Consider the following 72,089-nt stretch of genomic DNA (forward strand, 5'->3'; position numbering starts at 1 on the left):
GTTCCTTTTTTCCTTCTTTGTTTGAACTAGTTTGATTCAAGTTTCTGTTTCTTAAGGGGTTATTACTAATATCATCTTATTCCATAGTAAGGATACATTAAAATCAAATAAACAAAATTCTCTAATATTTGGCTTTTAGACTATTTTCAATTTGTACTGATGCTAGTTTAATAATACCATAGTGAACATCCTTGTATGTTTGCCCCATATATACAATTGATTATTTAGAATACATTCAAGGAGACCCACCAGTTTAGCCTACTGCAATCTGGCTGCAACCCACAGCTCTGCTTAAAGTGCCCTCTCCTAGGTTCCCAAGCATCCAACTGACTACTCCAGTAATCCTTTTCTCATCTTCATCCTATTCAGCCTTTCCCTTTCCTTCCACCTAGAAAATTTCCTTTGACTTGATTCTTTCACCTAGCTTCTCTTGCTACACCCAGGATTGAAGTTGGTGCCAGTTTTGAAGTATTGGTAGGACTACTTGGGAATACTGTGTTGAGGTAGATTTTTGAAACCATAACCAGGCTCAGCAGGAAAATGTTTACCGATGCATGGAGGCATGTGGTGGGGAGCACTGAGGTAAGGAATGGTGAAGATTGTAGCAAAAGAGTTGAGCATTTGCTGTTGCTGTAACAATGGGGTTATTAACCTGGAGCACTAGACCAGGGGATTCCCTCCAGGTTGAAGGGGTTTCATGAATCCTCTAGACTTGCATGCAAATATTTTTGTGATTGTGCATTTATTTTTCTAGGAGAAAAATGCCTATAGCTTTTATCAAATTTTTAAAGGGTCTTAGAGCTAAAAAAGATTTAAGGCTGGACCACCTGCGTGGCTCAGTTGTTTAAGTAACTGCCTTCAGCTCAGGTCTTGATCCCAGAATGTCTGGATCGAGTACCATATCAGGCTCCCAGCTCCATGGGGAGTCTGCTTCTCTCTCTGACCTTCTCCCATCTCATTCTCTCTCTCACTCTAACTCACTCTCTCTCTCAAATAAATAAATAAAATAAAATCTTTTAAAAAAAAAAGATTTAAGGCCACTTCTGTTGACAGCCTCCTAAATTGTGTTTTCCTCAAATGGCTTTACAGAGCCCAGTTTGGAGAAGGAGAGAGTCAAGTAAGCCAGTAATTATCAACCAGCCTGACATATAATGACATCTTGAAGATGCAGGAGGTTCCTGATTCTTGAGGGAAAAGCACAGGCCCTGTGGGCCAGTCCCAAAGACTAACTGAGTGGAGAGGGCAGGTGGGCAAGTTGAGAGGAGGTACAACTGCTCTCCATAACGTGCATTTCATACTTGACCCTTTTCTCCAGCCCTCTCTGTGCTGCTCTGCCTCAGCTTCCCCCCAAACTACTCCTGCTCTCTGGTACCCTGGAAGCCAGCCCAGAGCATGACCATGGGCCTCCCTCCAGCTGTGGCCCAAAGCACAGAAGTTTGTGACATCTGGAAATGTGCGCATCCGGGAACCAGTTCTCAGGCTAGCTACTACATTTCACTTTCATGATTTCCTCTGTCTTTTCTGTTTATTGCAGGACTCTTAAATCATGGTGGCTCTGTTCAGACTCCTTATCTTAGTGACTATCTGTGTTTTGAATTCCTTGCTTCCCCCCTCCCACCAAGTTGAATGGGGAATGCTTCCTGTCAACATTTCTTCTGTCCTCTTTGATGACTATAACTTGAGACATTTGTTATCTTCACGAATTTCATTTAAAAGGATGAAGATCCCATATTCCAAGATCACTCATGAAGATATTAAATACACCAAAGAGTGACCTTCACTCAGGCTCCATCACAGCCTGCAGAGACCTCCCAGAAGGTAGGCTAATAACTTTGTATTTTTATCTATTCCATGGTCATATCTGTGCCTTGACAGACCATGCTGGATTCTTTCCAAGAATATAATTTCTTGAGACCAATACAATGTTTCTTGAAAACTGTAATCTGCCTTCCATCCCCCAGGAATGTGTCTGACCCATGCTTTCCAAATACCATTCAGTCCTCCACAGAGAGTCTGTGTTTTAGGTGTTTTCTCCCTGCATGATGACATGGAGCATTGCTACACACAAAAAAAGGACCCATGCATCTCACCCTGGCAGTCAAGGCCCTCCAATTGGCGATTTTTCTTTCTTGATGTCTATCCTCTACAGAGACATGAGGTCTAGATTCCGATAACCTACCCTCAAATTCTGGCTCTTACACTTACTGTGTGACTCTGGGCAAGCTGATTAACATCTCTGAATCTCAGTTTCCTGCATCATAGAGTGATCAAAAGAGTTAAATTACTGAGTTACTGGAGTTACTGAGGCGGTTAAGTGAGGTAACATATAGAACGCATTTAGCGAAGTGCCTGGCCCCTATAAGTGCTGTGGTAGGGAGAATGGTCCCCCCAAACGTCCACACCTGTATCCCTAGAACCTGAGAAAGAAATAGCACAGATATAATTTAGATTAAGGACCTTCAAATGGGGAGATGTGGATGGGCCAAATCTAATGACATGGGCCCTTAAAAGCAGAGCGCTCTCTCCGGCTAGAGGCAAAAGAGATGCGGCAGTACGTGGACGTGGGTGCTGGGCGGTGCTGGCAGCTAAGGGTGCACACTTTGGGGGGTTCCAAGGTCAAGGAGAGAGAGGCACTGACAACAGGCTCAGGGGCCCCCATGGCAGAGCAGATCATGGAGAATGTGTAGGAAGCACTCGCCAAGGACCCCATTTTCACCACGCTGGGCCCAGAAGTCTCCCCAGGCTTCCCTGGGAGGGCGGAGAACACAGGTATAGCTGGAGCTGCTCACCACCAGAGCCTGGCCTGCACAGCTGTGAATCAGCAGCTGCAGCAGAAGTGTGAGGCGCTAGAGCAGGATGTTGGCCACATGGAGTGGGTGGCGCTCCCAGGGGCCATGGCTGCCTCCTTGGGCTGACTTGGCTCGCCGGCTTGCCTGAGCATGTGCCCCCTGGGCAGGGTGTACCACAGTCTTGCTGGAAACTTTAGTTCTTCCCACCACACCTGAGCCGGCACACCTCAGACATGGGCCCCCAGGTCCTAGAAACAGGTCCCAGTCTCTCTGTTCCATGGCCTAGGCATGCCCCAGTACCTGGAGATCTCAGAGGACAGAGTCTGCCTGGGGTGTGGTAGATGCACCTGCCTCAGTTGGGCACAGGCCCCGCCCGGAGGGCTGGGAGTGCGGCAGTGTGGATGCAGTTAACTCTGGAGCCAGGGAGGCCAGGGTGGACTCCATGTGGGGTCCCTCGCACCTGCCAATCCATCCATCCTTCCCTCCCCTCCTCTGATGACCAAGCTTCACCTCATTATCCCAGCAGACTGAGCTGGCAAGACATAGCCTGAGGTCTCCGCCCATTCCTGTGTAACAGTAGGCCCCCAGAAGTTCCAGAAGAGCATGGGGGTCCTATCCCCTCTTCCATCACAGTGACTATGGCTGCATGAGGAGCAATTGCCCAGCAGGGCCCAGATCTGAGATGGGGCCTCTGGCAGGTCCCAACTGTCAGCACCCCTAGCACCCTGACCTAAGGCCTGGGTGCTCTTCCACAGGCACTTGCTGGTTCATGGTTGGGATGCAGGACCAACCTGTTAGCTGGGGGAATCTACTTACACAGGGGCATCGTGTCTGGGCTCCCGTGAGAGGATGAGCTGGTCAGTCACCTACCAGAGTCCTCATTGAGCTGCTTTGCTTCTGGCAAGCTTCATCTGTAGGCAGGTATACGGGCACGGAGCAGGAGAGGAAAAGGCTTTTCACCCTAAAAGACACACCATGAGAAGACCAGAAAAGCAATGACCTACAGGAGGTGGCCCAGAAGCCAGAGTGCTCATGGGTGTCCCTACTGAGTCCCTCAGATAAAATCCACTCTGTAGCTGGCAGCCTAACAGTGACTCTGTGAGCTGTTCCTGTGTCCCTGGAAGTTCAGAGAAGCACGGGGACCCACCACAACAGGGCCCTGACACAGGTTACCCTGAGAATCCCAGGAAGTGTTTCTCTTTCCTTGAAGAAGTGGAGCCTTGCTTAAGCCTGAAAGACCCCCCAAACTGGAAACCAGAAACTGGACCATGAGGGGCAGGGCTGTACTAGAAATGTGGGTGTGGCACCAGTTTTAGCAACTGATGCCAAGGCTGGCCTGTCCGGAGGCCCCAGGCCCACAGTGCCCTCTCCCCAGCTGCTGACAGCTTGCCCTTGGTGCAAGGCGCTTCACGCCTCCCTGCTTGGCCCTGGCTTCCAGGGCCTGCCTGCCCCGGGGCACTGTGTACCTGTCAGCGCCCCCTGAGGTCAGGCAGACACTCCCACTGCCCTCCCTCTGGTGCCACTGTCCTGGTGGATCCTGGGTCCACACCTTGGCTCTCAGACACCTGCCCAAAGGCATCTCCTCAAGCACATCACGTTTGCTCCTGGCGGAAGCCAGGCTCTACAGTCAGCACACCCACCCAGGGTGGAGATGAGCAGGACAGAAGGGCCATGAAGTCGCCCTCCCAGCCTCCACCCTGTCCTCACCCATGGAAATGGAGCCATGGGCTGCAGCACAGAGTGTGATTTGATAGCTGGGTTTATTCAAGGGGCATGTCGGAAAACAGAGACACAGCAGCAGAAGTCATCAGAGAAATCTGAAACAAGACTGGGACCCATCCCTGTGGGTTGAAGAATGGAGTAGGCTACAGAGGAGGACCATAGAGAGGTTTCTAGGAGCTGAAGGTGGCCCTCAGCTGACAAAGAGCAAGGAAACAGGGACCTCAGTCCTAACCACAAAGAACTGATTCCCACACCCTGAATGAGCTTGGAAGTGAATTCTTGCCCACAAGCCTTCAGGAGGGAGCATGGGTTTGACTTTTAGTTAGGTTAGACAGATGTTGGACCTCTGTCCCACAGAAACTGTGAAAGATAAATTTACATTGTTTTAGCTGCTAAATGTGTGGTAATTTGTGACAGCAGCAATAGAAAACTGATACAATGCTCAATAATATTGGCCATTACTTGCCAAAGACACCAACCTGTAAAGATTCTCCGACTCACCTACACTATTCTTCTTCTAGTCCCTAGAAATTTCCTTCCCTCAAGCAGCCACCTTCAAATTCACCTCCTTGGTGTCTTTTAAGATCCTTCCATGAGAATCAATGACCCTTTAACTTCTAGAGCAAAATAAATGCTTTACTCCTTCCAATATATGGGATAGATCCCTTTAAAAAAAAAAATGGAGTGAGACAAACTTGCCCTAAGTCCAACAGTCACTAAGAAGAAAAGCTATGTATGATTTGACTCTCAGTGAATTCAGGTCTGCTTGATTCTAAATTTGACATTCTTTCTATCGTTTTGTTGTATTTTGAATAAATCTTACCCTTGCCGTCATCACTACAGCCCCTTGGAACAATCCCTATGAACATCCCTGCAGGGCTTTAGAAAGCTATTTTCTTTTCTAATTAAAGATGAGAAGAATGAAGGGGCACCTGGGTGGCTCAGTCGGTTAAGCATCCGACTCTTGGTTTCGGCTCAGGTCATGATCTCAGAGTTGTGAGATCCAACTCCATGTTGGGCTCCACACTGGGTGATGAGTCTGCTTAGGATTCTCTCTCCCTCTCCTTCTGCCCCTCCCCTGCCTCTCTCTCTCTCTTTCTCTAAAGTAAATAAATAAGTCTTAAAAAAAAAAAAAGTTGAGAAAATTGAAGCCTGGGGAGTTTAAAGGATCTGCCCGTGTACTTCGTCCCTGAGAGACCCCGTGGGGGCTTGAGCTCAGGATTTCTGACTGCAAAACCCCCTCTGTCCTTTCTGCCATTCCACAGCAAGTTCTAGTCAGTGCTGACGAATTAAATGTTGTGCAGTGTCGGCCTTACTCTCTCTCTTTCTCTTTTCTAAAATTACTGCAAGGCAGTATTTCTAGCGTCTCTGAGTCAGATTTCAGTGGTTTTGCTGTCTTGAATATATGAGCCACACCTCCCAATGCTGGGTCAGCTGAAAATCACATTTGTGTCACCCTGACTTCTTCCAGACTACACACCCAGATAGGGAAGGGAGCAGTTCTGACACCAGCTTCTGAGGCTGCTGGACCCCACCTTCCTCTCCCCCAACACAGGCAAACCAGCCCCAATTCCCCTTAGTTTAGGGTCAGTTTGGTCAATTTCTGGTCAATTTTTAATCAATGTGACTTTTTATACATAAATTTTTATAAAAACGTTTTATTTCAAAATGGCACATCATCAACTGTGAAAAAAGAAATCAAACATCACATTTAATCCCACCACTTTGAAAACCTAAAAGACATTACTTTGAAATTAAAATATTTATAGGTAGCTTATGGATTCTAACCTAATACTGAAAAATGAATATGTTGAATGCATAATAATGTCTTCCTTTGACTATTCAGGGACCAAGTATTTGAAAAGGAATTTGGGTTGATTACACTTTCAAAAAAGGAAAAAAAAACCTTTATTGAATTTTATCATTTTTTTAAGTCTCTAGGCTTACTTTTTTAATATCTTGTTCATTAATTTTCCTGCTCGATGAAACAAGATCTACATTCGTCCTTGAATGTAAATCACCTCCTTGATTCTGACCTCTAGACCTACCTTAGTTTTTCTTTAACACGTTAATGCAAATGCCCCCTTCTTTACCCCTGAGGAACATTCCTGTAGCTCTGAGAATTCTGCCAAGTTCCCATTTGTGAAGTGCACCCCGGCCTGCTTTTCATCAAAAGTTACAATAGCGTTTTCATTACCTCCTACTTCTCTATACTCCTGGGCTCTGGGTCTGGGTGCCTTGTGAACAGAAACAAATAATAATCCATGCAATGGTATTTTTTATTTTTTCTGTCCTTTTTTCATCTCTGGCATTTACTGAATGCAGCATTTTCTGTTTCTGTAATTATATATTAAAACATTTTCTCAAAGCCCTCAGCCTCATGCTATAGCCTTTCTGGTTTTGTCAGTCCCTGTCTTTATTTCAGGAAGCCTCAACTTAGGTTTTACTAGGTTTTTCTCATGTTTCCCCTTTTTATAAAGGGGAGGGGCATTTCTTTCTCTGTGCTAACTTCACCGATCTGGTCCTGTTGTAATTACCCGAGAAGTGAAATATTTAATAGTATTTTATTTGTAGAGGGTGTGCCTACCTCTTCCATCACAATACAGTCTCTTGAATAGACCAGTAGGCACTTATTGGTGATCTGGCTTGAGTATTTTACCATTATTAAAGTATCCCATGAATATGCATTTATACATAATAATTTATTCATCACAACAAATTTGTCATAACTTAACTGGCTTCACTTATAGACAAGGACACTGAGGTACAGAAACATTAAGGATCTTGCCCAAGGTCACAAGCCACAGTCTTTACCCAGGCGGTCTGGATGTCAGGTCAGGTGTTGGTTCACCGGACCATCAGTGGCTGTCTAGGAATACACATGAACTTTCAAATAAGTACTTATTAATTCAAGAATTAATTTGAGGGGCGCCTGGGTGGCTCAGTCGGTTAAGCAGCTGCCTTAGGTTCAGGTCATGATCCCGGAGTCCTGGGATGAGCCCTGCATCAGCTCCCTGCTCAGTGGAGAAACTGCTTCTCCCTCTCCCTCTGCCTGCCGCTCTTCCTGCTTGTGCTCTCTCTGTCAAATAAATAAAATCTTAAAAAAAAAAAAAGAATTAATTCGAGAGTATATTGATTTTTTTTCAAAAAGCGACTAGTAAATATTAGCGCTCTGCCTTCACGACAGTAGACACTGTGGAGAAGAGAATCAGCAAACCACTATCTACCACCAACGGTATTTAAATCTGGCTGAGGAGACCTGAGATGCAGATATGACCCAACTAAATAACAGCAGAAACAGCATTTGAGTAAAAGATTACATAGAACAGCTTATCTGTGATACTGGAAATTATGAAATGGGAAAATAATTATGGGATCCATGTTGTCACAGTAGTACAACGGACTAGAACCACAGCATGAGCAAATAAAAGGAGATGAAAGGAAAATCTTGACACCATAAATGCATTCAATTAACTCAAACAGACTCAAACAGTACTTATTAGGCACCTACTATGTGTCAGGCAGTGTTCTTGGTACTGACTGTTAAACTAGGGAATGCATGATCAAGAGAAACAATAAAATCACTTACTCTGGGAGACCTGAAAGTAGGACGATCTATATTTAGTTATGCCCTGAGGCAGGGATATGAGCTGGGTGATGATAATTGTACCTAATAATACCAGGCTGACCTGAAAGAGGGACACTTCATGGCCCTCTCTCTCTTGCTGTCCCATCAAGGTTCACTGGGAGGAGAGTCAATACATCATCTCAAGAGCTCACAGAAGTTCAAGGCTAGTGCTGTGTATTTTTCATCATCCAGACCAATCCTTCAGCCCTGATGGTCCTCTCAAGCCCTTTACTAGAGCCCTCCAGAGCTAGAACTGTGATCCACAAACTCCCCCATGTCCTCATTGCTCCGACCACCCCCCTCTTCTCCTGGGCTTCTGGAAACCCAGCTTTCCCCTGAGACCATGCTTCTCTCACAGCCTCTCAAGGCCCTGTTCCCTCTCACACCAGGTGTATCTCGGGGCTAGGGGGTGAGGTGAGTATCCTCTTCACACCTCTTGCACCTGGTAAACCATTTCTCCCAGCTTCCTCTCTCTAAAACTGCAGCTCCTTTGAAGCTCCTGCCTTCAGGTTACAGACACACACACCTTGTAGTTGTCAAATGTCTGCCTCTCCATTCACCGGGCACTGATCCTCCTCCTTTCACTGAAGGCTTTGCTTTCAGGCATCAAGTTGGTCATCTTCCGGATGCCTTTAACATACACATGAACAGACTACCCCAATCCCTACCTCTCTGTTCCTTGCCTTTCTCACCTTCCCCAATCACAAACATCCACTCCCATGGTCCCACCCTCGACCTTGCTGTGGATGGCAGCTCCGCCCTGATTTCAAACATCCCACTCCCTGACAACCGCCTTATCAAAACTTCCAGGCTCACCACCCCGTCCCTTTCCTACTGTCCTTGAGCATCATCCTCAGATTCTTCTCACCCAGTTTAAACAATCCCTCCCTTGCAGTCACCCTCAACGCCTTTGCTCAGCCAACTATTTATCTCCCTCTCTTTCTATTGTATTCATTTAGAAAAACTTAGACAGCCATTGAACCAAGTTATGTGCCTTTTCTGTGCCTATACCCAAGCAGCTGAAATTCCCAAGAAAAAGAAGCATAAAATTCAGTCAACTGGTTTCTCCTTAATTTCATGCTCACGAATGTCAAATGAGCACTGCCTGAAAAATTTACTGTGCTTCTCCAGCAAATTCATTTCCCGCTTACCAAGCCAACCAGCTCACCCCTTTTTCCTTCTCCTTAAATTTCCCTAATCCATTCTTACCATTTTTCTTAATTGAAGATCTTGACTTGGACTCCACTGAGAAAATACATGCTAGCGGGGAGGAACGGCCTGAAATCACTTTCAAGAAACTGTGTACCAACCTTCTTGCCTCTTACTTATTAAAAGGGAAGAACTGTCCCTTCCGTCTCCATGCTCCACCCCATTATTTGCGCTCCCTACCTCATCTCTTCTAACCCCTTGAGGACAACACTCCTGTTACTCCGTAGATTAGCAGTTCTCCAAGTGTGATCTGCAAACCTCTGCAGGTCCCTGAGGCTCTCCAGCCTGCTCTTTCCTGACTTCCCCCACCCTGTCTCTCATCCGTGGTCAGTTGACAGCTCCACGTGAAATCCAGGGTGTCATCTCGACCTCCCTCCCCGCCAGCCCCTTCAAATCTAGCACTAACCCTTCTTGTTCTTCTGCCATCCTAATCAGCACCTGAGCTCTCCTCCCCACCTCTGTCTCAGCCACTATCTTTCTTTCCCAGACTGGTGTGTGTTGGGTACCCCCAAAAACAGCGTACCCCAATAATGGGTCCGTGATTAAAGGAGCGAGACTGATACAAAGCGAAGGTCAAGCAAAGCTTTATTTCTCGCCAAGCATCAAGAATCAAACCGACCGTCAAACAGACGGGTCGGGGCCACCCCTACAGAAAGGACAACCCCTCCCTGCTTTCCAGACTAACTCTTATAGAGCAAAGGCCATGTGGTTGGGCCTGGCCACACACAGGTGGCCAATGAGATTGTAACACACACAGGAAACTCCACAGTGATGCTAGGTGACCAATTGAATTACAATTTGCCCTAGTAGACATTTGAACCAGCCTATCACCTAGTTCAGAATTGGCGCCCAAAAGGTGCCCAAAGGGCAGAGCCCATACTCCTTGGTAGCTCGGAGACAGTATGCGCCCCCACTGATTGAATACCTCCACCTGGCCTGACCCACCCTTGTATTTGGGCAGTTACCTGGGACTGGTTTCCCGGACTTGCTTTTAAATAAGTTCCCCTGGGGGGTGGGGGGAGTTCAATTTAAGTTTTACAACAAAATGGCAGTTCAAGCGGGGTGGGGCCGCTCTGGCTGAATAGGCCCTTACAGTGTGAAGGTCACCTAGCAGTTCCCTGCTTCTGCTCACATCCCCCAAATCCATTCTCCACACAACACCCAGTCAGCTATTACACCCCCACCGTAGACCACATCATCGCCCCCCCCCACCAAAGAGTCCGTTGAGAGCTGTCCATTGCTCATAGAAAATACCTCACAAGGCGCAGCAAACTCTGGCCCCTGCCTCCCTCCGCCGTCTCGCGCATTCCATTCAGAGTGGCTGCTCTCTCTCCCGTGGAGTGCGCCAAGCCTCTTCCACCTCCTGGCTTTAGCATCCGTTCACGTTGCCTGGAATGGCTGTTCACCAGCTACTCAGATGACTGGCACATTCTCAATCTTTGGATCCCTGACTCAGATATTTTCCTCAGAGAGACCTTCCCTGACAACCCTGTCTTAAATGGCTTCCACGGATTCTCTCATTGACCTGATTATTTCCTTCAAGATATCTGTTATCGGGGCGCCTGGGCGCCTGGGTGGCTCAGTGGGTTAAAGCCTCTGCCTTCGGCTCAGGTCATGATCTCAGTGTCCTGGGATCAAGCCCCGCATTGGGCTCTTGGCTCAGCAGGGAGCCTGCTTCCCCCTCCCCCTCTGCCTGCCTCTCTGCCTACTTGTGATCTCTCTCTGTTAAATAAATAAAATAAAATCTTAAAAAAAAAAAGACAACTGTTATAACCCACAAATATTGTTTCCTTATTTATCATCTGCTTCCCCAGCTAGACTGTGAGCTCCTTCTTATTTTTCATAGTTATTCCTGGATTTCCTGCACCCAGAACAATGCTTATGCAGAAAGCAGATATTTGATCAATATCTGTTAAATAAAGAGGGTGAGTGAATAAGTTTTTTAACATTTACATGCTGGTCCCTTGGCTGTTTTCTTTGAATGCATTACCTCACTTAATCACTGTAACAATTTCATGAAGTATGATCACTATTATCTTCATTCGACCAATGAGGAAATGGTGGTTGAGAAGGGTTACTTGTTCATTCACAGAACTCATACGGACTGTCTTTGCTAGCTCAATCTGCCATAACCAAACACCATATATGGTGTGGCTTAAACAATGAAATTACTTTTCTCACGGTCCTGGAAGCTGGAAGTCCAAACGAAAAGTTCCAGCTGATTTGGTTTCTGGTGAGCCCTCTCTTCCTGGCTCACAGCTAACCACATTCTGGTTCTGTCTTCAAGTGACTTTTCCTCCATGCATGCCGGTGGAGAGCGAGAGAGCTCTCCAGTGTCTCTTCTTCTGAAGACCCTAATCATAGTAGATCAGGGTGTAAGGGCCTATTTAGCCAGAGCGGCTCCCTCTCGGTTGAACAGCCATTTTGTTGTTTATGCAGTAAAACTTAAACTGACCCTGCCCCTCCCCCTGGCCCCACCCAGGGGAACTTACTTAAAAGCAAGCCGGGAAGCTAGTAAAATACGGTCATTCAGTCCCAGATAACAGAGCCCAAATACAAGGGCAGGTCAGGCCAGGTGGAGACATCCAATCACTATCTCCCTAAAGAATGTGGGCTCCGCCTTTTGGGCGCCAATTCTGACCAAGGTGATAGGCTAGTTAAAATATCTACTATAGGGTGAATTGTAATTCAATTGGCCACCCGTATGTGACCTAGCATGACTATGCAACTTTCTCTGTGTGTTACAATCTCATTGGCCACATGTGTGTGGCCAGGCTCAACCACATGGCCTTTGCCCTATAAAAGTTAGTCTATAAGGCTGGGAGGGGTCGTTCTCTCTGTAAGAGGCGTCCCCGACCAGTCAGTTTGATTCTCGATGCTTGGCGTGAAATATAGCTTTGCTTGACCTTCGCTTTGTATCAGTCTCACTCCTTTGATCACGGACCCTAACAAGGGCACTTCTATGACCTCATTTAGCCTCAAATATTTCCTTAGAGGCTCCATCTCCAAATATAGACACACCAGAGGTTAGGGCTTCAACATATGAATTTTGGGAGGCAGGGAAGGAGACACAAACTTTCAGTTCCTAATACTGACGGAAACAGGAATCGGGTCCAGACCTATCCAATTCCAAAATTCTTCTCTGAATCATTTTGCCATGTTGTGTCTGGGTCCCTAGCTCTGCCCATCCTGAACCTTCCCACGTCCCACGCCAGGCTTTGTACATTGCCAGGAGTTGCTTATCTGGCTCTCATTGTGCACACTTCCTTGGAGTTAGGAGGCAAGGATGTAAAGTCTGGCTTTTTCCTTCACTACCTTTGTGACCTGGAGCCAGTAGCTTGCCTACCCTGGATGTACCTCCATTTCCCCATTAATGAAAAATGAATAGTAAGAGGGGATACTTCTGTGAATTTCCTTCAAGTGGGGAGGAAGAGGAGAAAGCTGTCCTTACATGAAGCCACTGAATGTTTTGCAGCAAACACTGCGTGATTCCAGTCTCTTGTTGTTATGAATATTTCCCTGAGTAACGTTAACAGCTGCACAGATGGGGTGCAAGAAAGCTGCCTCCACCCCAGCATGGGGAGACAGCCTGTGGGAAGGGCACTTACAAGGCTGTGACTGATATTTTTCCCTTCCTCCTCCTGTTGAATCATCAAGCTTTTGTTTTGTTTGAATTAAGCATTTTTCTGTTTGGCTCATTTGCTTACAAGCTGGGAGGAATTGCCCCAAGGGGATCATTCCAGTAGGTGGCCTGATCCCACAGAGATGGGTGTCACCCTGTCTGAAGGTTCTCAGGAATGTAAATTAATCCACTCAAGGTCAGCTCTGACATCTGAGAATAGAGTAAATAATAATAACAACAACAACAATAACAGTCACAATAGCTAACACTTGCACAGCACTAGCTGTATACCAGCCGCCCTTAAGAGCAGATAGCAGATAAGGGGATAACAGTCCACTCACTCTCCCTAGTAACCACACCTCGAAGTAAATGAGACCACTGTGTAGGTGCTCTAGTGATCACTGGCACAGTGACAAAGCAGATGAGCTGGGATGTGTGAGGGACCCTGGCTCTAGAGCCTGTGCTTTAAACCATAACAGTGTGAGACCCCTCATGACACTTTTTCTCCCTGTCCTCCAGTCCCAGTGCAGGGGGATGGGGCCATCCCGGAAGATGGAGAAAGGAAGTGCAGCCCTCCGTGGGAGGGGGCAAAGGCCATGCCATTCTAGGATTCAAAGCAGAAGCCTTAAGTCTGTGTGATTTGTAGTGACCACCTACAAGGGTTATGGTTGGTGGTTCTCCCAAGGCTCGCAGATCACCCTGGGCTTTCCCTCCCTTAGGGCTAAGTGGCCTGCCTCAGGATGCTTAACTCACCATCTCCTCCTGGAGGCAGGGAGCTCCCTCAGGGCACAGATGGTATCTAGGTCCAGTAGGGCCCTTCAACAGCAAGAGGGGCAGTCTATCACCCTGGACCCTATAACGATCACTCAGGGAATAGACAACATTCGTGAATGAGTAGATGAAAAAGGACAGGAAACACAATTCATGAGCACCGGTATAATGGTCTTTGAATATTTGTGATTTATCTTTTGTTTATTTTCTTTCAGCACCAAGGCCCTCAGACTTGAATCATTTGAGGAGTTTAATAAGAATGCATATTCCCAGGCCCCAAACCCCTGTGATTCTGATTCATTTGGTTTGGGTGGTTTTTGGAAGTGCTTTACTGGAATATAAGGTGCAACCAGAAAAGTACGCATACCGTAAGTATAGAGCTTGTTGAACTTTCACCATCTGGATATACCCATGCACCCAAAAACTAGATCAAGAAACAGAATATTATTAGAACAGTTTTGGGAGTTTCAAACAAACAGTTCCCATAATTCTCATGACGGTCCCCTGAGCACTGAGAAACTCTGTTGGAGTGATTAACAGTAAAACACTTAAAACTCTGCATGAGCTCCTGTCTGCCTCTTTGGGGACAATAAGGACAAGAGGACTGGGAAGGGACTCTCAGGGACTCAGTAGGAGACACTGGTCTTGGGATGAGGGGTTTAAAAGGCCAACTGCGTCACCAACTGGCTGTCAAGGAATAAGCAGAGCGCATAAGTTCCTAATACCTGAAGAGGGGTCCTGAACACTGCATGAGAAAAAAGTCCATGGATTCCAGGTGCAGGCTCAGGTTACTAAACTGCTAAAGCAAACAAGCTTTCAAGGCAAAGACATAGGGGCTCTGTGGACCTTCATCATTGAGCCACCTGTTTCCAAACGGATGTGTGTCCCTCCTACAGTTCCATGTGAACCAGACTAGAAAGAGGCCTTCAGAAATTCATTCCCAATCTCAATCTCTCTCCCTCTCCCTCCTCCTCACACACACACACACACACACACACACACACACACACCCAAGACTTGCTTTGGAATGTTCTTTCCCATGCTCTAGTTAAGGTCTTTCAGTATCAAACTCATTTTGATTCTTGAAATACCTCTGCCTTTTTCCTCCTGTTTTTCCTTTCTTCAAAATTTTTGGATTCCCGATGTTCAAACCTCATGACAAAACTAGAAGTTACGAACCGATCATCCACAAAAATAAAAGTATTGAGTGCTGAGAAAGCGAAGAGAAGGCATTGTCCTGATTAGCTCTTCATGGCCCATCTGCAGATTCACAGAGGTCTAAAGTCAACCCAAGCATTCTAAGGGGCATCAGGAAGGTTCCCTCTTGTATTTCCCGTCCTCCAGAGCCTTACCTTTTAGACTAGGGGAGTGGGGGTGTCATTTTGGCATTGGACCTCAAACAGCTTCTCTGGTTTTCTACTGTTAAATCATTAACAGTTTCTCCAACTTTAACATGAGTGAGATGTTGTATATTCAACAGAGGGTTGGACCTTTGCTTCTGATTATGGACTTTGGCGCCTAAATTCCTTTTCCCAGAATTTGTCTTCTGTGAGAAAAGAGTTTGAGGTTTTTCCAAATAAGTCTGGAAAGGAGTTGCTGGGCCTCGTAAGATTCAAGATGATTAAGATGAGTAAGTTTTCTGCATTATTCCTTGTCTCTCAGCCAATCAGGAGACAAAATGACAGTCTCCATCCTGTGACCCTATGGAAAGCTTGACTATAAGCCACTCCCAGAAAAATCACACAGAGGGCACTTTTCATAACCTACCCTCCCCATTCACCCAATCACTCAGTCATTTGCTCATTTATTCAACAGATTGTTACTGAGTATGTACTATGTGTCAAGCATTATGCTGAGTACAGGTTGCCAAATGCAAGCTCTTTCTCTGGTCCCTTCTTTTTATTTCTTGGGGCGGGGGGCACTTAAATAAAAGAAGGGAATACAGATCCCTAAAATCATCTTTCCCTTTCCAGCTGCCTCCAGTCTTCTCAGGCCCTAGATGGAAAGCTACAAAATTAGGAAAAAGTGATTCTCTCCCAAACAGGGTCTTCTCTCAGCATTGTTGTTAATACCTGTGCTTCTTTGGGGAAGATCCTTAACCGTCAAATGAGGGCCAAGCGGCCCCTGGGCTTTGCAAATCAAGCTGCCATATTTCTGCAAGCCCACAGCCACGTAGGGTCTGTTGGGGGTTAGAGAAGTAATGGGCCCTGGCCAGACCGGGGCATGGGTCTGCTTTGCAGAATGAAAAATCCAGTGTTCCACCAGAATTGTCTTTTCTCATTTTCAAACTTTTGATCTCATTCCAAATTACATGTTACAATAATTTGCATCAGCAGGATGATGATCATTCTGGAAAGCTGGAAGAGCGGCTTTGCCATATGTTTAAAAATGTACAGTGTGGGTTTTTTTGTTTTTGTGTGTATGTATGTGTGTTTTGTTTGTTTGCTTGTTTTTAAAGATTTTATTTATTCATTTGACAGAGAGAGACACAGCGAGAGAGGGAACACAAGCAGGCGGAGTGGGAGAGGGAGAAGCAGGCTTCCCGCCGAGCAGGGAGCCCAATGCCAGCTTGATCCCAGGACTCTGTGATCCTGACATAAACTGAAGTCAGACGCCCAATGACTGAGCCACCCAGGCACCTCTGTTTGTTTTTGTTTTTGTTTTTTGCTAACAACTTAATTCAGGGAGTGTTTCTGCCTTTAATCAACACTTTTCAAATTGATGTTTCCTACATCATAAAAACAGACCCCAAATTTAAAATCTCATAATGGGATTCATCATTTTTTCATAATGCAGTGCAGGTGTACATACCTGACTTTGAAGGAAGTACGTTCTGTGAAAATGGATGTACATCCTTCAGCGTGGGGGAGAGAGATTCACTTTGCAGGTTGATCTGTTCACTTCACAGAATGAGCCTTTTCTTTACCAGAGCCATGTCCGTGGGGGTTTTCTGAAAGGGGTGTGCTTCGTAGTATACTTAAACACTTTATAAAATTGTAATTGTAAAACAGTGTTTAGACATCACCTGTACTAGGTTAAATGAAAACTGCTCAGTTCAGGCAGATAGCCCTGGGTTATTTTTAGAGCCATTACTCCACTTCAAATGGAATACAAATGACTTGACAACATCTGGCTGGCATTCAATGCTCTACCGAGATGGTTCTGAAATAAAGCTTATTCTTGGTTCAAGACTTAGGGCAATGGTTTGTCCTCTGTCCAGCCCTCTCCGACAACTCTCCCCTCTTTTCCAGACTTGAAATCCCTTTGGCACTTATGTACCGTTTCTACTGCCCAGTTTGAATACTGCCCTAGAAATGGTCTTGGTTTTATGCATTTTATGAGCTCAGCTATGTGCCAGATTCTCCAGCAACTGCCTGAGAAAATTATTGCAGTTGGTGAAATGGAATGAGGAGCCATCACTGTTCTGAATCAGTATCTTTTTAAAGTTAGCAAGAATTCATCAGAATGATTCCTGACTCTGGCCACAGAGCAGTGTTTTATAGTGGCCTACAGTTAGGCTGTCATCATGAACAAATTATTAAAAATACCAGCAGAAAATAAAAGACCAGATATAGTTCTAAGCCAACCTGCAGGGATCTCTTAGAGCAGAGGGATTGCTTTAGGAACATACAATGGGAGGCGGGTCCAGGATGTTTACTGGAACTGATGGGGAAGACAAGCTTTGTCTCTCTTCCACCACATTTAATCATCAAGCAATATAAATTAGTAGCTTCTGGGGGTTGCCATAAAGTGAAATCAGCACAGAAGTAAAACTGAAGGGTGGGGAGGCCAAAGTCCTGATTGATGTCATGGGAGCCCTGGGATCCAACGGTTGCTGAGGGTACCTACACCTATTTTCAGTACTTTTCAGTTAAGTGAATGGGTAAATTCACTTCTTCACTTGGGCAAATTTGGGTAGACGTTTTGTCATTTGTAAATGAAAGACTCTTAAGTTTCCGCTTCCCAACTGGTTTTTCTATCAATTACCAAGAATTGTGATTTCTCTATCCAAAATATCTCATATTCATTGGCTTATCCCCATCCCGATGCTCATCACCTAGTTTAGGTTCTCATGACCTCTTACTTGAACATGCAGACTCTTAGTCTATCCCTTAGCCTCTGCTTTCTCTCCTTCTATCTTTCCAGAAGCTGCCCCTTTAATCCTCAAAAAGCAGTTTTAATGAAGACTCCCACTCCACTGCCTAAAAACCTTTACTGACTCTCCACTGCCAATTGAATTAAAACAAACCCAGTCTCACCGCACCCCCCAGCCCCAACATCCTGTGTGTCTCCTTTACTTCTCAGATGGAACACTTCACCTCTGATACCTCTGCAACTGTGGGAAGAGGGGTTCCCCCACACCAAGCGGTTTTCCATGACACCAGCTGGGTGTCCTGCAATTTAATATAATTCTGATACTGTCTACCCGGTAATACTGTTAGATCCCACAGGTTAAGGGCTCAGTCCTACAAAACTATCACCCCCATTTTGATGCCAATGGCAAATAATAGGTCCCCAAGGTTTCCTCAACCTCCTTCTCAAGGTTGATTAATTTGGTAGAGTGGCTCACAGAATTCAAGATACCATTTACTCTTACTCATGTATTAAAGGATATAATAAAGGACACAGATGAAGAGCCATACATAGGCCTATGTAGGCATACATAGGGCAAGGTCTGGGAGGGTCCTGAGTGCAGTAGCTTCTGTCCCCATGGAGTTGGGGTGGGCCATTCTCAGGTATATGGATGTGTTCACCAATCTGAAAGGTCTTTGAACCCCATACTTTTTGGATTTTATGGAGGCTTCATCATGCAGGCATGACCAATTATGAACTCAGTTTCCAGTCCTTCTCCTTTCTCATGAGAATAGAGGGCTAAACATGCCACACTTCTAATCATGACTTGGTCTTCCTGGCCACCAGCCCTCATCCAGGAGCCATTCTGAAGCCCACCCAGAGTCACCTCATTAGAACGAAAGACACTCTTATTGCCCAGGAAATTATAAGGGTTTCAGGAACCCTGTGTCAGGAGCTGAGGTCCAAGACCAAACAGAACAAAAGATGCTCCTAGTACTCTTCTTACTTAGGAAATTACAAGTAGTTTAGGAGCTCTGTTCCAGAAACTGGGGGCAGAGGCTAATATATATATTTTCTGTTATCTCACACCTACTGAATAAAGGCCAGATTCTTCAGTCTGACATTTCCAATCCCTCCATAATCTAAGTGCAATGTCTATCTTCCCAACTTTTATTTCTGCTATAGTTCTGTGCTATTTGTACTGAAGGACTGTGTATTCTGGTTGGATAGCGAAGTCCTCAGAGCAAGTCTGAGGTAGAGCCAAGGTGAGCTTGCTATTCCCATGTCCCAACTCCCAACTCCCTCGTCAAATGACACCTTGTCTTAAGCCTTCCCTAACCGCATGGCTGGGAACCATGTCAATCCTCTTATCTCTTCTATCCTTAGGACTTTACCTCTCATTTCCTCTTATCTTTCTACGTATTATAGCCACAAGGATATGTTCTGTCTAGTCTTCTCTCCAGAATTTTTCCATCCTAGATAGCTACCCTCCTTCAGATAGGGTCTGCTTGGGATTCACTTTTGTGTGCATCCCCATCCCTTCCTCCCATCGTAATATTCCACATATGTTTATTGAATTGGTATAAATAAATAAAGGAATGAGAAAGGTTGTTTAATAGATTCTTAGGAAACTTGCTTTTTAGCAAATATGAAAAATAACCTATAAATAACCTATCCATATATAAATAGATACTATTGGAGTTTATGAGGGTGCTTAAAATTTGGTTTTATAAAGTTCTAAATTTCACTGTTGCCTATTTTGCAATATTAATTTTCCAGCAGAGTGCGCCTGGGTGGCTCAGTAGGTTAAGTGTCTGCCTTGGGTTCAGGAGATGGTCCTGGAGTCCCAGGATGGAGTCCTGCATGGGGCTCCCTGCTCAGTGGGGAGTCTTCTCCCTCTGGCCCTCCCCCATCTCATTCTCTCTTTCTCACTGTCTTTCCCAAATAAATAAAATCTTAAAAAAAATTTCCAGCAGAAAAGTAAAATTTAGATAAATCTTTGGCAAACCTTAAAAATTCCAAATTATCATCGTGATGATGATCAAGCCCCACATATGAGTGTAATTGAGCAAGTGTCCTATGGCCAACATTTGAACCGTGTTAATAGACACAATACTACGCATCTAAGTTGTGTGTTTCGGTTTGCAAAATGCTTCCATGGATATTACTCCATTCCTATATCACAACCTATAAGATTAGTAGGATAAGAATCATCAGCCCTGTTTACCAACAAGAAAAAGGTAAGATCTAAGAAAGGCTAAGCAACCAGCAATTTCCATAACTAAGTAGTTGATAGAACCAGGACCTCAACCCAAGATCTCTGACCCCTTGTCCAGCGCTCTTGCGATTAGCCCATGTTGCTTATCTCAGGCTAACTTAGGCAACTCATTCCCCTGAGAATAAAGGCCTTGTGGCCATTGATTCTGACCATTGCTATATGAGGAGAAGCCTAGGGAGTGGCATAAATTTCTTGCTCCCAAAAGGGAAACATAGGAAGAGAAGCCCCACTTTTTTGTTCTCCTGAATATAATTATATATGGCAGCTCCTTGTTATTTCTCCCCCTATCTTGCCACAAGCCTGAGGATAGAGACAATGCAGAAGAGGGTCAAGCCAAGAGAAGCAGAGTGCCCCTCACCTGGAGCTAGACCACCCTATGCTAGACCTTCTTGATATGTGAGATGATCAGTCTCCTTATCTTTTAAACCAGGATGAGTCAGGGTTTCCCATTACTTGCACCTGAAATCATCCCAACACAAACAATATGGGACACTTTATGATATACAGATTTGGGGTAGAGAGTCCTGGGTTTAAACTAGGAATACTACTTAACTATTTGTAACTTGAGGGTTATTTAGTCCGATGCAATAAGTAGTGGGAAGTCTGGTGCATGGTAGATAACAAATAGCCATTACTGTTAAGACGAACTATAGCCATGGGGCACCTGGGTGGCTCAGTGGGTTAAAGCCTCTGCCTTCGGCTCAGGTCATGATCCCAGGGTCCTGGGATAGAGCCCCGCATCGGGCTTTCTGCTCGGCAGGGAGCCTGCATCCCTTCCTCTCTCTCTGCCTGCCTCTCTGCCTACTTGTGATCTCTGTCAGTCCAATAAATAAATAAAATCTTAAAAAAAAAAAGACGAACTCTAGCCATACCAACGTCATAAGCCCAGTGTGGAGCCTGACGCGTGACTCAATCTCACCAATTTAAGATGTCAAGAATCAGATGTTTAACCAACTGAGCCACTTAGGTGCCCCCCCCAGGGGGAAAAATATATATATATATATATATATACACACACACACACATCACACACATATTTTTAGAGAGAGGGAGAGTGAGCAGAGGGAGAAGAAGAGAAGAAAATCTTAAGCAGGCTCCACACTCGATGTGGGGCTTGATCTCACAACCCCGAGATCATGACTGAGCCAAAATCAAGAGTTGAACACTCAACTGACTGAACTACTGAGGTGCCTCCCGGAAAATATTTTTTAAACCATAATTTTACACAAAACAACTTTATTGGTTCACTCCTCCTTTCTTCTCTAGTCGGGCAGGCATTAGAGTAAGTACAAAGGTTGATTCCTATCAAGCTTGGATCAAGAAAACCCAACCTCTGAGTGAACCTCATTTCCCTGAAGCTTTGAGATCATTGGGCAGGGGATGAAAGCTTCGATAATAAACTCACCATTGGAGCTGAGGTTGAGGGGCTGCTAGGAACATCGGAATTTGCCTTGAAGTCAGCAATCAACTCTTCAAAGAGTAGTCTAACAAATCAAAGACTTGTCATTTATTTGTTTTTAATTTTCCTGCAGAAAAGGTTTTAAGGATTTAATAGTTCAATTTTCTTGCACTGTTAGAAAAAGAGAAAGAGGAAGAGACCTTGCCATCTCTTGTCCTGAACAGAAAGGTAGCTAGAGTCACCTTACTTTACCAATATGCTATTTATACAACTGTGAGGTCACAGTAGTTTAGGATGGGCTGGGCCTTCCTGGGTCTTCCCGGATTAGAGCTGAGTGCCTTTTTCATTTTAACATTAAAACAAAAAATTTTGCACATCTTGGAATGACTGGTGCCACGTGGCGTGGTAAGAGCTAGTTTTTATTGGCAGCATAATCCCCAAACCTCTCTGTTACCTAAGATCCCTCTGTTTGATGGAGTGGTCCCACTTATCCGGAGAGTCTGTCCTTGCTCTGACTTTACACAGTTGTCCAATTAGGGCCTCTGCCAGCCTTGAGTGAAGAGACAAAACATCTGTGTGCCCTAGGAAAAGCCCGAGGTCCCACGCTCAGGTCCGCGAGGAGAATGTGAGGTTCGGGGATATGGTGACTTCAGAGCCACTTATTAATAGTGTCGGTTCATGTCTTGATTTTTCAGGTGCAGGGACGATACCGTGAACAACTACTTACGGATGCCACGGGATCTAGGGGCTGAGTGTTTTTCTCACTAATTTTAGTCTACCGGAAACCCGGATAAAAAGTCACTCCTCCTTGAAGGAAGTCCCTACCTGCAGCTGCTGGTGTCAGTACCGGAATCTCCTCCCAGCGTGACCTTCATTGCTCTGTCAGGACGACAGGCTCTGGAGAGGCTCTGAACTTGCACTTCCTCCAAGAGCATGAGCCGAGGCAGAGGGCACCTGTGCGGCCACCGGCTCTGACATCCACTTGCCTTCCTGGGGGTAAGTTCCCCACCCCACCCCCAGGCTCGTATGAAAGGCTTTCTCTGGAATTGGCCTCCCTGGTTCGGGCAGAGAGCGAGCCCTTCACGGCCTTCTGCAGGCTTTGAAGTGAGAAGAACAAGGGCGGCTATTCTTGTGGTTTCCCTAATCTGTGTACCAAGGGCAGCAGGGGCCCGGTGATCCTATGTTTGAAATAAAACAGGTTACAGAGCTGAAAGAACAGGAAGCAAACTGGGGCTCTCTAGACACAAACCCTTCTGCTTTACCTTGGGGCTGGCCATCCTGACTTTGCTCTCAAAACGTGAGAAATCGCTACCATTCCCAGGCATGGCTGTGGAGGGCTGGCCCGGGGGGAGCTGGCTTGGTTTGTAGTAACTCTCCTTTCCGTTGAGGGGAAGGAAAACCAGAGGCCGAAGACCGTGTCTAAGAAATGCCAAACAATTGGCCAAAACCTAAAAATAAGTCTCAAATTTAGCTTTTTTTTTTTTTAAGATTTAATTTATTTATTTGACAGACAGAGATTGCAAGTAGGTAGAGAGGCAGGCAGAGAGAGAGAGGTGGGGGAAGCAGGCTCCCTGCCGAGCAGAGAGCCCGATGCGGGGCTCGATCCCAAGACCCTGGGATCATGACCTGAGCTGAAGGCAGAGGCCCAACCCACTGAGCCACCCAGGTGCCCCTCAAATTTAGCTTTTTGTTGTCAGTTTTCAAGGTCAGATTGGCTGATGATGTCACTCATAACAGCCCAGCTAGCTTCCCTCTTGTCTCCTCCATTCAAAAGGGCTCCCTGTCACCTGTACAATACCATCCATTTGGGGCCTTGCTATAATAAATGGGGGTTTGCTCTGGATGTGTTAAGGGTACAAAGTAACCAACATGGGCTATCTTCCTCAACTAGCTTTTATACTAGTCGCTATCCATAGAGCTGTTGGAATAAATAATAATAATAATGCTAAGTACCTAACCTGACCAAAGAACCAGGCACGAGAGAACATGTTACTGTTTTGACACGTTTCCTAATTTAATCCTCACTATGATCCCGTGAAGAAAGGATTGCCACTATTCTATTTTGTAAATGAGGAAACATTGGCTTTCCCAGTGTGTTGGCTCTTCTCGGCCATTCTGCACCCTCTGCCGCCCTCCTCGGTGCCTGTGAGGCTGAGCCTTGCTCACACCACAGCCCAGCTCCCCTGTGAGCTGACTTTGGCAGGCTCCAGGGATCAGAGGGTAGAAGGAGAAGAGGTCAGGATGTTTCTGTCTCACTCCATCCCTCCCCCATGTCGGATCCTTGCGGCGGCTGCAACCTCCCTGGACCATGCAGCTCTAGCAATAGGCCCCCTCTAACGTGTCCTCCCCTTGGGGCTACAGCATTTCCTCCCCGACCTCCCACCTGAACAGCAGTGATGGCATCTCCCTGTTACTAGACTTGGATGCTCTCTGTCTTTGCCTCCTCCCTCAACCCCGTTCTCACCTCTACAAGTAGCTACTTTATGAAGTCTCTTCATTTGAACCAATCAGGGGCAAACTGTGTTCCTGTTGAGACCAATTGATACATCCAGCAAAAGGAGTGCAGACCAGAGATTCAAACCCAAAACAGCCAGTGTTGGGGAGAGGAAAGGTAAACAGATAGTGAAAGAAATAAAATTAGGACGACCATGGCTCAGTTGGTTGAGTGTCTCCCAGGGTCTTGGGATCCCGGCTCAGAGGTGAGCCTGCTTCTCTCTCTCCTGTCCCTGCTTGTGCTATCTCTGTCTCTCAAATAAATAAAATCTTTTAAAAAATTAAATTAAAAGAACCATAAGAAAGTGTTATGGAAAAATCAAAGACCAACAAAAGTACTTTGTAGAGGATGAGCCATTGTGTTAGATTTTTGATATATGAGTGGAATTGAGACAAGTGGATATAAAGAACAGAGTTTCAAATGCAAACAAAAGCATAAACCACATTTTGAGAACAGAAGTAGTTTAGTACCAGAATAGGAGCAACTTTATGGATGGTGTTTCTCACTAAGGAAGTCTACTATTCCATGAATGTTCTGTCATATTGAAAAAAAAAAAAAAAAAAAAAGAGTCCGCAGTCAAATAAGATTGGATAACTTTGATTTAAAGGAACTTAACCAAGTTTCTCCACTCAGGACTTCTCAGAGCATTTGAAAGGCCAATACACATGTTTGACTTTTTTTTTTTTTTCATGGACAACCTATTCTAACATCTTCTAGAGGTGTGGGAGAAAATAAAGTTTGGGAAATAAGATTCTACAATCCTGTAGGAGTCCCTGGCAGACCAATTCAGAACGCACTGTGGCAGCCGGAATTCAGAGCATATTCCAAAATGTTCTGCAAAAAGTCAATGAGAATATTACAAATTGTGAGCAAATAACGTAGAACAACATCATGTAGCCATAAAATGAGTTGTGAAATGTAACAAGCAGCCAAGCGGACATTGGATTTATTATCTTGACATTCCCTGTAAGGTAGGAATGGTAGAAGGGCATTAAACAGAAATTCAGACTTATATCCCAGAAAACACTAGAGCCCTTGTGGTATAAATGGTACATACAATGTGTCCTGGTTTTAGTGACAGGCAAGCCAAATTATCTCAGACCTGATATTTTAAGCAGATTAGAATTTCACTTCTTAATTCATTCAATCATTTGTTAATAAAAATCAGTTGAGCCTCTCCTGGGAGCCAGGCTCTCTGCTAGACTACCGAGGAAAACCAGAGAGACAAGAAAGAAAAACAAGACAGAGTTCCTACTGATAGGGAGCTCGGGACCCCTCGAGGTTGAACATGTACATATGTACAGTTGACCCTTGGGCAATGCCCGGGTTATGGGGTGCCGCATCACAGTCCTGTACTGTGTTCATTGAAAAAAATCTGCATATAAGTGGATCCACACAGTTCAAACCAGTGTTGTTTAAAGGTCAGCTGTAGTTACAATTTAAGATATGTCAATACGATTCTCTAAAAGCATAGAGGATGAATTTACATATCTAGCAATGAAGGATCTGGAAAACTTCAGAAAAGAGTTGATATTTGAGTTTGAAGGACAATTAACATTTGCCAGAGGAAAAAGAAGAAATCTCTTAAAATACCTTGATTTTTAGTATCCAGACCCCATATTTAACCGCATAAAAGCTTGCTCCTTATAAGACAGAAAAGAGAAAATCCAGGATTTATGGATAAATATAAACATAAAAACAAAATAATCCCCCCCAATGCCTTTTAACGTTACAGAGATTTGGGAGAAAATTGTATTACATGAATATAAATATCAAAAGATTATTAATGTCTATTTCAAAGCCAGTGGCTCTGCTGCTTCTCTTTGAATTAAAGGAAGAAAAAAAACCCCTTTATTTTCCCTTTTGTTCTTGTTCATGAGATCAAGTAGTCGAGTTGGAGGACATCAGAGAAGCCCAGGGCTGGCCTCTGGAGACTTTTTGAATTGGACCAGAGAAAATGAGAAACACATAGTTACTTCAAAATGTTTCTAATTTTTCAGTTTAGAATAGTGCCCAAGGTTTACAGGAAATTGCTAGTGCCAAAGCCTGTTTTTTTTCCTGATAATTTTAAATTGCTATATTCTTTTAAGTAGGATTAGAGTAAAGCTTTTCTTTGCTGTGCACCATTTTTTTTTAAAGAGCACCATGTGTGCCACTGTGGCAATTTAACTCTACAACTACTTTATATATTAATCTTTTGCATATTATACCTTCCCATATTTATATTCAGAGTGTGCTTATATTTCTAAACACTTAACATGAGTAATCTAAACTTAACAAAAAGAGGAATTTTAACAAAGTTTTAAGTGCGATACAAATACATTTGTTTTATTAAATGCTATAAAGATTTTTTAAAGTGGTGCTTTTTCCTGGCTTTTCCAAAAACTATGGCTAATTACAGGAGTTTATTGTGGTTTTATTTTTTTACCATGCAAGATTTTAAATCCACCATCACAAAGAAAAAATCTGGTTTTGCTCTCAAAAACACTGACAAACATACAGACCTGGTAATATCAGTGGTTCAGTAGATGTTTGTGGAATAAATAACTGATGGTACCACAGGGGAGCTTGGAAGAGGAGACTAAAAAATATAACCCTGACTCCCATTTGAATCTATAATTTCTCCTAAATTCAGTTCCAAGAATCTCTTTGTTGCTACAGACCAGAGTTAAGACAGAACGCCTTGAGAGTTGTTTAACAGGAGTCCCAAGACCATTTCTTCTTACAAAGCCTGCATTAAACATTTTAGCATTGATGCTATACCAACGTAATTGATTGATTGATTGATTGATTGACTCATTCATTCATTCAACAATGATAACATTTATTGAATATTCACAATAGTAGTAGCAGTAGCAGTAGTAGTGGTAGTAATAGGTAAGTTCAGTTTAGAATTTATTTTGTGCTGAGCCCTATACCATGTGCTTTGTACTGACTGAGTCTTTACAATAGTCCTAAATTAGCCCCAGAACACAGATGAGAAAAATGAGGCACAGAAACTCATATACTTGTCCATGATCACCCAGAGACTAAATGAATTCTAAATTGGATCCAAGAGAATCTGACTCCAGATTCCATAATCTTTGCTACACCAGGATCCCATGGTAGGTGTGTCCGTCGATCACAGAATATGTACATCCTCCCTCCTGGCGAGGATTACGGTGTCATAGACCCAAAGGCTGCCAGAGCAGGTGATCTAGGCTCTCTTTTTACAGATGAGAAATAAGGCTGGTAAGTGAGCTGATTTACCCAAGGTCACATAGGCAGGTTTAGAATGCCCCCCCACGCGCACCCCCACCCCACCGCCAATCTCCTGTATTGTCTCTCATTTCAACTCTCTTTACTCACTAGATGGAGCTGAAAGCCCTACTTAACCCAGTAAACTTCTAGACCCATACTATACACCACAGAAGAAGCCACATTATCATGAAAGAAACCACATGGAAATGATTTTTAAGTATGTAAATGTATCTCCTTAGAAATAATCCTCATTGATAACTTTCGAACTGACTTAAATTGTTGAAGCTGATTACAGGGCTCAGCCTCAGGAAAAAAATAGGCTTCAAAACAGTATTTAGCTGTTTAGGTTTAGAGATGGCCTTGGGTTTCTCACCGACCTGCGTTCAGTCATCTTGTCTGCTGCTCTAAGGTCATTTAACAGGACATTACTTAGTGATCGCACATTGGGAACAAAAGGAAGATAGAATCCAAAGGATCTTTAGAGCTGGAGCGACATCAGCAGCTGATTCAACCTCCTTATTTAAGCTCAAGAAAAGGCAGGTCGGGGAAGCAGCACAACACCATGAGAAGAGTTGGCCAGTTCACTGGAGACCAGATTCTAACTAGCAGATACCCTGTACTGCAAAGCCTCAGTTTTTCCTACCAATAAGGTGTGTCTGTGATTGGGGGCAGATATAATGCCTGAATATGAACTGATGAAGCTCAGACATGCTGGAAAGGAATTTATCAGCTGCCACGAAGAATCCTGATTCTCTTGCAGAAGACCTTGACTTTCTTTGGGATCAGTGTACTACCACAGAAGTCAGTGTGGCCAGGGTTTATAATTGGGACATAAACAGAAGGAAAAAAAAAAAGATGATTTCTACCAAGAACAAAGCGTAATGCTGGCAATTAGAAATGTGGTTCAGTTTTCCAAACATTATTTTAAATACCCCAAGGTTTATCCCTAAAGGTTGATATGACTTTGACTGATTTTTTAACTGCAAGAGTTAAAACTTTCTAAAAAGATTTTTTAAAACACGATGAGTGAAAAAGTTGATGAAAGAGTGGGACAGATCGGGCAGAAGTCCCATCCGTGTTACTCAGTAGTGTAACAGTGGGTGTCTTAGCGATCTGCTCTGGACCTCAGTCTCCTCACCTGCAAAATGGGGATAAACCTTATCTCTATTTTTTTCTGTCTTGAAGATTACATGCAGTAAAGTTTCTTTCACACTACTTGGCACATAGTATGTATTCAATAAACAATAGTTACAATTATTATAATTATAATTATTACAGCCCGTACAAGCCCCCTCATTCATCCACTGATTCGCTCATTTATACAGTGAAGGCACTCAATGAGATGAAGTTTATTAACTTCTCTCAATGAGATAAAGGCTTGCTAAAGCCTTTGAGCTCCACCTCAAACTCCATCACTTCTTGGAAGCCAGAGTGGGAATTAATGATTCCCTCTTCCATGTTCTCTAGCTGGAGCCTGATCTAGTCTGTATCTCACTTGTTCCTGTATTTGATTTTTTTTTGTTTGTTTGCTTGTTAATATCCACAGCATACCTTCCTTGAGGTGAGGGAGATCTGCTCCTCTCACTCTCTGTCACAGTCACCTTATACAGAGTGAGCACTCAGGAAACACGGGGACTTGCCCTGAATGCATTTTTTAAAAAGATTTTTAATTTATTTGACAGAGATAGAGTGATCACAAGTAGGCAGAGAGGCAGGCAGAGAGGCAGGCAGAGAGGGAGTGGGAAGCAGGCTCCCTGCTGAGCAGAGAGCCCGGAGCAGGGGGGCTTGATTCCAGGACCCTGAGATCATGACCCAAGCCGAAGGCAGAAGCTTAACCCACTGAGCCACCCAGGTGCCCCCTGAATGCGTTTTTGACAACTGGACTACTATGCACATGAAAAGTATTTGACAATTATGAATGTGGGTTTGAACTGAGTTCTTAAGAAGCAGTGAGGGTTTTGGTTTTTCTGGTTTTGCTTTTGTTTTGGGAACTGGAGAGTGTGTCAAATACATAAAGACAAATATCTAGGCTCAGCAGGAGGGCATCTGCTATTTCTCTTGGAGATCAAGGCACACTACAGATCTGTTGCTTGTGTTCCTGTGGCAATTACCATGATAACCTAAGAACCATGTAGTATCCCTTTCATTTCACTCTTGACAGCCTCAGGAAACAACACGAGTGGGTGGTGCTTGTTTAAGCCCTGAGTTCACGGGGATCAACTGTAGTTAGAGCTTCCTTGGGTTGGGTAGGGAGCATCAGACCTGAGATGAGCTATGGGAGTGGTGATAGGGAAGGGATGTGCTCCTGGGTCCTTCCGTGCCTCAGCTTCTCTTTCTGAGTGATGGGAATAATGATCTTATTTTCCACCATCCTAGCTCCCCAAATTGGTTACAATGTAATTTTTTAAACTATCAGGACAAAGGAGTCATGAATGTCAGTGTGGGTTGAGGTCCTGCTGAAAGAGCCTGCTCCAAAGCAGAGCTAAGTCTTGTTCTTCTCATATAACAGATGTAACTGTGGCTAATATTTATTCAGGGTTTACTCTGTGTCAGGTGGTGTGCTAAGCGTTGTATGTGTATTAATTCATTCAGTTCTTGAAACAACCCAGTGAGGTAGTCTCCATTTCAGAGAGGAGGAAACAGAGGCACAGAAGGGTTAAGCCAAAAGCTACACAGCTAATAAATGAGAGAGGTCAGAATAGTACTCACATAGTTAAATGCCTCTGGTGCACTCTTAATTATGTTGCTGTACTGGCTTCCTCTGGCCATCTCTCTAATTTGGTGCCTACCACCATGGTGAGCATGTAGCTGATGTTCAATAAATATTTGAATTGGGATTAAACTAATGATACTCAAGCATGGTTGAGAAGTCTTTCCCTTCATCCTCTCCTTCCAGTTCCAACTCCAGCTCCTCTATTAAGGAAGGTATTTGGCTTTTAATGATGTTTTTCCAGTTGGGAGCTGTGAACCCTTGGAGATCCATAATTAACTTTTCTTTGTAGTTTTCATATAGATTGAATACAAACACATTCTGGATCGTTGGGATAACCATCTAATACCAAGAACTGCCTTGTGATTTCAGTGTCTATGTGGACTACGCCTTGGTGTCAAGAGCTATAACTTTACCCCTCATGCTATTAAGAAAGGAATAGTGTAGGGATGCCTGGGTGGCGCAGTTAAGCCTTTGGCTCAGGTCATGATCCCAGGGTCCTGTCCAGCTCCCTGCTCAGCAGGGATTCTGATTATCCCTCTCCCTCTGCCCTTTCTCCCCACTTGCCTTCTCACTTGCTCTGTTCTCTCTCTCAAATGAATAAAAAATCTTTAAAAAAAACCCACAAAGTTAACACATATAATATTACACACATATATATATTATATATATTAGAGTCAACTGAAAGCCAAATATTATAATGACAAAGGGTGTGAGTAAAGGTGTGGTTGCTGGAACAGAGGAAAGAAGTGAGAAAATTGTGTCAATACTGACTGAGAGCAGGAGAGCCACCCAGAGCTCAAATGTACCCATATCTGGGTAGTCAGTACCACATGATGCTAATAGCAGTTGAGTAAACATTACTAATTTAATGTTACTGTACTGGGAAGGGATTTTTATATTTAATTTATAAATTTGTTTTGGCTTTATTCCAGAATTGTTCATAAGCTGTAACAGAAATGTGTATCTGATTTAATGTTTATAATATAGTAAGGTAACATTATAAAAGAAACTAATTTAAGCCAATACTGGGGAGGTTTGAGAAAATTTTGCCCTTAAAATAGTGGAGGGTATCGGTTTCTCTCACACTGAGAAACACTACACAACAGCACATGTTGGGGCTTTCCTATTTAAAAATCAATTGCAGACACAAACCCATTAGGTGTATCATTAACACTCTGGAGTGAAAGAGTATGTTAGACCCTCCCTTTCTGAGAGTGGGCTTTGATGAGAGAACGGACCCCTAAGGGGCCTGACCTCGAAAATGTGGCCTCTGTACACTGGGCAGGTCATTAACCCTCTAAACTTCAGTTACTTATCTGTAAAACAGTGGTTTCTGCCGCTTCTTCATCGCAACGGTTGATGTATAAAGCTGGTTCCCCGAAGGGGCTCCTCGTCATCTCTGTTACATACTGATGGACTGGGAGAGAAGAGGAAAGCTCTAGCACTAGATTTTTTTTTTTTTTAATTTTTATTTATTTGACAGAGATCACAAGTAGGCAGAGAGAGAGAGGAAGGGAAGCAGGCTCCCCGCTGAGCAGAGAGCCCGACGCGGGGCTCGATCCCAGGACCCTGAGCTTTTTTTTTTTTTTCTTAAGATTTTATTTATTTATTGGACAGGCAGAGATCACAAGTAGTCGGAGGGGCAGGCAGAGAGAGGAGGAAGCAGGCTCCCTGCTGAGCAGAGAGCCCGATGCGGGGCTCGATCCCAGGATGCTGGGATCATGACCTGAGCCGAAGGCAGAGGCTTTAACCCACTGAGCCACCCAGGCGCCCCTAGCACTAGATTCTTAAATGGCGCAGTCACCGGCCTGGCTAGAGGGAGACCCGGCACTGTGGACTCCTAGGAGAGAACTCAAGGAAGCAGGCCCGCTGGGCGAGGAGGTGGCTCCACCAGCTGGTGCCCCTATACAAAGCTGATCCGGGCGGTGGGTTCAGCAGCCCGCCGGCACTCAGAGGCGGCCAAGGCCTGCCGTGCTCCGGGCCCCACGCACCCCGCTCGCGTGCGGAAAGGGATGCAAAGCATTGGTGGTCCAGCCCCCCGAACGCAGCTGTGCGTTCCTCGGAGGCACCTGAGAAACTGGGTGAAGCGGAAAGGACCTCGGTCATCCCCTAAAAACTCAAGTGCACAGAGTTCTCCCAACTCTTTAGTTTGCCGAGTTTCCCCATGCCCCAGGTGTAGCCCGCGTCCCCGGTTCTAGGTGGGGTTGGGGGCGACCCTGGGGAGCACTCCGTCTTCGCGAGCAGGCAGCTGCGTGCAGACGGCGAAGGCCCGAGACTCGCTCGGGAGGCTGCGGCCGAGCCCCGCGGCTGCGCGGGGCCGGGAGGGTGAAGGCGCCGGGCTCCCCGGCCGGGCGGGCCCTCCGCGAGAGCGGCGCGGGCTGGCGCTGAGAGGCCGAGACCCGCGAGAGCCGACGCGCCGCGGCGGCCCACCTGCGCGGACCGCAGGCGGCGGAACCCCGGGGCTGGCGGCCCCCAGCTCCCGCCCGAGGCGAAGGGCGGGGGCTGGGGGGGGGGACGCGCGGGGTGGGGTGGGGTGGGGGCGGCGGGCGCGCGGCTTCCCCGAGGCCGGAGGCGGGGCGGGCGGGCCTCGGGAGGCGCGGGGGGCGGACCCGCCCGCTGCCGGCGTTGCTCGCTCGCCCGCCCGCCCGCTCGCACTCGGTCGCGCCGAGGGGCAGGCATGGGAGTCGCACGCGTCCTCCCGGCGCCCACACCTGTTGGAGCGGCGCAGTGAGCAGCAGTCCCTGCGGGCTGCTCGGCGCGGGTGAGTGCGGGCGCGGGCTCGGGACGCCGCGGAACTCGCGGGGAGCGCGGCGCCGACAGCGGCGGGACAAAGGGCCGGTGCGCGCGGCGTGGGGTGACTGCGGGCTGCGGGGGGGCACCGGGGACTTCGCCGGGCCGCCCTCGGGGCTGGAGGGCTGGGGCCCGCGGCCTGAAGGAGCTCGGCGGAGACTCAGGGGCAGCAGGGCGCCTGCATTCACAGTGTCATCCGGCAGCGGATGGGAAAGACGGGTGCTGCCTTGGATGCTGGGTGGGAGCAGAGAAGAGCCGGCTCTGGGTGAGCTCTCCTCCAGCTGAGCGATGACAACACCCTGTCTCCTCCGCGCCCGCACACCCCCACCCACCACCAGCATTTACTTTCCTGGGATTTTGCATACATGTATTCCAACATGATCTGAACATTAATTTTTAACTCTGGGCGCGTGATCGTGAACACATCTTAGCCAGCAAGGAAAGTGCAGCAAGCACAGGTTAGGAACTAGGGTCTTTTCTCTGGAGCTTTAATTGATGGCCGTGTGCTTCCTTATAAACTGTCTGTGAACTATCACCATCGTTGGAAGCAAATATTTCTTCTTCGGCCTGTGGAACGAGATAACTTTTAAATAAAAGTTTGAAAAGTTTAAAAAATGTCTTTGAAGAGGAAGGGGAAGAATTATTTTGGTGAGGAAAAACCACCATTCCCCTCCGGAATACAAATTAGGGTTGCTTTCCAACATCTCATGAAAAAGCAGCTGATAAAATTCCGGGTGTTTTATTAACCTTCGGGCGACACCCAAGAGACTTCAGAAAGAGAAACAGCCCCTGGCTGGTGGAAAGCTCCAGGTTGTTCGGGATCAGTGTGGGGATGGACTGGCTTCCCTCAGCGCCCGAAACTGGACTTAAGGGGTCCCTCCCTGTGCGCTCCTCCGAGCAGACAGGCCAATGCCAGTCATATTCACGTGGCCATGGGGAAGGAGTTGACTTTATAGTTTGAAGTTAGCTGTGGCCAAAGCCTAATGCCAGTTAAAGTGAGGATATTTATTGTCCTTGTTTCAGGGTCCTCCTTGTGCCTAAGAGCACTGAAAATAGACCTTAGGATTGTGTCTCTCAAGAAGCCTGATGGAGGAAGGAATTTAGGAGAAATACTACAAAAGACACTATGTTTACTTATGAAAGTTTCATCATATGTAGACCTTCTGCATTCGAATAAATTGTTTCACTTGTGTTCTTCCCACTTAAATAGTCACTGTCATGCTTTCCTGTACCTGAGCTGGAAAGGAAGCTTTCTTGCCAGGTAACTAATACGGATCTCATTTTTGTAATACCGATACTTTATTCAAGTAGGTGATGAATTTGGGTGCACTTTTCTGTTTGTAGTATTAATACTGCAGTGCCCATTGGTGGATCTGAGAACATTACTGGCCCCAGTCTGCAGTGTCTAACAGGCTCAGGTTCTCCTACATAGTTTTCTTCTCATGGATCCCGTAGGATTCAGTCCACCGGGCATTATTCATGCATAACTCCCACGGGCTCTGGGGAATTCCTTTCTCCAGGTCTCACCACTGACAATTTGGTACACTCTGTTCTTGTTCTGCCCCCTCCCCCGCCCCGGTTTGTCCCAAGCTCACTAGGGTCGTTCATTTTGCCTAAAAGTTGATACAGAAGAAGTTAAACTTGGTTTGACCACAAGATTATGTTTAGGGTGCCCAGGCTTGTAAATGCCCTGTATTTCTTTCCTGTCCGGGCTGTAATTCTTAAACCATTATGTGATTAGGTCTGTTTTCCTTTAACAGGTTCTGTGACTCGGGAAAATGAGACCAAGCCTGGCTGCAGAGGGTTCACAGAGCTTTGTTCATTTTTAGGTATTTGCTTTAGGAATTAGCATGGTTTCACTGTTCAGTATTCCTGCTGCAGATTCCATGGAAAACCCTTTGTTAGCCTTCCAGATGGTGTCCAAAACTTTTATCTCCACAGACTTGCCCACTGTTTGTTTCAACATTACTGTTTATAGTGGTCACAGGAATTCATCTGTTGTACAATAGAGAATGTATGTCCTGAGGATTAGATTTTTTTTTTCTTTTCTCCCAGCACTTGTTTGCTAGAGTAGTTAGTCATTCTCCCAAACACTTGCCCTCTTGAGGAGAGCTGGGTTGTTGCAGTGTTGAAGACTAAGGTGCAGTTCTGGGACAGAGAAGTGTCAGTGCCCAAACCTCTAAGCAGATGGCTGTGGTTTGTATGTATGTCAATGTGCACAGCCCCTTCACCATTAGATTATTAGTGGGTTTGTGAAGTAGCAGCATCCTCCTAAGGTATAAATATTTTTAGACGGTGGACAGCAGGACAGTGGCTCATGCTGAGTGCTGGAACACGGAATGTGTAACTCTTGTCAGTCAGAGATACAGAGTTGGAAAAGGAATCGTTTCTGTATTACTAAGCATGGTTAAAAAAAATACTTGCTTATCTTAATTTTTTGTTCCGCTTTGTCATTCGGGTGAAGCGATACATGAGAATACTTGGTTGAGAACTTTCCAAGATAATTATGTATGCGAGGAATCTTTATCCAGTAAAGGCTTATTCCTAGAAATGAAATGTTATAGACCTGAATTTTTTTCATCTGGAGTTAGATATAATGAAAATAAGATTTGGAAGATAAGATTTGGAAATCTTTGTGTTGTTTTGTTTTGTTTTGTTTTGTTTTGTAAGGGGTGCGTATTTCAGACAGTTCTGTAAAGATAAGGTGACTCATTTGTGAAGGCAAGAAAGAATTTCAAGTTAATGGAATCCATTGGCTTCCTTTCCAACAGTGAGATTATGAAGGTTGTTGTTATATCTGTTTCTATCCTAGAGTGTTTGTTTAAGTAGACTTAAATGGGCATAGTGCAGGCTTGCTTAGAGTTTATAAAAGTGGAAACAATACTTGTCTTCTGGGAAATTATTCAGGAAATTATCATCAGGTAAGTTGAGAAATTAATGCAAAGCCACCAACCTAATTTTAAAGCATCATGGTTATCATTGGCATCTTATTAGTGGGGAAGGAGTCAGGGTAGGGTGTGATTGCCTTGGGAAAGGGCCTTGATGGGTGAGATTCCCCCTCACACTTTTCTGAGAGCCTGCACACCCAGCCATCCTTCCACACCATTCTTGAAAGCCGCCCTCTGCTGGAGGCCTTTGTTTCCTTGGAGAACTGAGGAGGAAAATCTTGTCTCCCAGATAGGCAAGAGATTAGCAAAATAAATTTTCCTCTTCTCCTCCACCTCTGGCCTCCTGAATTCTGTGCGTGTAGCTCCCAAACAGTAAATGATGGTGCAGACCCTGTTTGTGTACAGCAGAGTGCTTGCCCTGGGCTTTTGTGACCCTGGAAAATTCTAAAATTAGAAAATCCTGGGTCTGAAAAGACCAGTACTAAAAAGACTAAAGGGATCATCCATTCAGGTTGTTACTCAGAATAATTTCTAAGCTACCCTAAACACACATCTGGTAAAGGGGTGAGCAGTTTATGAAGTACATAACCTTAATATAGATGTCAGCTTAAACCCATTTGGGAGCCTGAGAACAGACAACTTTATCTCCCAATTTATAGTCAGTTAAAAAACCATTACGTTGCATACCTCATACTAATATAATTATACTTCAGTAAAATTTTAAAAATAATAATAACAACAAACTTAACCACTTTGGAAGAATTTGACCTGCATTAGTCTGCTTTAATTTCTAAATATGAATTACAGTCTTTTTAATGCAGTTTTATAGCCTTCAAAGTTACAAAGAGAATTTAATCAAGATAAAAAACCATCAGAACAAGGTCTTACCACAAGTTAACGAGTTCAGTTTAAGCAATAATATAGGGAACCTGCAGGCGGTGTTTCTGAGTAATGGAAGTTTCTGTTTTTGAGGGATCCAAAAAGTTTATTCCTAAAGGATGAAATCTTGACACTACCCTGTTGGTTTAGCAGACCTTTACTTAATAGTTGGGCTAATTTCTCCTTCATTGGCTAAATTCATCAGAATTTAAGTTGTAAGAACTCTTGAGTTAGTAATATCATTGAATGATTGTTAGGTATTAGTTAGATAATATTCTATCTAGAATATTGATATTGATATTCCTTAGAGAATATTAATGTCCTAATAAAACTCTCTTTAGCATTCTCTACCAGCATCGTATGATTTATAAATGATCCCAAAAGTTCTTGGCACAGTCACTTGTCCTCTCTCTGAGGAACAAATTCAGTCCTGTATTTTAAGAAGCCGAGTGAAGCCATGGCCAGTGAGAGACCCTAACTGACTGCCCAGCCCTTATGCCCACGAAAAAACTTGTCTCCATTTCTCCAGACCCCTAACTCTCCTAAATGTTCTTGGGAGCTGGTTCCAAAACATTTTTTGAAAAGACCGACCTTAACAAAAAACAAACAAACAAACAAACAAAAAATCCGTGACCTCACTGTGAGATAAGACATGTTTCAAGGACTGAAAATATTTTTTAAATGGGTTTGCTGAAGAGGCAAAGCACTTGGGAAAGTGAAATTAGAGTTAATTTTGCCTAGGAGGAGGTTAATTCATTAAGACCCAGTTCCCAGTTAAATATTGCAGACTCTTTCCTGCCATTCTCTTCCCTGACACTCCTGCCAATGGACTATTTCAATGTTTGGATAAAGAGATGCCACTGGAGGAATTCTGCTACAGTAGATAATTCAGGCTCTGCACTCCAGCATCCAGTTCACATGTAAATTTCCAGTTTGAGACTTGAGGATGCATGCTCTAGATGGTGGCCCATGTGAGCATGCTCTAACCACCCTGTCCCTGTTCTTCGTGCACACCAAAAGGATTACCTACAGTTTACAAAAACTCATAGCATAATTCCATCTCCTCTCTCTCTCTCTCTCTCTCTCTCTCTCTCGCTTAAGAATCACATTTTGGCAGCTTGGACTTCTGGATCCTGTGTTTTCTTTCTTAGATAAGCAGAAGTCAAACTTGGCCTAACACATCTGCTGGTCCATGTTAGCAGGCATCAGCATTCTCCACGGTAATCTAAGGGAGGAGGCAAAGGCGGGTAGGGGTCCAAGACGCAGCCCTTTGGGAGACGCAGGATTCCTCCTAGTACATATCACACTTGGCAGGGGTTCTAGTGTGAGGGGCATTTAGTTACCCAGACAGCAACTTAGAGAGAAAAAGGCTGTCCAGGACCTAGGTATGTTTAAGGACTGGGTCCTGAGCCAGGAGATGGGAATGATCAGACACAGAGCAGTCTCCTGAAGTCTCCTAAAGGGTTGTCCTCACCATGACTAGCCCACCTGGGAAGTCCCCAGTAGGGAGGAAGGCTTTCCTAGCATTAGCATCCCCTCCCTCATCCACTTAGAGCCTTTAGTCATGAAGGTATCTACCCTCCCCACCAGCAAGCACATGCAAACACGTATGTGCACATACACACGTCCCCCGGGGTTTCAAGGATTTTGGGAAACAACTAGATGTATTACCTTCCTGCAGAAGACCCAAGGGACTCTTCCTGTTTGGCAAAAGGGAAAGAAACAATTTCAAAGAATCAGTAAGAGCCAAGGAATTACCTTTTCTGGGAGCTCATTCCTTTTTTATCCTATCCCTGTTTTCTCTAACAGAAGTGGAATCAGAGAGAAGGAGTCAAGCAAAAAGATCCCAGAAAGGGGGGCGGATAAGCGCACCTCTTAGTAATATCGTGTGTGGATATTGGGAATGTGGGTTGGCATGCTCAGCTGGACTAGATCAGATCAATGGGATTTACCAGTTTTATGTAAAAGAAAGCGAAAGGTACCCAAAAGCTGCCAGCAGGTCTGTGCTCTCAAGAGGAAGAGAATGGGAACAAGGAGATGGCTTCTCCCTGTCTCCTGCCAGGTTCCAAAGCCTAGGAGACCTAACCCTTCCCTGTCCTCCTTTCGGGAAAACTTTACCGTGAACACATTACCTTACGTGCTACATCAGCTTCTCCTGAACAGAAGATCCGCAGCCAGTCAGAGCCAGCTGGTCCTTGAATGTTAATGGGAGTACTTCCCAATCTTGTTTTTCATTGTTGTTTTTCTGGTGGGATGATTGATCCAGCTCTTTGAACATACATTTCAGGAGAAAATCTAAACTTCAGTTAGTGTACACAGTCTTGCATAATATGGCTCTTGCTCCCCGCCTCTCCCACCTTTGCTAAGCTAAGTACAGTTTCTGAAATGACTTGCACGGTTGCACATCTCCATGTCTTTTCATACTACCGTCCCCTCTCTCGAAGTGTCCCCTTCACCTTGTCTTAGATCATCTAACTTCTCACCTTCACCACCCACCTCAAGCATCACCTCCCCTGGAATGGCTCCCCTGTTCTTTATCCTCCCCACACCTGGATTCCATGCCCTTTTCCCCAAGCCACGCCATCATCCACATACATCTCTGTCATTAGCAGTCAGCATGCATCGTTCCAGAAACGTGGTTTTTGTAGCTACACGAATCACTCACTCACTCTTCGATAAATACAAGTACTCATTCAGTAAATCCACTCAATAAATCTTTGTTGAGCGAGCATTAGCATAGGGCCAAATTCAAGGCATTCAGTGGAGCCAGGAACATAGATACAAAGACCTGAAAAGTAACCAGCAGTAAAGCTCACAATGTGATACCTGATGCTACGTTAGAGCTTCAGATCTTTGACAGAGATCCTGTTAGCAGGCCACAGAAACCGAAGGAAGAAGGAATGTCTTGTTTGCTTAGAGGCCTGATGACTCTAGAACTAAATTAATAATAGTTAAGGTTGTTTTAAATTAAAAAAAAAAAAAAAAGGGTTCCTGGTGGCTCAGTCATTAAATGTCTGCCTTCCACTCAGGTCATGATCCCTGGGTCCTGGAATCGAGCCCCGCATCTGGCTCCCTGCTCAGTGGGACGCCTGCTACTCCCTTTCCCACTCCTCTTGTGCTCCCTCTCTCGCTGGGTTTCTGTCTGTCAAATAAATAAATAAAATCTTAAAAAAATTTTTCAAAAAAAGAAAAAAGTCTCATGCTCTCTGTGGAGTCACTCCCCATTTCGAAGCAATAGGAATCCCAGCTAGTGCCATACTGTGGAGCTATCCCTCCTCCAAGCCTGGGTCCCTCAGTTAGCTGTGCAGTTGAAATTTACAGGAGCAAGTTGCACTGAAGATTTTCCAAGCACAGGCTGTACTGAGAACGACAGAAAGAAGGAAAGAGGGGCAGGTGGACCAGGGAGGTGGGAGAGAATAAAAGTTTAGAACCGGGCACAAAGATGGCCAGAAGTCACACAGAACCCGGGGCTCCCAGAGCAGCTCCTCTGGGGATGAATGACCGTTTGCTCGCCACCTCGCGCTGGGCCATCATTAGGGGCATCTGAAACGTAGGAGGGAATGAATACCCCCATTTCATTTTGAGCACCGGTAAGTTCCCGGGTTCAGCCTTGGATTGTAAGTGAGACCATTATCTTGGGATTCCTCTCCACACCCTGATTCCTGAGGAGGGTTCACAGACTTGCAAACAATGACAGGCATGCTGCCGGCCTGTTTCCTCAGCCAGCCGCTGCTCAGCCCCTTGCCCTCCTGACCTGCTTATCTTTGTTCCTACAGAGTGGTGCTCAGCATGGCGGGGATCCCAGGGCTCCTCTTCCTTTTCCTCCTCCTGCTCTGTGCTATTGGGCAGGTGAGCCCCTATGGCACCCACTGGAAACCCACTTGGCCTGCTTACCGCCTCCCCGTCGTCTTGCCCCAGTCCACCCTCAACCTGGGCAAGCCGGACTTTGAGGCCGAAGCCAGATTGGATGTGTCCTCCTCGTGCGGACCCCAGTGTCATAAGGGGACTCCGCTGCCCACTTACGAAGAGGCCAAACAGTACCTGTCTTACGAAACGCTCTATGCCAACGGCAGCCGCACGGAGACGCAGGTGGGCATTTACGTCCTCAGCGGTGGCGGGGGCCGAGAGTCTTCGGGAAGGTCTCGGAGGAAGCGGCAGATTTATGGCTATGACAGCAGATTCAGCATCTTCGGGAAGGACTTCTTGCTCAACTACCCCTTCTCCACATCTGTGAAGTTATCTACGGGCTGCACGGGCACCCTGGTGGCGGAGAAGCATGTCCTCACGGCTGCCCATTGCATCCATGACGGGAAAACCTATGTGAAGGGAACCCAGAAACTTCGAGTGGGCTTCCTGAAGCCCAAGTTTAAAGACGGCGGTCACGGGGCCAACAGCTCAAACTCTGCCGGGCCGGAGAAGATGAAGTTTCAGTGGATCCGGGTGAAGCGCACTCACGTGCCCAAGGGTTGGATCAAAGGCAATGCCAACGACATTGGCATGGATTATGACTACGCCCTCCTAGAACTCAAAAAACCCCACAAGAGAAAGTTCATGAAGATTGGGGTGAGCCCTCCTGCTAAGCAGCTGCCGGGGGGCAGGATCCACTTCTCTGGGTATGACAATGATCGACCCGGCAACTTGGTGTACCGCTTCTGTGATGTGAAAGACGAGACCTATGACCTGCTCTACCAGCAGTGCGACGCCCAGCCCGGGGCCAGCGGCTCCGGGGTCTACGTGAGGATGTGGAAGAGGCAGCAGCAAAAGTGGGAGCGGAAAATTATTGGCATCTTTTCAGGGCACCAGTGGGTAGACATGAATGGTTCTCCGCAGGACTTCAACGTGGCTGTTAGAATCACCCCTCTCAAATATGCTCAGATCTGCTATTGGATTAAAGGAAACTACCTGGATTGCAGGGAGGGGTGACGCAGTCTTCATGTACTTATTTTAGGAGAGGACAAATGTTGTCATCGGGGTGTGTGTGTGTATGTGCGCGCGCGCGCGCGCGCCTGAGTGTGTGATATCATGATACCTTTTACCTAACTTTTTAAAGTTGCAAGATGCCTGGCTTTATGATTTGAAAACTGGTTTGTGTATCCTGTATCATTTAAGGAGTTTAAAGGCATACTTTTGCATAGAAATTAAAAAAAAAAAAAAACACACCACACTGATGTTTGGGACAATAGGAAATATTTAGCAAGTAAGTTAATCTTTCACTTTTGGAGAACTTTGAACTTTTTTCATCTGAACTTGTTTCAAAGGTTTATATTAAATATGTGGCATACGGGAGATAACAGATTCTTAAATTCTTATGTGTGTATATATATGTGTATTTTCTCCTGAGATTCATCTTGGGGTTTTTTGTTGTTGTTGTTGTTTTTAATGCCTAGTCGTTAACATTTCCAGAGGGCAGTGTTCCCCGTACAACTCTTCAGAAACTTCACAATACTTCGTAGACAGGCGGGTATAATATTTTGGATTTGGAGGTGTTTGCACAGTAGTCCTTGATAAGTAAAAGAATTTGTTGACTATATTGGTACACCTTTTAAACTGTGTCTTACAATAAGTCAGTATCCCAAGTTGCTTGCAGTTTTGAAATAGTTTCCCTCCCAAAGACTGTTGCGGTCCTTCTGGAGAAGACCCAACCTATGGCCCTGTCAGCTTTGTGACGCACCAGAGAGGGCAGCGTTCCACTTCACAGGATTTTACTCACGTTCCTTGAACGCTCTCTTTTCCAGAAGACAATCATCAGGACCCAATTAGAAAAACCTGTGTATCGCTTCCCAGCGAATGGTTGTGGTCCCACTAAAAACAATCATTTCATTTTACCCCCGGAGTATAGCACACCTCATGTTTTATCATTTGGATGGAGTGATTGCAAATGAATTAAATTCCAGAGAGCAATGGACACATAGTTCTGCAGATGTCACACCAGACTGAGCCCTTGTCTGGAGCCTGGCACAGGCCTACAGCCAGATCAGAATTGTTCTACAGAGTTTTCAGTGTGCTTTCAGGGAGTGATGGACTTGAGCGATTTGGAAACTTCTCTCCTTGACTTCACTTACTATAGTAAAAATATTTGGATGGTGCTTTAAGAAAATCCCAGAGGACATTCCCCCCCCTTCTCCGGCCCCCACCCAACTGGCTTTAAAGGGCCTCTTTTACTGGGTTACTTGAGACTACAGGCACATAACAATCAAACACCAGTAGTAAAGATGGAAGTCGGGAGAATGCAAAGTGGATCAGAATTCCCGCTCCAGCAGACGTCTGTATGAATGTTTTACCCATAGGATAATCACAGTGTATAAAGAAAAGAATGTGACTTATTTTATGTCCTCATTTTATGCCTCTTAGCCTGAGTGCGTCTTCCTAAATGTCTGGGGTGGGGGGAGGGGGGAGCAGAAGAGCAAAGGGATTACTTGTACCTTAGGTAATAATCAGCCTGAACTGTAACTCTCTGCAAGGACATTCAGATATGGCACTGAAGCTTAAACTTTCTCCGGGTGGCTTTTGGCTTGGGTTTCTTGAGCTTTTCAGAAGAATAATCCTGATAAGACATTCAAGAAATGGACAGCCACAGCTTTCTTCCAAATCACATAAGAAATATCATGCATAACAGAGAGGTAAGGCCGCCGGGATTCTTCTGAGCTCTGGTACAGTTTGCTTTGAAATCTAGCAGGAACTGAGCGTGAGGGGGAAGAGAGGTCTGCATCCCCGCATTTGGTATTTGGGGGGTTTTATTTTTGCTCTTGATTGATGTGAAAAGAAGTTCACTGAACACCTAGACAAGACTGATTAAAAAAAAAAAAAAAGATGCTCCTTTTGTGAAGCACCTGATTTCCTGATTTTGATATTTTGCAAAGTTGAAACTTCTTCCGCAAAGGTAGGCAATGGCACAAAGTCAAAGTAATATCAATGTTTAGTTCACAAATAGGTGTCATTTACTCAAGAAAAATACCCACATGCTATGTACGACAGAACTCATAGATGGTAAAATAACTCAACGTGTCATGTCTTCAGTGGTAATAAAAGGAAGCATGGCATCAGATTGTTGTGGAATTGGAAATAAAAAAGAACGGACTCATGAAATTAATAGAATTAGTGTTTTACATGTATTGATTATACATGGTAGAGATGTATTTCTAGTAAGGCTAGTAGAACGGCATTCCTAAAATATGTGCCATAAACACTCATCCCTCCAGACAATCTCCAAAGAACAAAAAGGGCACCACCGTTGGGGGGTGGGGGGGGAGCTGCCTCCTGGTACTCCCTTTCCTTAGCAGGGATTCACTTGCCTGTTTGCACTTTGAAAGCTCTAAGAAGTCCTGTAGTAAAGAATCATGGTAATGTTTTAAAATCTGCACTTCAATAAAGACCTTTGATCACTGAACCTTTGTTTTCTCATGTAATGCCAATGAGTGATTTAGTGTTCTAATAAGTACATTGTGGGGATCTCTGTAGCAGCCTTGGTCAAGGCGATTGTGCAGAAAGTAGGATGAGCCCTTAGTGGCATCAAGCATTGGTGCCTTTGGGGTGTGGCCGGAACACGGGATCCAGATTGGGAAAGGTTCCGGGGGTAAAACAGGAGAGAGGAAACTTGCAAATCATTTGTCACTGCGAGTCAGAAAGTTGTGGCAGAATCCGGGACATTTTTTCCCCAGAGACTTTATTCAGAATTTTGAATTTTAGAAAGGATCTAGTCCGAAAAAATGAAAAAATAGGACTAAAAAGGAAAAGAAATATGAGCCAGCCAGTAGTGGAACTGTAGGTGTATTTTTTTTTTTCGTTACTTCTTTTGGACTGAAAGTGGATTTAAAATGACTGGAAAGCAGGTTGGAACCTCAAGATCATGGTCTTCTCTTTGTGTGACCCTGTGTCCCTGTTCAGTACCAGGGCAAACCCCCGGGGACACCAGGCAGTATTTAAGGTAGCGATCTCTCTCTAACACCTACTGGAGTCTTTGGTCCAGAGTTTGTCAAGGATGACACATGATGCTGAAGGGTAGAGAGCCTGCCGGGGGAGTTCTGACCCCAGTCCTTGGCACTTCCTTTCAAGGGGCTGGTCACTGTCCTGGACCAGGGAGGCTGGTAGGCTCTGCCCAGGCCTGGCTCTCCTTGGTTTGTCTGAGTTTTTTTTCATGCCTGGCCCTCTTAGTCCTTATTACGAACCAACTCAAGGATGCCTCGAGGTTTCCACTGTCAGTTTATTTCTATGGCTGTTTGGTAGAACGTCCATTTATTTTATCATCTAGAATGGAGTTTTTTTGAGAATGGGAAGTCTGTGAATAATGAGTTTAGGACAGCAGGCATATACCAGGTGTGTCCCTGGAAATCCAGCATGTCTGCTCCACTCTAACTGGTAAGCCCTTCAGAGCACTGTCTGGAAGGAATGCAGACCGACAGCCATGCTTGGTAACCTTGGAGCAATGGCGGGGCTGCAGCTTCCTGCCTGCCTCATCTCTGGGCTGTCATGGTGGTTCCTCCCGCATGCCGCCTTTGCCTGGAGCAGCATTTAGAGGGCTTCCAATGCAGGAAGGGTATTAAAAATTTTTTTGCTGGGCTGGCATTTAGAGCAGATAGGTGGTAAACACGGACCATTTCTAGCAGATAACATATCTGTTTATAGTCTGCTGTTGGCCCAGAGGAAGAAAGAAACCAGCTTCCAGGAATAGAATAAATAAGGCTAAGAGCTGGGACAGCAGACTGGTGTGGGAACATGATGGCCTTGGAGTTGGGCACACTGATTCCATAGTTGCCTGGTTCCTTTTGGTGAATAAATCTCAGTGCAGTTTAATTGAAGACTTAAAACCCTCCTATCTGATTCAAAGATCCTCTCTCTTCAGGTCCAGCTCCTCCAGTGGGCCGGAGTGGAGCAGAGAAAGAGGGAAAGGGCAAACATCTGTGTCCTCTCAGTGATTGCTGGTTCTCCGGTAACACCAGCTCTTCCATCCTCCTTAGCACATACCTGTGGTAATGTAACCCTCTGCCTTCTGAGTTTGGTACACAATTACCTGCCACACAGCCCCCTCCAGTGGTGAATCAACAAAATACCCCAAGCCCAGGCTTGTTATACATAAGCTGCTCATTGAAGATCCAGGGGAGGGAATGTTCCAGGCTGAGGGAGCTGAGTGTGAGGGCCCCTAGCAGGATCAAATTTCGCCTGTTCGAGAGGTGAAATGAGTGAAGGGGATTAAAAGGTACAAACTGCCAGCTATAAAATAAGTAAATCATGAGGACGTAATTACAGCACAGTGACTATGATCAAAAATACTGCATTGCATATTTGAAAGTTGCTGAGAGAGTAAATCTTAAAAGTTCTCATCACGGGAAAGAAAATTTGTTATCACTGTGTATGGTGGCAGACATTAACTAAATTTGTGGTGATCATATCACAATAAATACAAATATACAATTATTATGTTGTACACCTGAAACTAATATTGTGTTATATTATAGTGTGTGTGTGTGTGTGTGTGTGTGTGTGTGTGTGTGTAATATTAATTATACCTCAGTGAGAAAAAGAAAAAAAGAATGACACTTTGGTTTGGGGCCTGAACCTCTAGATAGAGTCCAGGAACCATCTGCTGAGATGGCAAGAACTGGGGAAGGAAGGGACTAGGTTTGGGATCCGGGGAACAAAAATCAAGAATTTTTGGTTGGTCATGTTAGATTAAAAAAATAGACACCCAAGTGGAGGGGCGCCTGGGTGGCTCCATCAGTTAAGTGTCCGACTCTTGATTTTGGCTCCAGTCATGATCTCAGGGTTGTGGGATCAAGCCCTGCGTTGGGACTCCGCGCTCAGTGGGGAGTCTGCTTCTCTCCTTCTCCCTCTGCTGCTCCCGCCCACCGTGTTCTCTCCCTCAGATAAATCTGTAAAAAGGAAAGTGGAGATGTTAGGTAAGCACTCCGGTAGCTCAGTAAGGCTCTCCGCTTGTGAAATTTGCTGGAAGGACCTGAATCAGCCTGTGGGATTTAAAACCGCAGGACCAGATAACATCACAGGGGGGCGAGAATGGGAGCATGAGGCTTGAGAAGAGGACTGAGGACAGAGTCCTGGTCCACCAGTGTTTAGAGGTCAGGTTCATGGAGGACGAAGAGGAGGAGGAAGAGGAGGAAGAGGCAGCCCAGGGGCTGGAAAGAAGCAGCCCAAGGGCTGGGAAGAAGCAGCCCATGAGGTCAGAGGGAAACCACGAAAATGTGGTCTCACAGAAGCCAAGGGAAAAAAAGTCTAAAGTGGAGTGGGTGAAGAGGGAGGGCCAAGGGAATGTCCCTCTGGCTGCAGTGGGCAAGGCAGTGGGCTGTGGGCAGCAGACCTGGGAGGGGCCACATGGTCCTCCACACAGAACATGGCCTTGTGCATCTCTGGGCTCCCCGCTGCCGGAGCCCGGGCTATGCTTGGTCAGTGCCTGGCGTAACTGATGGACAGAACCCTCCCGAGGAGCCTTGGGACAGCTCTGCCCCAAGGAGGTGAGAGGATCCAGGGCCACACCCTCCCTGGGGGAATCTGTGCTTTGAAGGGCCAGGAAAACATGGGCTTTGGGATGCCCAGGGGTGCCGTCCCCTCCTGCCCAGCCTCATGTTTTCTGAGAGCGGAAAGTGCAAGATGACTCTTCAGTGTGGTATTTGTGTGTGTGTGGTATCAAGTGCGTAAAAATACCAAGTGTCCCTTAGTCTTGATTTATCACTGCCTGTTGTCTTCAGACTTTACAAGGACTCAGGCCAGGGCCCCTGGCTGGCTCAGTCTGGTAGAGCACGTAACTCTTGATCTTGGAGTCGTGAGTTCGAGTCCCATGTTGAGTGGAGATGACCCCCGCCTCCCCCAAAAAAAGGACGAAGGCACTCTCTTCCATAAACAGGACAGTTTTGGGAAGCGTTGAGTTCCAATCCAGTGAAGCAAGACTGAACTCTTCGCACTGGAGAGAAAGAGGAGAGCTCAGAAAACGAAATAAACAAAACGAGTGGCTGGGCCTGGAGCCACAGCTGAGGGCATAGCGGCCCCGCTTGGCTCTCTGCAGAGTTGTCCCTTCCCTGGCCATCTTCTCTAAAAGCCCCGCCCTCCCCAGCCCCTGGGTCAGTCGCCCTCACTTCCCTTCCCTGCCTCATTGTCTCCGCTGAGCACTAAGGGCTGTCTCACACACTCTGCTGTGTTGGTTTCTCTTCTTTGTCCTTCTCCGTCCCTAGAATGTAGTTTCGTGAAGGCGAGGCTTGTGTCTGACTTACCCCACACTTGGACCAGTGCCCAGCACACGGGTCTCCATACATCATGTTTTATATAACCTGTAATGCCCTGACTTGGGATGACGTGGGTGTGGATATTCCTTGTGTCCACATATACTCCAGAATAAAACTTGGGTGATGGCTTGTAGGCGTGTCTTCTAGCCTGTATTACATTGCTATTATTTATGTGTTTATTTCTCCTACGAAACCTTTAAATCTTATAAAAGCAGGGGCTGAACCTTGATCTTTCCTGTATCTTCCATTGGCCGCTGGTCCTCCACAGGAAATACATGGTGAGAAAATGAGCGGATGTCTGTTATAACTGAGCCTGTGGTCCAGAGACTCCCGCCCCTCCCACATCTCCTAAGTAGTCAGGCCATATGTCCCTTAGATGTCTGTGCTACCCCTGTCCTCTCCAGCTCCTCTGCCACGACCCCAGTTCTGGCCCTGCCCTCTCTTCTTTATATCATTATAGCCGACTCTGAACTCAATCTTGAGCTCACCCGCAGCTGCCCGAGGCATGTTCTCAAGGGAGAAGACCTGATCAGGTCCCTTACTCTGGGTCCTGTGGACTAGCCTCTGGCCACTAGAGGCTAATGCTTCGTTTTCTTAGCCTCAGATCGATCCCCTAATCCAAGATGGTGCTCAGGTTTAGCCTCCATTGCTCCCAGTCCTACAACCTGCTGTCCAGCAATTGGCGCCAAATGCATCCGTGCTTTCAAGCCTCTCTCATTGCCCAAGCTCTCTTCCTCTCCTGGGGAGCCCTTCCCCCACCTCTTCAATTATTTCAGTTATTCATTCCAGAATAAGCCCTTCTCGAAGGTACTCTGGCCTCGCCCTGGAGACGCACCCCGGTGCTCAAGATGTTCGTGTGTCGTCTTCTTTAGCGGTCACTGTAATCGTGGCTCTTGCTCTGCCTCCCCAGTGGTAAGCTCAGTAACTACCCTCTCTCTAAGACTATCTTAGTGTCAGTGAAATGGAATTGCCGCCTTGTAAATTGAGTTAATTGAGTGTTCTCCTCACATTTTAATAGATCTTTGAGTTAGGTTGTCCTGCCTGGTTAGTACATTTCTTTCCTGGGACTTATTAATATTTGTTTTCCATCCAGTTTCCTGATGTAGAAAATGCCATGTTTGGTAAACCAATATTGCTCAAGTATGACTAATATCCTCCACGGATAAGCCATTCTTAGACATAAGGACATTGTCCTTTAAAAGTGACATGTGTAACCACTCCAGGACATTTAGCAGACAGGCCAAACACAGAGCCAGAAGATCCCGTGGAAATACAGCCACCTTTTTCCTAGCCTCAAGGGGAAAATGTGTTTGTTGGTTGACTATCATTATATCCACAAGAATTCATTCAGTTCCTTTATTACATTTTTATTGATCTGTTCTTAGTCCTCATTAACTTCATGCCGTTTAATAACCATATTCTCTACATTTTCATACATCTGCAACCTTAAACATGGTAAAATGTTATGGAGATTTATCTGGAAAAAATTTGACTTGAATATCCAATTATTTATAACACCCACCATGTGAGAGGATCAAACATGCAATGATCACATTTGAGTCTATGAATCTGGATATTAACATTTGTGATCAGTTTTCTTTTCAGTCCATATTTTTTCAAATAGCCCATTTTTCTTGAAAGTTTAGCTTTTTGGAGTAGGAAAGAGCCTTTGATTTGATTTTTTAAATTATCTTCTTACTGTGAGCTGCTTTTTCCCTTGACATTTTCTATTTCATTGATAGGGTCCCTTGGATCATGTTTTTCTTGACTCTGGAGCTCTGTAACCCCTTTATATAGTGTTTCTTTTAGATGCTGTTTAAGACAAACGAACTTTTTTGAAATGTTATCAATCTGTCCAGAGAATCAAGTTAGTGATTTAGGTTTTTAAAGCTCTTTAGATGATTACAACTGAAAAGATGAAAAACAAAGCAAGAAATTTCTGTGACTGCAGAGAGAACTATAGAACTTTTCTAAGTGGCTAACAGGCATTTTTGAGACAAAACTCTAAACTTCTATTGAAGTGCCAATATTCTAGCTCACGGAGTGTGGCCATGTTCTAGGTAGACCTGAACGCCAGTTAGAGTTCCTTTTTGGAGAGGGTCTCACTGTTCAACTCTGCAGTCTGTCACGGGTCCATGGACTCTTTACAGCCAGTGAGCACACATCCAAGGATCCTGCAATTTCCTCACCGATTTGTCCTTATAATGAATTTATACTGAGTGAAAGCAAGTGTTAAGTCATTCATTCATGGAATCAATAAGCATTTATCGACCACCTACTGTATGCCAGATACTTTCCAAAGTGCTTTATACACAACAGCTCATTTACTTCTCTCCAACAAACCTATGAAGTCGGCATTGATTTTTTCTCTGTTTCAGAGAAGGGGAGATGGAAGCATATAGAAGTTAAATCACTTGACAAACACACAGTTAAAATTGGGAATCTCATCTAACCAGTCTGCCTCCAGAGTTTATGCTCTTTTCTACTTACAGCAAGAGGTCGTGGAACTACTGAGAATTTAGCAACTAACTATGCTTCTTTGTTGGAGGGTGGGACATCCACCAATGTAGCACAGAGCAAGGCATGTTTGAGCCTTGATGAAGCCTTTATTTAATCCCTGAGAGCATATACGGAGTTACTTGTAAAGAAGACGCACTAGGAAAATAATGTGCACATATTCGCAAAGCCACATTACACACCTATGAACCTGGAACATGAGTTTAAGTATAATACAAATCATGTATGATTCTATTCATTTCATCTATTCAATGGAGTATTCTCAGATATCTTTTACACTCTTGTCACATCCTATATATATTGATAATTAAAATTTTGGGACACCTAGATGGCCCAGTCGGTTAAGCATCTGCCTTCAGCTCAGGTCCTGACCCTGGGGTCCTGGGATGGAGCCCCACCTCCGGTTCGTTGCTCAGCAGGGAGTCTGCTTCTCCCTCTCCCTCTGCCTTCCCCTCCCCTTACATGTGCTCGCACTTTCTCTCTCTCTCTCTCTCTCTCTCTCTCTCTCCGTCTCTCTTTGTCAAATAAGTAAATAAGTAAAACCTTAAAAAAATCTATTTAAAATGGCCAACACTTGGAAGGTTCTCAGGTGTCTTGGTGAAGGAATCTTAAAATTTTAATTCTAATCTGTCTCTTGTCATGATAACGTAATTCTAAACAACTCTTTATTTAATACACGTTCCTGGCCATTTTGGAAGACCTTTCCTCTCTAAGTCACGATAATCCACCATCCAAAATGGCAGTTTTAAATGTCACCTTCCTCTATACATTCAGGCTAATAACCTCAGATTTCTTCAAGCTTCTGAAAAATACAGTAAAACAGCCTCTCTCCCCAAGAGAACGTTCCTCTGCCAACTGGGCATGACATTTGCTCATTCTTGGATCGCCCCCTAGTGGTTTGCTTGATTTATGACCACTTCTCAGATACTACTAGGAAAAGCCTGGTTGCTTTGGATGTTTCTAGTTCTGTTCCTTCCATACCTTCTCACCTTTGCCCAGGGGAACTGCCAAAGACAGCACCTTGAAGTGAAAAGTGAGTAGTGTGCAGAGTGACCCAGACACGGTGGTGATCGAGACACACTGCTGCCGATGGTGGGGATTAATCATTCCCTCCAGTCTGTGCTCTTGTTTTTCCTCTTTGTATCATGGCACCATGTTTTTAGTTGCCCGCCCCTCACTCTCTTCCTCTGTCAACATCCCACTGGACTGGTGCCAGGTAACTGAAAGATGAGACAAGGACTTATAGGCAGTGCTGTGCCTCAAAAATGCCAATGAAGTCCGTTGAATGCTGCTGGGTGGGAGCCCCATCCCCTCACCCACAGAAACAAGTCACAGCTCTAGAAGCCTCAGTCAGCCCCAGACTTCTTGGCTCCTTTTGCACAGCAAGGGCTGTGACACACAGGCCCAGCCACTTGGGTATCTCCCAAATAACATGACACACCTCTGTGTTTCTGCCAGCTTTGGGTGGGGCCCGGCCAGCGTGATGGACCTGACCCTCTGCAGAATGTGGGTCCCAGTCTCCTGCACCAAGCAGACCAGAACCGGGATCCTCAATGCAACAATCATCATTCTGAACAACCTTCTTTAATATGCAGAAAGCCAGTAATTGGCTTGATTTAGTAGATAAGAATACCAATAAATTTTTTGAAGTATTTTTAAAGTTTTTTTTTTTTAAGATTTTATTTATTTGAGAGAGAGAGGCAGAAAGAGAGCACAAGCAGGGGGAGGGGCAGAGGGAGAGATGAAGCAGGCTCCATGCTGAACAGAGAGCCCAACGCAGGACTCGATCCCAGGACCCCGAGGATCATGACCTGAGGCAAAGGCAGACATTTAACCAATGCAGCCACCCAGGCACCCCTTGAAGTATTTTTAAGGAAAACCCAAAACACTTGCTTTTGTCTGAATCCTAAGATGGTTGAAATCACAGATGAAGTGATAATTGAAAAAGAGAGGATCCTTGTGTATGAAACAATGTCCATAAAATGGGACCAGTGATTTCTTCCCAGCACCGTTGTGAGAATTAGAGATAGAGAATGTAAAGGGCCTGTGTAATTAAACAGCACTTGAAAGAGGGCCATTCGTTCACTCATTCAAAAAATATTTATTGAGTACCTGTTCTGTGCAGAGCACCACTTAGATAAAACTGAAAAGATGTGTGTGCTTGTGAAGCCTGGGCGGCTATTCCTCATCCCGCACATCAGGAAGACAACTTAGTGGGGAAATGACCACCATCTTTTCGGGGCTTGTGGTGTTGTGCTAGAGAGTAGCTGGCGTGTCCTGTGTGGTTGCAGAAAGTAGAACTAGGACCAGTGGGTGGACTTTCAAGGTGGCTATTTTCACTCAATGAAAGGAAGACCCTGGTTGTAATCATAGCTCATCAGAAATGGGGTGCGTCTGCCTCCAGAAGCAGAGGGTGGGTGGGCTAGGGGATGTTCTATCAGTGTAAGTATTTTATAAGGGATTTACGACCTAGAATCAGGGATCTCTGTAGTGTGGGCAAGACGGGGATACATGAAATCTGTGTTGCCTTTTATCTTTTAGTTCCAAGATGGCGGGACTGAGATGGAAAGCCTTGGTCATTGGCCAGAGAGTCAGGGAGCTCTCTGGGTGGGAGCCCCATCAGAGAGCTGTTGGCTGTAGACGAGCTGAAGCCATCATTCCTGTCATCTTCAGCCTCCAGGAATGGAGTGCCTTGAGTCCAGGTCACCCTGGTTGTGAATCCGACCGGGCTGAGTGTGGGGAGGACCCTCTCAGGAGATGGGGCAATTTACTGTGTGGTAAGAGAGTCAGGAGGCCGTACTGAGCAGCTGGACACACTCACACAAACACACACACACACACACACACACACACACACACACACAGATGGCAATAATGATCACACCTTCAGTTTCTTCAGAGCCTGTTTCTCTTACTTCAGTATTTCTAATCTTTTAAAAGCACCCTGAAAAGTAGGTGTGTTCATCCCATTTTGCAGAACTGAGGGCTGCACAGCTAATTAGTAGCAAGGCCAGGACTTGCATTCACTGTCTCTGTCCTCCCTGTCCCCCACAGTGCCCCTCTAGTGAGTGGAAAGAGCTCTTGATTGAAACAGGATGCCTGGGTTCCTCTCCTGCTCTGGGCCTCACCTTCTACCCCCTCGGTGGGAGAGCGGGCTCAAGATTTTCTAATCCAGTTCAAGAATCACCTCCTAAGTGCATATGAGGTTCGAGAACCTGGCTAGAGGCAGAGATACCAGGAGAGAGAAGATGGTGGCCTCCCCTCATGGAATTCACAGAAGAGTAAAGGAGGCAGGTTCCTACATAGGTCATTGTGAAAGAGAGTGCAATTCACTTTAACGGACCAAAGCTCGCTCATAAGGTGACAAGGAGAATTCAGAGCAGGGAGCCTTGGGGAGGAGAAGTGGAAGCCAAGAGAGGGCCTGCCCAGGAGGAGGGATTGAGAACAATGAGGCAGAGCCTTTGAGTTCTGAAGTTGTGGTAGAACCCACTCTCTTCTCTGGAGTTCCTAATCCCACAGAAACCCAGTGAGTAATGGCCAAGGACCACGTTTGGCTATCTGACCCTATTTTTGAGGTGCCTAGATGATTTTCTTCATTGTGATTTCAATCTCACCTGTTTCTACCACACCTCTCCTCTCAACACTTCCACTGAGCTGGTAGGCACTCAGTATGAGCCATGAAATGAGAAGGAGGCTTGGTGCCCATCCCGCCAGGGTGTTGATTTAAATGCAAACGGCCCCTTGACCTTGTCTGTTATAGAAAGTATTGCTGATCCAATAAACCCGGAAAGGAGCCTTAGGCCGAGTGGGCTAGTGGGAAGCCATGGCCTCCCTCCCTCTGTGGGCAGAGGCAAACAGGGCTGACTGTACAGTAAGGTAGCCACGTGAACGGAACAGCTCTGCAAATAGATCGACATCACCAACAAGTTTCCAAAACAGGAGAAAGCACAACCAGCCTCCCTCCAGCCCTTGTGGATTGTGGCCCACATTCTTATAGGGAGGAACAGTTCCACAGCATCAACGAATCTGGAATCTAAATATTTACTCTAGGAGCTTACAGAAAGACTGTTAAGTCATGAATGATGTCCTGATTTTGTGCTCTCATGTACAGGTCAGTCTTTATGTTTATTGCAGTGGAGGAGCGTGTGTCTCAATCACTCTTTATTCCTTCCAATATTTCTTCCAGCTTTCCCTCTCTATGTGTCTATTCACCATCTTTTCTTAATTTGGTCTCTGGGTTTTATAGAATACTTTATCACTTGACACCCCGCTTGCTCCCCTCTCATAACGGCCCTGGTCATCACCTTCATAATCATATTTTCGTACAACGATGTTTTGTTCTTCACAGTTCATAAAACACAGATTCATGATCTCATGAACCCCCCACCCCAAGGCGCCCTGAGGTCAATAAAACAGTTGCTCTTATACACATTTACAGGTGAAAAAACTCCAGGCTACAGAAATTAAATCATTTGCTCCAGGCTGCTAAGCTCAGTGTTCGAGCTTCAAATTGAGTCCAACTCCCCTGCTGCTTAACTGTGTTTCAGCCACTCCCTGACATCAGCAAAACCCCAACATTTGGGCTGTGGCAAACCTTATTCAAGACTCGGATTCTTCCTTGATAAAACTTAAACAGTTTTGTAAACAAATTAATCATGTGATTTTTTTTTAAAGATTTTATTTATTTATTTGACAGAGAGAGATCACAAGTAGGCAGAGAGGCAGGCAGAGAGAAGTGGAGGGAGAAGCAGGCTCCCTGCTGAGCAGAGAGCCCGATGCGGGCCTTGATCCCAGGTCCCTGAGATCATGACCCGAGCCGAAGGCAGCAGCTTAACCCACTGAGCCACCCAGGCGCCCTAATCATGTGATTTATAAGTCAAAGTATATATATTAACGTCACTTATTTGGAATCTCAATAAACTTTTTATGGTTCAAAATGCCCCCCCAACACATACAGACACACATAATCTCCAAGATGGGATTACCATTACATAGTAGATACTCAGAGTTTTTTTGAAGGGACGGATGGATGCATGCATGTAGGAGTGGGTGGATGGATGGGAGGACGGATGGGTGGATGGATGGAGGATAGGTAGATGGATGGATATGGGACTGGCCCTATTCTGTGTCCTGTAAAATAGGCAAGTGCCCTGCTCCACGTCACTCACAGTTGAGTAAAGAGGTGTTTCCCAGATTTACAGAGAATGCCCTAAGATTTCCCAGGTATTACAAGCAATCCTTAAGTAAATAAGTAATATAACCAAATACTTTCAAAAACATACGATAAAAAGACTTTCAAAACACTTAGAGCTCTCGTGTGTGGATTTTAATGTCTTGACAGTAGCCACCAAAAGCAAGAGTGCTCAGGTTCTGCCATCATCTACAACAACCTCTGCCTAGTGGAAGCAGACCCAACCGTGGGCCTCCCATTTCAAAGAACCACTGGGTGTTCTTATTATTCAAGTGTTAAGATGTTTGTGAGATGATCTTTGAGCTGAGATAACTAAAAGAAGGGAGAGATGAAAGGAGGGAAAGGGAGAAAGAGAGGAAAAAGCATTTTTAAAAGCTTGACTTTGGCGTGGCTGCTGCCCTCAGTAACACCATATATCTTTGCCAAGTCGAAAGAAATGAGCTGCTAAGATAGGGATTTGTTCTCAAATAGGTATGGCAAATACATAATTTACTTTTCTTAGCTCCAGTGCAGGACGCCTGGCCGTTCAGACACCTCAGAGGCACTGGCATTAATCCAGTACCTAAATAGCAGCCCCACTGCAGTCCCCGGGAGGGTTTTGCACAGGGTGATGTATTTTGCTCAGTTTTTTCTTGGTGCCTGGGAGCAGGGAAGCAGGGCTGTAGTGGAAAGAACAACGGGACTGATCAGCTCCGTGCAACCTCCGATTAAAGGAGACTAGCCAGGTGACAACTAATGCCATGCAGAATCCTGGATTGGCTCCTCATCCTGGAGGGAGGGGGCAGGAGTCATAATGGACGCGATCGGGGCAATAGACAGAATTGGAATTGGACTAACATATAGTACTGCAGCAAGGTCACTTGCCTTGCTTCGGCAGAAAATACCCTCAGTCCTAGGATAAGTGCTCTTAAGCATTCAAGGGGGAATTGGGACTGTTTGTTACAGTAGCAATAGTAATGATGACAATAATGGTTCTTGTAAGAAAGTGGACCTGCTGTTGCTGGGGACTGGGGATATGGCGAGCACTTCCCTTTGTACATAGGGATTCCACCCCCAGAGCCTTCTATATCCATGATGGCTAGAGAGCAAAAGCTCCGCAAATCCTAACTCCCGTCATGGTGTAACTTGCTGCTGAGCAGAGTGGGCGGAGAGGTTCCAGAATTTGAGGAGTCATGGCCAGAAATTCAGACATGCAGGGTAGTGAAGGTGGGTCACTTGGTCCTTCCCAGGTGGGATCTGTCAGTGGTAGGGACTTTTCTGGGCGTCGAGGGGCAGGACAGGTTGTCTTCGGTAGCATCCTTTGTAAGGACACAATGATCTCACTCTGCTTAAAGGAGTGGGACATAAAGCACCTAACCTTCAACCTCACCGATGGCCACTGTGATGGTCAATTTTATGTGTCAACTTGACCGGGCTGAGGGATGCCCAGATAGCTAGTAACACACTGTTTCTGGTGGGTCTGTGAGGGTGTCTCTAGAAGAGATTTGTATTCGAAATGGTGGACTGAGTAAGGAAGATCTCCCTCACCAGTGTGGGCAGGCATTGTCCCATCTGTTGAGGGGGAGAAAGGATGAATTTGATCCCTGCTTGAACTGCAACATTCATCTTGTCCTGCCCTCAGACCTCAGCACCTGTGGTTCTGGGGCTTCGGTTTTGTACGAGAACTATACCACCAGCTTCCCCGGGCCTCCAGCTTGCCAACAGCAGATCGTGGCACCTCTCTCTCTATCTGTATATTTATAGACATCCTATTGGCTCTGTTTCTCTGGAGAACCCTGACTCATACAGCCAGGCATCATGCTAAGCACATCACACACATATCACGTAATCTGTACAACCCCCATTTTACAGATGAGGGGACAGAGGCTCGGAGCATCTAAGTAACTCACCCAAGTTCACACGGGCAAGTGATGGCAGAATAGTATTCAAACCCAGAGATGTCAACTCATACCTCTAGCGGCTCTGAGTGCAGTGAAAAGCAAGAAGCAGTCAATGTACGTTTGAGAAATGGCCACCAAGTACCATGACAGGGACCCAGAAAGTTCTTGGAATAAAAACAGCTGGTATTTTCCTTGCAACTTTGAAGAGTGTCTGGAACTGAAGCTAGCAGATGTCCACCACATTTGTGGTCCTCTGGGGGAAAAGCAACCCCAAACGCTGGCTGGGACTACTGTGTGGTCACTGCTTGGAGGACATCGAAGCCAACAGAGTAAACAAGAGCTCGGGTGAGCCCTTCTGCTGTGAAAAACAATGAAGTCTCACTCTCCCACCCTCGTCTGCCCTCTGAGAGCTGGTGAGCTTCACCCATTTGCAGGCCCCCAGCCAGAGTCCCAAGGACGTCCACCATGAGAAGGTGCTGCATAGTCTTACTGTCTGGCCAGCCCCTCACTCACTCAATCCATCTGTTCATTAATATTTGCACCAAGAGTTTATGGAGTGCCCATTCTGTGCCAGACAATGAGATAGATGCTGGCATAAAATATAGCAATACCTAAATCCGGGCCTTTGGGTGTGTTTAATGGTGGGGGGTAGTCATTATAGAACCACTAAGTAAGAGTCAGATTTAATCAGGGAATCTGTGATAATAATAACTCTCCTTTATTAAGAGTTCACTGTTGGCAAGTATTCTGCTAGTAATAGAAATAGACATAGATCATTGTATAATGCTATAATTATATAAATATAAAATACATATATTATATGATATAAATTAAACCTCTTTGCAATACTCCATGTCAGATGCTATTATAATTTCTAATTTATAAATGCAGAACTTAAAGCTTACAGAGTGAGCCTAAGTCATTTGCTTAAGGTCATATAACTGCTAGACAACAAGATTTAAAGCATCTCCCTCCAAAGCCTGGGGCCTCGCTCTGTATATGGGGCTGAGACAGTACAGAGAGGGTTGAGACCATGAGTTTTGGAGAGAAATGACCGGGTTTGAATGTCAGCTTTGCCAGTTTTGGGTTGTGTGATCGTAGGCAAATTACCAATTCCCCCGTGCCTCAATTTCCTCATGGAGAAGTTGAGGGCAAAGGCTGTTATTTGCCCCCATGAGCCCATTATAAGGTTGAAATGAGTTAATAAGTGTAAGATGCTTTTAAAATGCTATATAAGGATTCCCTTTGTATAGAGAACCCATAATCTGAAAAGGAGACCTCAGAAGCTTAGCCGGCAGTGACCAGAGCTAAAAGAGAAGTGAAAATAAATAGGACGGTAAAATCAGACAGGCATCAGGAAATGGGGACATGGGCCATGAACACTGGGCAGTTAAATTCAGATCGGGAAGAACAAGGCAAGTAAGGAGAAGGGGTCAGAGCCAACACTGGTTTTAAGGCATGAGTTATATTAAGATTGTCAGAAAATATGTGCACGTTTTTAGACATTTGTTTCCAGCATTCTGGCTATGTTCAAAAAGAGCTTGTTTGGAGGAAAGGAACCCCATTTGGTTGAGCAAAAGGAAGTCATTCTGTTCTGTATGCAAAGTTTCTCCCTGGGACTGGAAACCCGGAGACAATGTATCAAACGGTCATTTGAAGACCCTCAGGGTAATTGGCAACACAAGAACGTGACCCCTGTAAGGGGAAAAGGATGAGATGAGCTCCGTGATCACACTGCTTTCATCCAGAGATGCTCTCTGGACCGCTGTGCCTGATGGCGGCACCCAAAACAGGCCGGGGTCATCTTGTGGGGTTGAGGGGACAGAGGCCGTGGAAACCAAGGAGGCTGGAATTGTGGAGCAGACACCAGAATGCTGGAGGATGTGCAGAGAGCCGTCGAAGTTTTCTGTGAGCCGATAGGGTGTCGTTTCCATGCTACATTGTTAAGTGAAAAAGCCGAGAGCACAAGAGTTTATATAGTATGCTACTTTTTGTGTAAGCAATAAGAAGAAATAAAGCATACGTGTATCTCCTTATATATTCCCCCCTAAAAAGTCATAAGAAAAAACACCCGAAATCTCTAGAAGATCTCCTTGAACTTGCTGTTGAAAACTAAGCCCTGAATATATAGGCAGAAATTTCAGAGGGAGGGAAGGTACGGGATAACCTGGGACATGTTGTTGGGCCATAAAGGAAGGATGAGCTCAAAAAAAATAATGGGGTTGGCCCAAAGGACACAGAAGTTCTAAGCCTTTACTCTCCTTATCCATCATGATCCTCAAATCTGGGACACTCTGAAGATCATAAGAACTAAGGACAGGAAAGGCGTGATTCATTGCGTGAAAGAGGAATCCATGAGTTCGTGCTGTTAATCAATAGATAATAAACAAATCAGTTAATTTATAAATAGGGGAGAAAGGAGAGCTCTATCTTACAGTATGAACTGAGTGCTATTGATCAACGTGGAAAGATGGGTGGAGTTGGGGGGGGATCACCATTTTACACACATCATAGTAAAGTAGAGTTCAAGCAAGATCACAGTAGCTTCCAACTAGGAGGGAAAGGTTCATGAGATGCCAAATATTTGCATGATCACAATGTGCCTCCCTCAGCTAACAGTTCCAAGGGGGAAGAATCCTAATCACGCGGTGGAGAGCCGGACAGCATCGTGACCAGGTCATCAACATTAGCCTCACCGGTGAGGAAGAGCCAGACCAGGTGTGCCTCGAGGTGGGACACCCAGAAGGAGCGTGTCTAATCCAGCTGCGGAGGTATAATCTGAATCTAATCTTGAGGAGATATTAGAGTCTAATTGAGAAAGTTTCTATAAAATAACTGGAAAATTGTGAATATCAAGACAGATAGAGAGACCGAGGAATTTTCTTCTAGGAAAAGACACTGAGGAGAATTGAATGGGATACTAGATCGTAAACCAGAGGGAAAGAAATGCTATGAATGATGTTACTGGGACAATTGATGTCATTGGGGTCTAAACTGTAGACTCAATTATAGAAATGGAATAAAAACTGTAGCAAGTATTATATACCTGTTAAGTTTTGTGCATACGAGAACTGCGCTGTGCATATCATCTTAGGAAGTACACATTGAGTGTGTGGCGGTGGGGGCAGGGAGGTAGGGGCATGGTGTAGCCACTGCCTTCAGACGGCTGAGGAAAATAAAGTACGTCCACGTGTGCGTGCGTGTGTCCACAAGACAGAGGGCAGACAAGCAGAGACAGAATCTTAAATGTAGACTAAGTTTAAAATTGATTAACCTGAAATTTATGTGGGAGTTCCCTGGGCTACTCGGGCAACTTTTCTGTAAATTTGAAAGAATTTCCAAAGAAAAAGTTAGAAATAATAGAGGCAGGCCTCTAGCCTCAAGAGGGAACAAATCTGTGGTCTGTGGTGGAGTTTACGCTCCAGAGGCCACTCTCTGTGGGTCATGCCAGACAAGGTCATGGGACCGCATTCTTGCTTGGCTGCCTTCTTCCTGTCCTGTTTTGCTCCCTTCTTTATGGGATTCTCCTAAAATTCGTCCTGTACACCCAAATGCCTATCTTGGGCTCTGTTTCTCAAGATTCTGACTTAAAACACCTATCCCGACCAACCCCATTCATCCTTCATTTTTAATTCCCCTTGTCCTGGGGAAGGTTGAAAAATGGGCCCCTTGGCCCCTCCACACCCTCATTCCTGGAAGCTGGGAGTGTGAGCTTATATGGCAAAAGGGACTTTGCAAATGTGATTAAGTTAAGGGTTGGAAGTGGGGGATATTATCCTGGTCTCTGCGAGGGGGAGTGTTGGGGGGAGCTGATCTAATGACAGGAGTCCCTATAAAGAGAGAAGTGGGAAATGGACACCTGGGTGGCTCGGTTGGTTGAGTGCCTCTTGGTTTTTGCTCAGGTCATGATCTCAGGGTCCTGGAATCAAGCCCCGAGACAGGCTCCCTGCTCAGCGGGGAGTCTGCTTCTCCCTCTCCCTTTGCCCCTCCTCCTCACTCTCCAATAAATAAATTTTCTTAAAAAGAAGGGAGGTGGGAGCTCAGGAGAAGGTTTCTGATGACAGAAGCGAGCGTTGGACTGATGCGCTTTGAAGGTGGAAGAAGGCGCCAAGGAATTCAGGCAGCCAGAGAAGCAGAAAGAGGCAAGAAAATGATTTCTCCTCTCGGAACCTCCAGAAGGAACCAGCCCTGCTGACACCTGACCTTACAGCCCAGTGAAACTTGAAACTGATATACAACTTCTGACCTCCGAAACTATGAGGGAATAAATGTGTGTTATTTTAAGCCACCAAGTTTGTGATAATTTGTTACAACAGCCATAGAAAATGAATATACTCCTCTACCTTTCCTGTTTCTTTTGCACTTATCACCTTGTATGATGCCATATAATTTACTTGTATCACTTTGTATGATGCCATATAATTTACTTGTTATACTTTTACTATTTTGTCTTTCTCCTCGCACTAGAATGTAAGCTCCGCAGAGGCAAGGACAGATGTTTGTTTGTTTGTTTGTTTTTAAGATTTTATTTATTTATTTGACAGAGAGAGAGTGAGAGATCACAAGTAGGCAGAGGGGCAGGCAGAGGGAGCAGGAGAAGCAGGCTGTCCACTGAGCAGGGAGCCTGATGTGGGGCTCGATCCTAGGACCCTGGGATCATGACCTGAGTCAAAGGCAGTTGCTTAACTGACTGAGCCACCCAGGCATCCCAGATGTCTGTTTTGCTCATGGCTCTATTCAAATACCTAGACCAATTTCTAGAATTTAGCAGGTGCTCAGTTAAATCTCCTGAATGTTCCTCATCGCCCTCCTCTCCAACTATCCAAATTCTAACTCCTTCCCAGTTTAGCTAACACCATGTGCTCCACGAATCCTTCACTGACCTTTTTAGGTCACAGCTGTCTCTCCCTCCCTGAATTCCAAGAGCATACCCTCCCTGTTCCTTTTATTCACACTTAATCCTTGCGGCTGGCATGTGGTGTGCGGAGACTCCCATCAGACTGCCTGGTTCCAGATCCTGTCTCCATCACTAACTCACTGTGGGGCATGGCAGTGGGCAGATGTGTGACTTAGGTAGATCTCTGCAGGTAAGGGCCTGGCACATGGTGGGTGTTCAATAAATGGTAGTCTGTACAGTGAGCCCCCAATAAATGTTGCTAAGAATAGAATCTTTGCCTTATGAGTCTGGTTTCTTTGTTTTATTTTATTTTTTAATTTTATTTTTTCAGTGTTCCAAGATTCATTGTTTATGCACCACACCCAGTGCTCCATGCAACACGTGCCCTCCTTAATACCCACCACCGGGCTCACCCATCCCCCCACCTCCTCCCCTCCAAAACGCTCAGTTTATTTCTCAGAGTCCACAGTCTCTCATGGTTTGTCTCCCACTCCAATTTCCCCCATCTCACTTCTCCCCATCTCCCAGTGTCCTCTGTGTTATTCCTTATGCTCCACAAGTAAGTGAATCCATATGATAATTGACTCTTTCTGCTTGACTTATTTCACTCAGCATAATCTCTTCCAGTCCCATCCATGTTGATGTAAAAGTTGAGTATTCATCCTTTCTGATGGCTGAGTAATATTCCATTATCTATATGGACCACATCTTCTTTATCCATTCATCTGCTGAAGGGCATCTCGGCTCTTTCTACAGGTTGGTGATTGTGACCATTGCTGCTATGAACATTGGGGTACAGGTGGCCCTTCTTTTCACTACATCTGTATCTTTGGGGTAAATACCCAGTAGTGCAATTGCAGGGTCATAATTTTTAATTTTTTTAAATTTTTTAATTTTTTTAAAACTCTCCTCTCTTCCTATAACGTTGCCCTCACTACATCAGGAGTCTCTAAAGGAGAAAATGTTGGCTCCAAACATCTTAGTACCCTCATAGCACCCAGCAGGATACAGGAAATGCACAGGTGCTAACCCAAGCCAGGGATGGACACCTGGGGAGCTGAGAATATTTGTGGTTCACAAGATATTTCTTGTATGACAGAATCCTAACTTTAAGAATTTAAGGTCTCACAGCAACTCAAAACGCTTACCACACTGTACTCTTTTTCTCTCTTTTCCACTCACCAGATTTTCTCAGATCTGTTTTCTTTTTCACAAAATCCCTTCCTAGACTTCAAATACTTCAGCATTCCCCAACCCCATGTAGTTTTAAAATTTTGACTTCCTCACGATCAACAGAAAAAGAAGGAAGAGACAGCCACCAGCTGAGAGCAGAATTAAAATCCAAATCCAGGTCTGTGGTCTGAAGCAAGCTCCCATCATCCTTCTGTATAGCAGGGGCCACGTGCTTTCCAAATACCCGCGTGGGTATTCAACCTGTGATCACTCGAGCTCACGTCCATTACTCATGTTTAAACTGTATAATCGGGATGCCTGGGTGACTCAGTGGATTGAGCCTCTGCCTTCGGCTCAGGTCATGATCTCAGGGTCCTGGGATCGAATCCCACGCCAGGCTCTCTGCTCTGCAGGGAGCCTGCTTCCTCCTCTCTCTCTGCCTGCCTCTCTGCCTACTTGTGATCTCTCTCTCTGTCAAATAAATAAATAAATAAAATCTTAAAAAAAATAAACTGTATAATCATAACGAGAGTAGCTGTCATTTGGGGGGAACTGACTTGGTGCCTCACGTACCAAGGGTATTTTGCATAAATCATCTAGATTTCCACCCCCAACAGCTCCATGAGGTATGTGTTTCTATCCTCATTTCACAGATGAGATCACGAAGGCTGAGACATGAAAAACCTTGGCCTCGAGCCTGTGGTCCCGGCTTCACATGTACCACACAGCCCGTTAAGGGGATTCTTTTCCCTGGACTCTTTTTCCTCAAAGCCTGGGGTTCCCGGCCTGACCAAGGACCTGGCAAAGGTAGAAAGAAGGTGGGGGGGGGGGGCAGAGCCAGTGCTGGGAATCAGGGAACTGCCACAGGCCCAGTCCTGGATGGGAGATGCAGGGTCCCAGGAAGGAGCCAGGCGAACACGCGGAGGCTTTGAAAGCCCAGTGGCCGCAGGGCTGGAGCCATAACCCAGAGAAGGCACCAGGCAGCCGTCCCTGAGAATCCTGGCAGGTGTGGTGCCCCCAGTTCTGGCCAAAGACTCTGTCTCTCTGGGGCCGCCTTTCCCGATCACCAGCTCTCACGGTGACCCTCAGGGTCCCTCTTGTCCTATGGCAGGCTGTCATATTTTACAGAATGTGTTAGTTTCATACGGCTGCTATAACAAACCACGGCACACTTGGTGACTTCCAGAACACAGATTTATCGTCTTACAGTTCTGTGGATCAGGAACCCCAAAATGGGTCATAGAGGCTAAAACAAGGTGTCGGTAGTGGTGCGTTCCTTCTGGAGACTCCGGAGAAGAATGCGTTCCCTTACCTTTTCCAGCTCCTAGAGGATGGCCTCGTCACGGCCCTGCTTCTCACCTTCAGGCCAGCAGGGGGCAGCTTCCGGTCTCTCGGATTCTGCACATTGGACTTCTTTTACTGTGACACTCCTGCCTCCCTCTTATAAGAACTCTCGAGATCAGATTCGGCCCACCCAGATAATTAAGGGTATTTTCCTCATCTCAAGATCCCTAACGCAGCTCGGTCTGGGAAGTCCTGAGGGCACGTAAGATAAGCTATCGACAGAGCCCGAGGAGCAGGATGTGACCGTCTTCCGTGGTGGTGGAAACGGGCAGCACATTATTCCGTTTCCGCAAAAGGGACGTAGCAGGAGCTTGGTGGATATTTTTTGCCCCGGAACTGGCCCTCTAAGGAGGCACCGTGATGCCGTGGGGAGCTCACAGGTGCTGAAGCCGGATGGGTGTGAGATTTGATTTCCAACTCTACGGTTTATCATGGTCTCGGGCAAGAGACTTAACTTCTTTGAGCTTCAGTGCCCACCTGCAGGAATGACGGCAGCACTTACCTCCCAGGGTTCTTGTGTGGTTTAGAGGTGATGCGGGCAACGTGCAGAACTGATGAACAAGGGGCCATTCTAACCACCTTTCTGCGTTCTCTGAGGGCAGTGACGGAAGTGCTAACTCCAAATGTTTGAGACAGAATGAGTCCCTGTCAGGGCCGTTGCAGAAATGCCTTTAAAGCCTTTCTTTGCCACAAAGCCTTTCTTTCCTGCAGTGCAAGAAGAAGATGGTGAGCTGTTGTACAAGGCTCAGGAGATGGTCAGACTCTCTCTGGCCATTGATTCGTGGGTCTACACTCCTCCACTTGTGGGCGGCTTCTCTCAGGCAGCCAATTCCTGGTTTGGATCCCACTGAGGACTCCATGCACAGTGCCGGAAGCTCAGGGACCTCCTCCTACCCACCTCATGATGCCAAAGTGTTCTCAAGTTCAGTGGAAAAAGCAGGATTGGGCCAAGAAGACAGCTGATTACAAATTTGTTTTCCGTGCATGGAATAAATGGAAAATGTCAATGGATCACACATCATCCTTGGAACTGAAGTCACAAATGCAGCCTACAGAAGCCCACATGGTACTGAATAAACAAATTCATGGCTGGGAACGTGGTCCTCAATCCTCACTTCTTTGATTTCACAGATGAGGAGCTGTGGGAGTCATTCTTTAGGTTTCTGGAGCTGGAGAAAAGCCTCCTCTCCTTGCCTCCTGTATGGCCTCCTAGATCTAAATTGAGCTGGAATATTTCAGTGGTTGAAAGCCTGTCTCATGTTTTTCTGTGTATTTCTCTTGCATTTAAAAAAACAGCACCAAAGGGGTGAGAGCTCCAGCACCTCCCAGATTGGCCACTGTGAAATAATCCTGTTTCCCCCACCGGCAGTGAGCAACCTGAGGGCAAGGGCCACCTCTCCTTTATCTCTGTATTCCCCTTGAGTCTAATACAGGGATCGGAGCATAGTAAGTCTTCAATAAATACTGCATTCTGACTCAATGAATGAACGTTGCTCACCGAGGTAAATTGACTTGTTTAAGGTCACTTGAATAGTAAGCAGCAGGGCAGGGATGGAATTCAAGTCCTCCGATTCTGACCCCGGGCTTTTCCCTCCAGCACTGAATGAAGGAAAAAGTGAACCAGCGACATGTGAATGTCCCAGCCGACGCCTGGAGTTCTCCATCCAGCCAGAGATTGTCAGAGGAGAGAGGCAAACTCATCCATTTTTCATAAAATTCAGCTCCTTTGCTTTCTGTGATTCTCTTGCTCTCTCTCTCATTCTCTCTCCTTCTCTCTCCTACCTCTCTTTACCCCCTCTCCACTCTTTTCTCCTCCTCCTCCTCTTTTTTTCAAGGGATTAAAAAAATATGACATGCCAAGAATCCAACGTCTCCCCTCTCCAACTGAGCAGAGCGTGAGATGGCTCCATCCGACCAGCAGAGGGCGCGCTCGGATGTACCGAGCTTCCCAGGACCCGCTGACAAGTCTTCATCGTGTGTCCTTGGCTAAGCAGAGACGATGGATTTTTTTTTCCACAAAAGGAAAACAAACAAAACAAACAAACAATCCCCCACCCCCCCCACACACAAACAAAAAAGAAACCCTACCCGAGCTAAAAGCTTTTCCAAATTACTCCACTTGTGTCGACATCACCTGTCCTGTTCCTTGGAGGGTTGTCAACCATGTAGTTGCTCTTTAGGAGGCGAGTTGTAGAAGGGGGTGTTTGCATCAGTCCAGGTCCTTTTCCGCTGTACCGATTCTGAGACCTGCAATCTAAACAGTGACCTGGGTGACCAGCTGGAACCAAGGAAAGACAGCTGTGATGAGATCTTTAATTTTGGAAACCTGAACGGGAAGAAACTTAGAAGTCATCCTTCTACTTAGAGCCAGAAAAGTTTTGCTGACATTACACAGCAGATCTGGGGCTACAGGGGACCCTCACCTAACTGCCAGAGGTAGACGGTCTGGATTACATTGCTGTCCTCTGAAGAGTTGCGGTTTTATTTCAGCGGCAGTTACTAGCCCATATCTTGACCCTGGTGAGACTTGGTTTTGCGTTTTATTAGTTGCTCCAGCATGGCCCTCACACCAGAACCTGATCCTTATCCCTAAATCACGGCCTTCTTGATGTCTCAACCAAATTCCCTGAGTTTCATGGGCTCCCTTCACTGGAGTTGGTTGAATGTACAGCGTTTCCGAGCACTGTCTGATCTCTGGAGCCTTCGCTCAGCTCTCAGCCCTTTGGGTGTTGTTCTCTCCCAGGCCTTCGGGAGTCTGATCGTGCGCAGGAGCAAACTGGTATTCAGTCAGAAACCCAAGAGCTTCTCTATGCACATGTCCGAAGCTTCTTTTCCGCACAGTGTCCTCTTCTCCTTCCCCACAAGTTCCAGCACCCTCTCCAGGGGAAGCCCACACTCCAGTGTCCGTTTCTTCCACTCAGAGAAAACGTGGGCTGCCTCTACCCAGCAGGAACCCCATGGTGCTTCCGCGTGGTAATTATGTAAAACACCTAAGAAAATAGTAGCATCAGTTCTCCATTAATGGGTCATTGTAATTTGTTCTTTTGTAAAGACTTAGATAATGTTCAGAGAGTATAACAATATTTCATTTACTGGGCCATGTGTAAAAATCAGAAAATATTTTCCAGATATAGACACCGTTTTTTTTTTCTGAGTTGTTTCAAGTTCTTGGAAATTGAGTGGTTCGACTAGGAACAATGGAGAATTTCATGTCCGTCCCACACTCAGCACATTCCTGACTCTAACATCCCCTCATTTGTATTATTTATAAACATGTCTATTCTCCACACCCACCCCTCCATTCCTTTTTTTTTTAATTAACATATAATGTATCATTTGCCCCAGGGGTACAGGTCTGTGAATCATCAGTCTTAAACATTTCACAGTGCTCACCAGCAAAGGGATGGAAGATCAGTATACTGGTCATCATTTGTTACAAGTAAGGAAGGTGAGCTTATGGTCCCATAGACTTTTCTGGTCCGTGTGCAGAGCCATGGTCCAAACCAGTGCTGTGGTCTCCACTGGGTGGTGGTCCAGGTTCTATTCATCTTCATAGCCGGTTGGAAGTGGATTCACCTTCCCCAGTGTCCATAACCCAACCACCCTATCCCTACCACCCCACCCCCCAACGACCCTCAGTTTTTTCATGAGATTAAGAGTCTCTTATGGTTTGTCTCCCTCCTGATCCCATCTTGTTTCATTTTTTCCTTCCCTACCCCCCACAACCTCCTATCCTACCTCTCAAATTCCTCATATCAGAGAGATCATATAACTGTCTTTCTCTGATTGACTTATTTCGCTCAGCATAATACCCTCTAATTCCGTCCACATCATTGCAAATGGCAAGATTTCATTTCTTTTGATGGCTGCATAGTATTCCATTGTATATATATACCACATCTTCTTTATCCATTCATCTGTTGATGGACATCTAGGTTCTTTCCATAGTTTGGCTATTGTGGACGTTGCTGCTGTAAACATTCGCCACTCCTCCATTCTTATCTTAGATGGTTCAGCTCCTCTGCCTGCACAGGCTTGTTTTATTCATTTTTGTGTCTCTTATGGACAGTGGCACAGCACAGAGTAAGTTCTTTCAAGTATTATTAAATTTTTTAAGTGGAGTAAAAAAGCAGTTTTTCACAGAAGAGAGTAAAAATTAAGAGTTATGCATTTACCGCAGCAAAGTAATGTGTTGTAAAAGTGAAAATATAATTACCCCATTACCGACTCCATACTGAACAGCCAGTTGGGGGTAGTAGAAAGACATGGGGAAACAGAGACCTGGTTTCAGATCCTGGCTCCCTGCTGTTACTGAGGGACCTTGAATAAGTGACTAATACCCTGCACTTCAGTTTTTTTATCTATCACAAATGAGTAATGACGATGGGGCACCTGGGTGGCTCAGCGGGTTAAGCGTCTGCCTTTGGCTCAGGTCATGATCTAAGGGTCTGGGAATTGAGCCCTGAGACAGGCTCCCTGCTCAGCGGGGAGCTTCTCCCTCTCCCTCAGCCCCTCCCACTGCTTGTGCTCTGTCACTCTTTCTCACTCTCTCTTAAATAAACAAAATCTTTTTTTTTTTTAAAGGAATACTAAATACCTCACAGGGTCTGTTGTGAAGATTATAAGGAAATAATATAGCTCAAGAAACTAAGTTCCCCACCATTCTACTGATTCAGTTGCCCGTTAATGAATTCTGGATTTTTATGTAACACCAGCAAGTTTGATGGACATTACAAGGTAGATCAGGAGCTATCGTGGACCCTCACATATATAATGTTGTCTAGACAACTGTCTCTCCCCTTTTTGGGAATAATCCCCCCCTCCACCAATTGCCACTATGTGATTTGCATAGGAAATTTCACATTCTCAGTCTGTGCCTCTGGCTAGAAATGATTGATCCAGAGGTAAGCAAGGTTATAAGCTGGGAGTGGCTTGTACAAGGTTGCCTGACTAATATAGGACACCCAGTTAAATTTGAATTTCAGATAAACCATGAATTATTTTTAATATAAATAGGTCCCTGATACAGGGGACCTATTTTTTTCCTGTATTTTTATTTGCTAGATCTGGCACCACTGAGCTTGTGAGAAGCTTGGACTCAGTGTGAACACAGGGATGGCCGTCAGAGTCCAGCCCTGGGGCCATCGGTCAGTCACGTTCCCACAGTCCACCTGCAAGGCACGTTGGTTGCTGTAGTTCTCTACCAATGTGTAACAAACCATCCTCATCTTCCTGGTGTAAAACAAAAACCATCATATTATGCTTGTGGATTCCATGCCTCGTGAATTAGGAGGACATAGTTTATTCCTGCTCCACAATATCTAAGGCCTTATCTGGGGTGCATATAGCAAAGGATGACACAAGGATCTGGAGGACTAAGTCATCTGGAGACTTCTTCACGCCTACATCTGTCTCCCCAGAGGCTGGTTCAGTGGGTTCAGGTCATGGTCTCAGGGTCTCGTTCAACCAGAAAGCCCAAATACGTCTTCACGTGGCTTGGAATTCCTCACAACATGGCTGCCTCGAGCTAGTTGGGCTTTTTACATGGTGGCTTAGGGCTCCAAGCATGATTGTTTGGGTAAATAAGACAACAAACTGCGTGACGTTTTATGACATTGCCTCGGAAATCCTACAGCCTTGCTTCTGGTGTTGGTCAAAGTAGTCACAAGCCACCTTGAGTCAAGGAGAGGGGATCTAGATCTCACCTTTAGGTGTGAAAGGATTTATAGTCATGACTTAGAGTGCCATGCTAATTAGGTGACCAAACCGAGACATTTTTTTATTTTTATTTTTTGAGAATGTCATTTTTAATAACTCTGCTTTCCTCTTAATGTCTATCAGAGACCCTCTGTAAGGAGCTCCGGCTCTTTCTCAAAGTAAGAACTCAAATGCCTGCCAAGTCCATGGCATAAAATTCTTTTCCAAACATCTGTTCAGGCCATCCTCAGCAGCACCGACACGACCACTAACTTTTTCTGCACTCTTTCTTGACTAAATCTCTGATCAAGAATTTAAGCAACTGCGTACCATAGCAGGACCACCAGAACAAGCTTAATTTCTTTATAGACGGAGCCCTCCAACTTCATCAATTATTCTGTCATTTGGCATAAAGCCGTGGGTAGAGGTTGCAACAGCTGTGACGATGTACGGCAGGAAAATGAGAAATGAAAATGCTTTTCATCTTCAGCGATCTTGGGCAGATCAACTGTCATTCTCATGGTTAAATTTCTACAGATTTCTGGCAACTGGCATATCGGTAATAAGGAAGCGATTGGGTGAGAAGCATTTCTTCCCTGTATGATGTGTGCACAACTGTGTAATTAAAAATAAAATAAAACATAGGGCAGATGCAGAGTTTTATTTTCACTTCTATCTAGGTAGACTGGCAAGTCACTCCACTTCACAGAGCCTCAGTTCCCCCAGTGCACAGTGCAAGTAATAATTCTGTCTGAGTGGTTTAGTGCAAGGATTAGAATAATAAATTTGAACTAAAGCAGACAGAACCTCACACAGTGGCTACCGGGATATAAAAGGACATTTTGGAATGAGTCAAGATCAAGCGCTTGCCATGTGCCAACACCACAGGGGACACAGTGATGATCAGGGTGCAGTTCTTGTCACCAGAGACATCATGGTCGATTTAGGGGGTCCCCTACGTGCTCCGGAGGAGCAGATTGTCTAAGGTTGAGTTTTAGGCAGGATGCTTCCACGCTTCCTCTGGCTAGCCAGCATGTGCCTCAGTTTCCTTATCTGTTACAAGAGGAACAATACTCCTACTCTTCCTAATCCTCATAGGATTATTTCGAATATCCTAAGATGTAGGTATTTGAGCGCTTTGTAAATGTGAAAATATAAAGATGTGGTCTTGCCTCACTAGCCAAAGTGTGGCCCAGGGACCACCAGAACTGGCATCAGCTGGGAGCTTGTTAGAAATGCAGACTCTCAGGCCCCCACCCCAGACCTACTTAATCAGAATTTCCAGTTGAATAAGACCCTCAGGTGACACCTATACCTGTTAATGCTTGCAAGGTAGTGGTCCACGAGAGTACTGCATTTTGATGAAGTAAAGAACAAAGCAGTTTAAGATCCATTATAAGGTAACCTACCTAGGGTACCATGCATAAGATTCTAATAAAAATTAAAAGCCTAATTTCTAAGGATTTCAGTTAAAAGGAAAAAACAGGGATGCCTATAGAAGGATTTGTAGGGGTTGTGGGATTTTGAACACATGCTTCAGTCTTATTACCCTAAGTTCACCCAGGAAAAGGTTCCATGGTAAGACTGAGTAGTATAAGCTCTTTTCCTTGCCTGCACAGTTGGGCCTTGGCCAGACAGGTTGTTTTTGCCGCCTCGATGACCAGGG

At 45.4% G+C, this 72,089-nt stretch overlaps 1 protein-coding gene across 2 annotated transcripts; it reads left to right on the top strand.

Moving 5' to 3' along the window:
- The first annotated feature begins 22,096 nt into the window (after positions 1-22,096).
- Positions 22,097-43,881, top strand: PRSS23 (serine protease 23). 2 transcript variants are annotated; one of them, XM_080817828.1, is made up of 2 exons: positions 22,097-22,488; positions 40,273-43,875. In XM_080817828.1, exon 2 carries the CDS (start codon positions 40,286-40,288, stop codon positions 41,417-41,419), a length of 1,134 nt encoding a protein of 377 aa, XP_080673954.1. In that variant the 5' UTR covers positions 22,097-22,488; positions 40,273-40,285; the 3' UTR covers positions 41,420-43,875. The 2 variants fall into 2 exon arrangements, with proteins under 2 accessions (XP_080673954.1, XP_080673953.1); XM_080817827.1 differs by lacking the exon at positions 22,097-22,488 and adding an exon at positions 32,597-32,700 and having other exon boundaries at positions 40,273-43,881.
- The last annotated feature ends 28,208 nt before the right edge of the window (positions 43,882-72,089 follow it).

This window comes from Martes martes (genome assembly GCF_963455335.1).
Source record: "Martes martes genome assembly, chromosome: 10".
In the NCBI taxonomy this organism is placed as follows: Eukaryota; Metazoa; Chordata; class Mammalia; order Carnivora; family Mustelidae; genus Martes; species Martes martes.

Excerpts from the sequence above, each read along its gene's own strand:
- PRSS23 (XM_080817828.1), top strand. The coding sequence starts at position 40,286 with ATGGCGGGGATCCCAGGGCTCCTCTTCCTTTTCCTCCTCCTGCTCTGT.